At 36.4% G+C, this 72,089-nt stretch overlaps 3 protein-coding genes across 4 annotated transcripts; 2 read left to right on the forward strand and 1 right to left on the reverse strand.

Annotated features, from left to right (window-relative positions):
• Nucleotides 1–4,306: 4,306 nt before the first annotated feature.
• On the reverse strand, nucleotides 4,307–33,801 carry LOC129267275 (uncharacterized). Of its 2 annotated transcripts, none has more exons than XM_064103527.1 (9): nucleotides 33,322–33,801; nucleotides 26,267–26,590; nucleotides 25,002–25,240; nucleotides 22,923–23,022; nucleotides 21,761–21,865; nucleotides 19,761–19,856; nucleotides 18,562–18,726; nucleotides 13,461–13,664; nucleotides 4,307–7,481 (listed from the first exon to the last, which is right to left on the reverse strand). In XM_064103527.1, the coding sequence occupies exons 1-9, from the start codon at nucleotides 33,518–33,520 to the stop codon at nucleotides 7,327–7,329; spliced, it is 1,587 nt and encodes a 528-aa protein (XP_063959597.1). In that variant the 5' UTR covers nucleotides 33,521–33,801; the 3' UTR covers nucleotides 4,307–7,326. The 2 variants fall into 2 exon arrangements, with proteins under 2 accessions (XP_063959597.1, XP_063959596.1); XM_064103526.1 differs by having other exon boundaries at nucleotides 21,746–21,865; nucleotides 33,322–33,796.
• A 23,069-nt stretch (nucleotides 33,802–56,870) lies between these two features.
• LOC129267279 (calpain-9-like) lies at nucleotides 56,871–61,893 on the forward strand. The gene is given in 4 exon segments (XM_064103255.1): nucleotides 56,871–57,087; nucleotides 57,089–58,241; nucleotides 58,244–58,945; nucleotides 60,227–61,893. Coding segments are annotated over 4 exon segments (3,642 nt in total). The 5' UTR covers nucleotides 56,871–56,967.
• Nucleotides 61,894–62,991: 1,098 nt separating this feature from the next.
• Nucleotides 62,992–66,243, forward strand: LOC135154989 (calpain-2 catalytic subunit-like). The gene is given in 2 exon segments (XM_064103256.1): nucleotides 62,992–64,723; nucleotides 65,978–66,243. Coding segments are annotated over 2 exon segments (1,998 nt in total).
• Nucleotides 66,244–72,089: the final 5,846 nt, after the last annotated feature.

Below are 72,089 nucleotides of genomic sequence, written 5' to 3' on the forward strand. Positions count from 1 at the left end.
TTCTCCTTGTGCAAGATAACCTCCTAAACAAGTTTTTGCGGGCTACATTTACAAATTTGGGCGCCTAAACAAATTGTCGCCAGAATTAATGTGATCCCTACAAAAGTTTCACGATCCGTTTTCCCGTTTCTCAGGCCCGTTGCTTACAATTGGGAAGAACCCGAACACTTTTCAGAAACGAGGAGGAAAATGCTTTGGGAAAATATGCCCTAAACACGTTTGGTCAGTCTTAAGAAAAGCTTTGGAATAAATACATTAGCGTACCTACGGGGGGGGGGGGCACTGTGCCCCCCCTGACGAGCCAGAACCCATGCAAAAGACGTATCCCTGCCCCCCTGACGAGCTTGAAAGACCTTTTTTTGCCCCCCCCCTGACGAGCTTGAAGACCTTTTTTTTGCTTGCCCCCCCTTTGGAAAATCCTAGGTACGCCACTAAATAAGTACCCTAAATACATTTGACCCCGTGATTGACCAGTCTTTCTAAATCACTTTAAAAAAAAATTGTGTTTTCGATACCGAGAGCTCGCGGGACCTGCGTCTGAAACTGAAACACATACCCCTTAACTCGCGTTTTTTTTTGTTCACGCATGACTGGCCATCCACTCGGGATGACCTTTGCCATTCTTACCTCTGTCATTTTTGCCTCTGTCATTACCTCTGCCATTTTTACCTGGCACCAAATTTTTACCCTCCTCTCTTTATCTTTCTCTTTGCTTTTTCTTGTACTGTATCTACACTGTATTGGTAGAGGTGGGTGTTTCATATTCAACAACTACTATTTGCAGAAAATGTCACCACGAAATGGAGTTCAGACAACATGCAATTACAACGAATAACTTAATTAAATGTCATTATTTCTCACATTAGCATTCCGAAAGGATAATAGATACCTGTCGATGTACCTGGCAAGAAAGAAGGGATTGTTCGAATTAAATTCATCATGATCAAAATACCATTTTTAGGACTTCAAGTAACTTAAGACATTTTCTCGCTTTCTGTTTTCCATTTCCTTTTAAGTCGTGTATGTACGCAAATGAGTGCCCTTTTTGCTTGTCAAATAAATCTGCTTGATTCAGGAATGAATACCCGTATTTGCATGTCAGTTTTTCTGAACAACCCCCCCCCCCCTGGAAATCTAAAATTTTGGGATCTGTCCCTGGGTCACGGAGAGGGTGAAAGTGCCTGCATCCATTAATATTAAACAAAAGAATATCATAGATACTGTCCGGTCTCATGGACCTGGGAAGCGGGGGGTTCTGAAGCACCCTCAAGATTTTCCCAGGGGGTGCTGCGTGTATTATTTTACATAGGCAGCACCCCCTGGAATTCTGGTTGGTGTGTCACATAGGAGAAATGTTTGGAAAATGACCAACATCTTGTGCAGAAACCCCTTTTTTGGCTTATCAATTTTCTTGGCACCAAAATGACCTTCATTTTGTAATGAAACCTTTTTGTGCTTCTCATATTTACATAGGCGGATCCAGAGAGATCAAGGGGCCTGGGACTCACTATTGACGGAACAAAAAAGGGGAGGTAAGGCATTTAAAAAAAGAAAAAGGAGGGAAAAGAGAGGAGAAATAAGAGGATGGAGAAGAGTGAATAAAATAAGCTGAGGGGACGACTTGGAATATAAAATAAAAAAAAACTTTCATGTCACTATATAAAGTTTTCGCTCGCGCTTCGCATTGCAAGTTTGATGAAACAGTTCTACACGAGATTCTTCCTCAATAGGGTGATATAGAGCTTAAGATATCAAGTTTTGAAGTCATTATACAAAACACATTTCAGCTCCGACATTGAGCTTTCATTATTTTGTTTGATTATAATTGATTTTCAAAAAGAGTTCTGTAAAATGTCCGTTTTATTGTCTTAGAATCAACATTTTCAGCTCCCGCTGCGCGCTCGCGTTATTTGATATGTCAGTTATTTATTCTCTTCCTGTATTCCATAAAGTATTTTGAATATCCCTTTTCAGGTTTGATTGTCAAAACATATCAGCCAGCGCTGCGCGCTCGCATTTTGATTGGTGAGTAATGTATACCTCAATAATTCCTCTTTAATAATAAGCAATTCTATAACAAACTACTTAAAGTCCCCTTTTCATGACATCGCGATTTGCGCTCTCATTCATTTGTTAAACATATATTAACCCATGCATCCTATTCATAATCACAAAAGTGCTTAAAATATCTAGTTTTCAGTAATTAATATAACAAATGTCGGGCTGACATTAGGCTTATTAGATTAATAAATACAAAAACAACATTTTCATGAATTCCTAATAATTAAATTGTACTTTTTCGGAATGGAATATCTCGCGCTTGGGAAGATGAATAGAAGAAAGTCATCATTTTCATTGGATAACGAAATGTTCTTAGAATGTCCTGGTCCTACGCCAAGATAAAAATTAAAGAAATATCAGCTTGCGCCTTGCGCTCACATCATTTATTAAGAGCAATCCATAATATCCACTTCACAGTTTTCCTACACGGTGCTTGAATTAGTGCTTAAATTAACCCCTTTTCAGAAAGGATTATCAGATATTTTCAGCTCGCGTTTCGCAATCACAAGTCATTATTGATTTTCATGTTAGGAAATATATTTAGAATGCCCAGATACTAGGTATAACTCTTAAAAACACGCACGCATGTTTATTTAGATACAAATCTTGTTCTCTAAGTTTTAGAAAAAAAAAATATTTATACAGGATAACATGTTCAGATAAAATACGCTGTTTTTCAACATGGTCCTGTTACACTGAAAATATCAAACAACAATGAAAATGAATACAAACTTAAGTTAAAATACTGGGTATACTTAATTTACAATAAAAGTTGCACAACAGAAATAGAAAGAGCAGGAAGAGAGAGAGAGGTAAGATAGAGATAGTGTGGTTGATTATATGGCAGAAGTAGAGAGTGACAGGGAGAGAGAAAAGAAAGGAGTGCAATACAGAATTAACTATGATTACACAAGAAAATATGGATAAAAAATCAGTCTAATGTCAATTTAAAAATACTTGTTTTTGTACGACCTCTTTAAATATAGGAGGTTTCTGAAATATTCTGGAGTTCATTTGGCAAGGAGTTCCATGGCCCGTTGTACAAAGAGTTACGATTGATCCAATCAATCGTTATTATGGAAAGCCAGCAAAGTCAGCATATGAAATGCATGTTTGTTCAAACAAAATTCTAGATATGAATCCATATCCATACATTCATTGATTTCTTGACACTTTGGAGTGTTCTCCTTTGATTGCAAAGGACATTTTGCAAATTTCCTGTAGAAGAAATTATGACACTGATGGATTTCCATACACTTACGATTGATCGGATCAATCGTAACTCTTTGTACAACGGGGCCATGCATATCTTTGCTTGAAACTTTCAATATTTGGTTTAGGTAATACAGTATTCAGTGAGTCAGCATTACGTGTATACATTCCATGTCTATCAATAAATAGTTCAATATCATTACAGAGTCTAATAGGTGCAAGGCCATATATACATTGGTAAGCTTAAATATATAAGAAATAATTCCTCCTTGCAACAACAGATTGCCATTTCAGTTTCTTCATTAAATCTGTACAACTAAAAGAAAATTCATATTCCTTCATTACAATACGTGCCGCTCGCCTTTGCAGTTTTATAAGTTCCATGTTTTTCAATGAACCATTCCCCCAAACAGAACAAGCATAATCTATACATGGCTGAATAGTTGTTTTACATAAAGTATTCAGTAAATCTGGTTTAAAAGTTAAACTTAAACAGTGTTAAATGTCTTAGAGCATGTAACTTAAATTATATTGATCTACAAGGATGTTTGACATGACCATTCCATATGAGATTATTATCAACTTCAACACCTAATTATCTTACAGAATTAACTTGTTTGAGTTGCTTACCATCAAACTTTCCAATTTTCCTTTGTTGTTTTTAATAACGAGTTGAAAAAAACATACTTGTTTTAGTAATATTAATCTTTAAACAATATTGTCATTATACCACTTATCGATTTCATGTAAACATACCTGCAAATCACGTTGAATGTTTTTTAACTTAGTATCGGAAATGTACATAATAACATCATCAGCAAAAATATTACAAAACAGCAGTCGAAATGCATTGTACAATATCACTTATAAATATTAAAAATAAATCCGGGCCTAATACTCCCCCTGTAGAATTCCAATCTTACTGATTGCTTCCGGTTTGTTCAGTAACTTTTGAACCACAAAAGTTCTGTACCAGATACCCCATACTTTTCTAATTTAAATAACATCATGTGTCAAAACAAATTTTCATATCTTATTTTGTATTTAAATGTTTTATTGGTCACTTCAAGTTACATTCATTCAATACAGTTGAAAAAATACAAATGATACATTATAAAAAATTACATAACATAAGTGGATAACCACTGTATCACGTCTCGCCACCTGCGTTCGTGGCCACTCCTTTTGTTATTTCGAATAGCTATAATTTTTTCTATTTTATATGATCTAGTTAACAAATCAACACAATCAGAAACTGTTGGTTTACATGATTTACATCTACTAAGATAAAATGATTTCTTTGCAATAACTAAAACATGATTAAAAAGAAGACATTTTCTTGATGAAATACCGAGTATTACACTTTTTTCCGTTAATACTGAAAAATCAAACATAGTGAGTTCTTTTCCTAGCTGATTCCCAAATAACTGTGTAAATGGACAATTCCAAAATAAATGCTCGATCGTTTCAATTTCTGCATTACAGAAAGAACATAAAGGTGAAGTAATGACTTTCATTTTATACAACTTTTAGTTCAATTTTAAAATATTGTTCAATACCTTGAACTGAAATTCTCTGTAATTTACATCGACAGTGTTTAATAGAATAGATGAACGAGCAAATACCAATTCTTTATCTGAAACATCATATCTATTTTGAAGTCTAAACGTACTTACTGGACGCTCATACATGTCATATCTTTCTGCTACTAATAGATCATAAAAAATTTTACTTTTTATTTTGTTTAGCTGTACCAATTCAAAAGGAAGTATAATATTTGATATAGCTGCATTCTTAAATGAGTCCGTATATGATATTTTAGAAAAAAATGTCTTTAAATATGCAGAATACAGTCCTTGTAATCTAAAGTAATTGTTGGCGTCTAAATCAAATAACCTTTTCATTTCATACAATTGTCTTAAAATACATCCTTCAGTAAGGATGTCATTAAAAAATACAATTCTTTTTAAAAACAATTTTCGAAAGAAGATCATATCTCGAGTAGCTTTCAGTTGTTTATTGTTCCAGATGATCTGGAACTTCGTATTATCTTCTCTGTTTCTCACATTAAGAGAATCCAAACATTGTAAAATAGTTTTATAAAACTGAGGAATATCCAAGCTCAACATTTTATGACCATAGTTACAGTTGAATACAAACAATCCCCCGTTCTTTTTAAGGTAATACTGAAGAATTTGAAACCATCCTTGTTTATCCGCATGTTTAATTCTCTCTATCCAAAATAACTGCTGGGCTTTAACAGCCGAATACACACCTACCATCTTAATTCCTCCATTTGATAGATCCTGGATCATGACGTTTCTTCTAATTTTGTCGGGTCCATTCCAAATAAAACTGAAAAACACCCTCTCTAATTTTGTAAGAAACCAATCAGGTAAAAGAGTGGATGAAAATAAATAGATTAATCTGGATACTGTAGAAGCTGTTATTTTCGCGAATCGCGGGGGTCCCGACATTTTCGCGGGTTGTTAAATTCGCGATCGGAAGATGTAGAAAACATTTCCACAGCATTTAAAAGAAGTAAAACTAGAGCAAATCACGTGCAAATCTCTACTTCTTAAAGTATCCATGCTGATGTGTGTTTTGTACATAAATATGTCCCTGTAAAAACAGTTACAAACTGTGGAAAAAGGTGGCTTAAATTTCAATTTTTTTACCTTTAGATCTGAAAATTCATCATGCCACAGTTTGATCTGTAATTTATAGGGTTAAGCAATCTTTAGAATTGTGTTTTGTTCTATTCATTTTTCAAAAAGTTGGTAAAAGTGCAAAAATGTGGAATTTTGTGAACAGAATCTTCACTTGTAAAAGCTCTGGTCATGTGACTTATGAATATTAATGAGTATGCAAATAGCTGCCAATACGTGTGTATAGAGTCAATCAGATGACAATAATATCAAATTATTTCATGGAAAATACATTTTAATATTACAGTGAGTGTATAGATATTGATAAAATAATGTTAGAAAATACTTTAGGCTATGATTTTGTTTGAGAAATTAAAAAAAGTGAAATTCTAGCTAACTTTTTGAATCACTAACTGTACTTTCTAAGCCTTATTTTTTGTACATATAGAGGTGCATATCTCCATTTTCTCACTACACAGTATGTTTTAAATAGCAAAGCTTTGCTGTTGGGGACATTGGCACTGACTAAGAAGTGTGTCAATATTTTCGCGTGTTGTTAAATTCGCGGCCGATCGGCAATTCGCGAAATCCGCGAAAATAAAACCCCCGCGAAAATTACAGCTTATACAGTTCCAAATGATTTAATTATTTGAATTTTACCGAATAAAGTTAGGCTTCTAATTTGCCACATGTTTAAAGTAACTTGTATTGATAAAAGTATTTCTTCTGCTTTTTTAACTTGCGCAGTATCTGATCCAGTACCCACAAAAGTACCAAACACATTTATAGTATCTACAAAATTGAAATTATGTCGGAAAACTGCATTCGACACATTTCCAATCTTTAACATTTCTGTCTTATTTAAATTAATTGTTAAACTTGAACACTTCTCAAACTGTTGCATAATATCAAATAATGAGCTCAGAGAATTTACATCTGAAAAAATGAGCAAAAATCGTCTGCGTATAAAGACAGCTTTAATTCACTGGTACCAACTGATATACCTCTTAAATTAAAGATATGACATTTTGCTTTTGACTTGCTGACGATTCATTTTCTTGAAAAGAAAAATTCAAAGACACAAGTAAGGAATCCTTGACAATGTCCCAAAAAGTAATATAAAATTCATTGGAGAGTCCATCATTCCCCGGAGACTTTCCACATTTCATTTCCGTCAATACTTTCTTACACTCATGTCCAGTGAGGAGTCCTTCACATGATTAAAAAAAAATTATTTGCATTCTCATCTGTTATGTTAACGTTTTGTTTTGTATACAGCTGCCTGTAAAAGTGTTTAATGTTTTGTAAAATTTCTTTTTCGTCTTCAATAATATCATCTTCTTTCAAAAGTTTTCGGATAGTGGAATTGACTTTACGTTGTTTTTCTAGTGTAAGAAAATATTTATTACTTTTTTCTCCGTATTCGATCCTCTGTTCCGATTCGCTTTCCTGATACGCTTTTCGATTGGTCTGCGGCCTTCACTTTGCGTCGTACAGCTGGTTCACCCTGAATGCTTGGTCGCTTAGCTACCTCGTCTTCAGCTATGGGGCGATTCCACACTAGAAGTTCAAAAATATCATAAATTTCTACATGCTTTTAATAAGTCACAAGTAGTGTAATATTTTACTATGATACCTAAATTTCATGAAAATTATGAGTTTTAACCAAAAGTGAAGTCAGATATAGTTTTTTTTGGGGGGAACAATGGAATTTTCAATTTTCAATAATTTTGCTAATTAAATAGTCAAGTACAAACACTGCCTGAAACAATTATTGGCAAAGCGCAAGAAGATTGAAAATATTGCAGGTCAATGGAATAATGTATCATTGATGGTTCCAAATAATATCTACAACATTTTCATGATCCATAATAGGGGCAGCCCTGATTTTCCCGTACGAGACATGAAAAAAGTTTTTCCTACAATTTTATTTTTGATGATGCAATTTCACAATATCAGTTTCTCTTTCTTTGACCCATGGGTGATCGATTTATCCCATAAGGATCTAATTACTGCCCTTCATTTTTCAATAATTGTCCTATTAAAAGTTGTCCCCTACGACACAGTGTGTGTCGTACGGGACATGTCCCTTACGACACACAATATATAATGCATTTGATTGCAGGATTTGGATTCAGAAAGTATAAATAGTAGGCCTATTTCAATTCAAGTAATTGATTTGACATAAAGTGAACTGAAAAAGTACTTTCTTATCTCCATAGAACATGAAATAGGTGATTCTAACCATTTTGATTGATTTCATGTAGACGTATTCTTTTGTGAATCCCTTCAACTAAACTGGTGATTTTCACTGGTCAGAGCGGGTTAATTTCTTTGTCCTTGAGCATGAAAAGAAAACCTTTATAATTGATTCACCCTAGCCTGGAAGATGACTTCCTCTTGCATGCTAATGTGGAATTATTATAAGATGTAAAAAAAAATTACATATCAATCATCTATTTGGACTTCCCTTGATGATCACTAATTTTTTTATATACAGTATTGAAACTCCTTACTTTTTTCAAGTTGTAAAAAAAATCACAAACCATGTTGTTCAAACAAAATCTGGAAAATAAGACAAACCATATGGTTTCATGAAATGCAAAAAGTTTTGAAAAAGTAGAACCGCATTTCTTTGGAAAAACAAAATATTTTGTGGAATTACAAGTGACTGTTGTGACATATATCATGTATATATACATTTTATATTAAAATTATTATAACATTTTAGCCCCATAATTTACACAAACAGTTTCATTCATTCATTGTTTAGATATAGTGTATTGGAAATCATCAATTAATTCACTAAGATATAACTTCACACAAAACCTCAAGTTTTTCAGCTCATAAAAATGCTGTGAACCCTTGTACATTTCCCATCATGAAAAAAAATGATAACATATTGCTCCCGATTGTATATATTGAGGTTACTTAATTATATTGTCCTGAATGACTATACTTATTAAAAGACTTTGCATAAAAAGGAAGAATTTAGAAGCAATGCTCCCCTTCTGATTGATAAAAAGTTCATTGTTTTATTCAGGCTGCCCAGTACAACACGCAAGTGCCTGTACAACACACAAGTGTCCCGTACGACACACAAGTGTCCCGTTCGACACAGAAGTGTCCTGTACGACACACAAGTGTCCCGTACGACATATTATTTTGTTTATGATATATTGACAGAAATATTCAGCCAATAGCGTTTTCTAACATAATGAATGTCTTTAGTGTGATAGGATTATCATTATCATCAGCCAAATAAAGTGATTGAAGAAGTCAAAGAGACATAAAGTAAGTAAGTTTGGCTTCAATTTAGAGATGTCCCGTACGACACATTTTGAGTGTCCCGTACGCCACAATGTTCTCGAAAATTGTAATTTGCTTTATTTATTAATGAATGTTTATTTTGCTTTCTTTCATAGATGTGTTTGTTCTTGGGTAATTGAATATCAATTTGAGTTCAGTTTCTATGAAAATTATCTGTCCAACTCACAGACTTTAGAGTACAAGCTTGAGGTTTCTAAAAAAGCCACTTTTTCTGCGTCCGTACGACACATTACTATTTTAAATCTGTATTATACAGGATGTGAATTCAAGTCATGTTAAGTCTTGGTTTTTCTAACACTCTGGTAGTACTTGATGATCACCTTTAGTTACTGGAATATTTTTTGTTTTTTTTGTAAAAAAACTGTCAAATGTTCTCTAAATGTCCCGTACGACACGTATGGAATCACCCTATGGTGGGGTTGGTGGTGGGGCATGTGTTTTGCATATGCCCTGATTGTCGACAAACTCGGCATACTTTTTCATTGGTACAATGCGATCTATGGTGGCCTTCTTGGAGGTAATATGAGCAAACAGGACCCTGTGACGTATTTTCCTGCCCAAAGTGAAAAACTCTCGCTCTAAACGAATGGAATTTCATGAATCTTGGGAGATGTTGATTTGGGAGATCTACATACACTACTCTATCCCCTGTTAAACACTGTGTTAGCTTTCCATCCACTCTCAACCTCTGATATTGAACAGGACCATGTATTTTGCATTTTCTATTTTCTAACTCTCCAAGAATAACACTTTCGTGTACTGATAATGGGATATCCTACCCGAGTTGTAGTCTCATTATCGTAAGCTAAGAATGGGTTTCTATCAAACACCTGCACTACCGATCCTCGAACTTCGAGGCCTTGGGTTATAATTTTTTTTTTAATCTACAAAAAAAAACAAGCGCCTGCCATTTCGGGATTATTAAGTGCATCATACCAGTCGTCTATAACACGATGGAGAAAAGTATCCACTCTTTTCGTGATTTACAAAACGTGAATAGGGTGACCCGTTTTTAGGTCTAAATCTCATTTATTTCCCGCTCTCGCATTGTTTAGTTATATGCCTATCCTGCCCATGATTACAAAATATGCTTAAAATTTCCATTTCAATTTTTCGCTTTATTTGATTATTGAATATGTACCGCTTTATGGATAACTGCAAACAGTCTTCAACAGGTCCCTTTTCGATCAATTATTTACGTATTTTGTTCAGGATTACAAACATTGCCAAGAATGTTCGATTTTCAGGACAAGGTGCATAATTACAAAACATTAGCTCACGCTTCGCGCTCGAACTATCTAAATATGGCTTATGAGATTAAGTACTATGTTTTATAAGAATAAAGCAAAGAAGTGACTGTTACAAAGAAACAAACAAAAAATCATCTTTGAGTGGCTGATCGAGGAAAATATGGGTGAAAACTTTCTCGCCCCCCTCCTTTTAGCGAAAGCTGGATCCACCCCTGAATTTAGGCCTACTTAGGCACCCCCAGCTAAAAAAATCGTTCCCAGGGCCCTGTCCGGTCTCGGGTATTTAACCTTTTATGCCTTTTTTTAAATCCGTCATAATAATGACACGTGATTGGTCTAAATCCCGTCATGTGACCAAATATAGTACCAACTAACGACATAATGGGCCAAAATGCGATGAATCCTCACATCTTCTGTTACGAGCCGGATATTAGTAATATTTGATATGCACGTAACAGGGGCGGAAATCTCTCCCAAAAGGTAGGGGGGACACAGGGCAAATCCAGCCTTCGCCAATAGGGGGGGGGGGGGCGGAAATTTGTTTCAGCCATATTTTCCCCGATCGGCAGCACGAAGATGATTTTTGCTTGTTTCTTTGAAGGGGTGTCCTCATTAGTCACTTCTTAGCTTTATTCTTATAAATTAATATATAATGATGCGAGCGCGAAGCGCGAGCTAATTTTTTTGGAAATTTTATGTATTTTTTAAAAAATTTGAACTGATTTTGGGCAATGTTTGTTATCCTGAAAAAGATGTGTATGCAACTTAATAATTACAACGAACGCAACGCGCGAGCAGAAATGAACTGATGGAAAAGATACCTGTTAAAATAGCATTTAATAATCAAATAATGCGAGCGCGAAGCGCGAGCTATTTTTTTTGGGACATTTTCACCTAAACAATGAAAATTCTAAGCACTTTATGTAACTCAAGCAGAATAGGTATATAAGTAAACAATCAATGCGAGCGCGAAGCGTGAGCGGAACATTTTTAGATTTAGTCCTATAATATTTACTGTACGAGACACTCTATTCATGTTTTGTAAATCCTGAAAAGGATGAGTGTTAATAATGCGAGCGCAAAGCGCGAGCAGAAAATTTTTATATACGTTTTGAACTGGTACCTGTTAAGGACTGCATGCACTTGAAAAATTTTGAACTTTCTAAAGAAAGAATGGAACATTTTAATCAGTTTTTGTAATCGTGAACAGGATAGCTATAACTTAACGTTTGATGCGAGCGCGAAGCGCGAGCAGAAAAAAATATATAGTGGCACGAAAGATTCTTTTTATTTTCCTAGTCTTCCCCTCATCTTATTTTATGCACTCGTCGTCCTCTTCTTTTTCTCCTCTCTTTTCCCTCCTTTTTTCCTTCTTTCTTTCCCTTTTTTCTTTTTTTTGCTCCGCCAAGAGGGGGGGGGGGGGGGGGGGGGGGCGGGGCGGGCCCCTCGGCCCCCTGGATCCGCCTATGGGGACAAGGGGCGGGAAAATTTGACAAGCAAAAAAAAAAGGTTATCATCGCCAAAGTAAGTTCATCTGTTAAAATACATGTTTTATTTCGATTTAGAATAATGTATTTCTTACCATCATAAAAGACCAAAAATAGTAGGGGGGACATTTGATATTATGTCCCCCCCTACTATTTTGAGTAGGGGGGACACGTCCCCCCTGTCCCCCCCTGGGATTTCCGCCCATGGCACGTAAACGAAGTGATCAATCACTTTTATCAAATTTTATTATTGTTTTTTTTTACTCGAAGACCGGGTTTCCTTAATGTTATTCATTCTAGTCAAGTAGAACGACAACATGACCGTCAAGTTGAGTACATATGCAATTTTCTTTAAAGACAGTTGTAGTAAAGGGTGTGTACTTCAATAATCCGAAGGGTGTCACTTGGGGAACCCTTGGAAAATTTTTTTTAAATTGACGTCATAAGCCACGTCCACTTTTTTACATATACCTCTTAAAAATGACTTTCATATTTTACGAAACAAACATGTCATGTTTGGTATCAAATTAAAGCTAATGTAAGAATCAATTACAAGTACATGGATCACTGGGCATTTAAATCACGCGTATGTCAGTTAAAGGTCATAAAAGGTCAAATTGCATTGCAAATGTAAGTAATACATATAAGGCGAAAAATATCATGTTTTAGATAAAAAATAAGTTAGGTATCTTATGTATTTTTTTGCTGAAACTTCAGTTGAGGGTGCGCATATTAAGAATCCGATTGGTGCGACCTTGGAATCTTGAGGAATGTTATTTATGTGACGTCATAAACCACAAACTTTCTTACATTCCTCTTAATTGTTAATTTTCTATTGAGCGGAATAAACATATCATGTTTGATATCAAATTATAGCAAATGCAAAATCAAATCCATATATAGGAATCACAAGGCATTTATATTGCGTCCAGACCAATTAAAGGTCATTTAAGGTCATGAAAGTTCAAGTTAGGTCACAAAATAATGTAAGCAATGCAATGTTTGGAATATCATGTTTGGAATACAAACAAGTTGAGTATTTAATGTATTCTTAGCTGATAGTTATGATGAGGATGTGTATATTTATAATCTGACAGGGGCTACTTTGGTACCCTTGGGGCAACGTCATTTTTGACGTGATAAACCACACCATCCTTTTCACATAGGTCAACCTCTTAATTATGATTAACAGTATCTCGTTTCTAATGTACGGAATAAACATACCATGTTGGTATCAAATTAAAGCTTGACATTTTGTATAATTGTAAATAGAATTTACATTTATACAAGAACAAAACACATGTCAAGGTCATTAGGTCATTTTAGCTCATTAAAGGTCCAATGAAGGCGGGAGTTTACCAGTACTAAAAAAAGTGAACATTTTTGTATCAAATCAAATTATGGAGGGGGGGGGGGTGGATTCCTTTGTTTTTATTGAGTATAGATTAGAGAAAAAATGAAACTAGTCTCACCATATTCGAACTCATTTTCAGGAAATGACTGCATCTGAAATCTTGCCTCTCTGATTTCCTTTAAGGTCTGGTTCTCTCGTGTCAACTTCAATTCCACCAATTGCTGTTCTTCGAATTTTGCTTTGTCCCTCTCCCTTTCTTGCTCCAATTCTTCAACCTTTCGTTTCAACATGTTCAATTGGATCTCGTTTTTCTCGTACTCTCCTGGTATAAAATGATAAGAGTACAATGAGAAAGAATTTGAACTACAATACATACAATATTTTCGAGGTAAAATAGGAAATAAAATAGACCCAAAGGATCAGAGATAGATCCTCTAGCTTATTGAAAAAAAGTAATAGGTGTTATTACCTGCAATGACAAACACGACTTTCACGTCAGATGGTAGACGTAGTTGAATTGGAAGGGTATAGTTAAATGCAGGGTCAGCCGAAATATTGGCAAATTAGTGCCATGGCTACCATTGAGGAATCACTATTCTTTATTTCACTAATATCAATATTTGTATCATGGTATCCCTCGTAAGCTCCTGGAGGATATTTCGGTCGTTACGGTTATAAGCACAGAGGGGTGGGAGTAGGGGAGGGTATTCACGCATAATGGAGTAGGCCTATACATATGCGCCCCCTACGGCTCAATTTTCACGTGTTGTCAGCTGCTCCAAAGTTAGCCTCTTGTCGAGGCCCTGGCGGCTGCTTCCCGAGCGAAGCGAGTGATTTCGCGCCAGGCGAGCCAGGGCCTCTTGACATCTGAGCTGAATTATATATTCATGAGGAACGTCTTCCTAATGAATATACATGAGTCATGATATTACCGGTCACCTAGTAAACCAATGAAATGTCAAAGCTGTTTCGTCCAGGGTTCGGAATACTATAGTAGTTTTGATTTGATTTATTTATTTCCACATTCCAATAACAAAAGCATATACAAGTGTAATCATATTTTTCTTAGCATAACAAAACAATAGGCAAATGACATAATTAATAACATATACATATATACAATCTAATTGAAAAATATTTATACCTGATAAATTTCTTTTTTTAATTATGATTTTTTTTTTTTTTTAATTTTGAAATGTGAGAGACCTTCATCTTAAGATTAGAGCTTAAAATTGACAAAGGCCTCATAAGGAAAGGGGAAAGAAAATCAGACAAACAGTGCAATAAAAGAGACTTATCTTTTATTGCACAAAATAATAGGAATATTACAAAAAAGATAGATAGGGAAAGAAAAATTAAAATGAGGAATTTGTAATCATATTGATAAAAGTTAAAGTGCAAGTGCAAGTGTGCAAGAGTGCAAGGCGGGGGGGGGGGGGGGGAGGGGGTGTCATATTGGTTGGTACATAACACACCCGAGATTTTAGGTATTATATTTTAACAGTGTATTTCTCTTCAAAACAGCCTTGAATGAATAAAGTGTAGAGCATTACTTAATGTCAGGTGATAAATCATTCCATAAATCTGCACCGAAATGTCTAATTGATTTGTGTGCTATTATTAGTTTTGGATTTGTAAGATGAAATTTGTCAGAGTTTCGTGTTGGATAAGAGTGGATGGTGTTGTTGATTGTGAACATATTTTGAAAGGAAGGGGGAAGTATTCCCTTTTTGTATTTGATCATGAAGATTGATTAGCAGCTTGATATGTATTTATATCTGAAATTTTTTAAAGTTCTTTATTAAAAAAATAAAGGACTGGATCTAGCGAGATATTGTGATCCTGTACAAATACGAACTGCTCTTTTTGTAACAAGGAAATCGAATTAAGTTTTGTATTACCACAGTTACCCCAAACTATGTTGCAATATGATATGTGAGGGAGAACCAAGACATTATAAAGAAGAAAAAGAGTTTTTGGGGGTAATAAGTATTTTAATTCGGAAATTATCCCAACACCTCTGGATACGGAAGTGGTGATATGGCGTAAATGATTATTCCATGATAAATTTTCATCAATAGTTACTCCTAACAACTTTGAATGTTGTTTTTGTTGTAAGGTTACGCTGTCAATGTTTATCGTTATTTCTTCGTTAACTGCATGGGTATTATTGTGTTTAATTAAAGTGCATAAAATGTGTTTTGTTTATGTTTAAAGACAATTTGTTGAATTTGAACCAAGTAGACACTCTACATAAATCATAATTTAAAGTAGATACTACAATTTCAAGTTTTGGGTGAAAATAAAAAATATTGGTATCATCTGCAAATAGGATAAAAGATAATAAGGGGAAGTTTTCGATATATCATTGACGTATAGTAGAAAAAAGGAGCGGTCCCAAAATTGACCCCTGCGGCACTCCACATTCTACAGTTTCAAAGGTTGAATCTATTCCATTAAATGTAACATATTGTTGTCTATTTGATAAATAATATTCTATCCATCGATGTGCGTTGCCCCGTATTCCGTATACATGTAAATGTAGTTTTTGAAGTGATATTTTGTGATTAAATGTATCGAAAGCTTTGCTTAAGTCCAGAAATATTCCAATAACATGTTCTTTGTTAGCAATCGCTTTTGTGATTTTGTCATAAATATTTACTAGTGCTAAGTCTGCCGAGTGATTTTTTCTAAAACCGTATCGATTTGGATTTAATAAATTATGCAAGTTTAAAAAATTGTATGATCTTGTGTATATTATTCTTTCTAAGATTTTTGATATGCTACAGAGAATAGAAATTGGGCGGCAATTACTTATTTCATGAAGATCATCTTTATTGTAGATTGGGGTAACTTTTGCAATTTTTAGTAAATTCGGACAAATCCCTGATTAAATAGATTGATTAAAAATATAAGTTAATGGATCAACAATAGCATGAATTTCTTTAAGCATGGATGAACTTATCCTATCGTGTCCTTGTGACCTACTAGAGTTCAACGATTGTGTGATATTAATTATTCAGTAGGGTTGGTGGGATTGAGAAAAAATGGTACGAATGTTCGAATGGCGTTGAAATGAAATCAGTAAAATGGGCGTTGTTGCAATTACCTATTTGATTTGCTAGTTGGGGGCCGATGTTACTAAAACAAAAGAGTTAAAGGATGAAGCATTTTTAGATTGATCTGTGATTTTATCACCATGTAAAGTTAATTCATCTTCAGGTGATGGAGTATTGTTTTCCCCAATAATATCATTTATAACCCGCCACGTGGCCTTAGAATTAGAACTAACTTTAGATAATTTGTCTGAATAATACATCCTTCGAGATATTCGTATCAGGTTTGTAAGTTTGTTACGATATTTAACTATTCTTCAGGGGATTCATTTAATTGTTGGACACTAAAGGGGATATAACCAGCAAAATACTACAAGTGGTGGTGGTACTACTACTACTACTACTACTACTACTACTACTACTACCACTACTATTGCTACTACTACTACTAGTACTGGCCGTAACAGACCCATCACCGCCCCGAAACTTCCCGGGAGATAGCTGGTCAGCCACTGGTCAGACTCGAGTCAAGGGGAAGCATCTCCACTCGAGCATTCCCTCACTGCACAGCGGAGATCGATAATCGATGCATAGTGGAATCGCATGAAATATTACATTTTTCCATATTCTGTGGGTAGATTTACAAAAGCATTTCGTCCTTTCAGTGTAGATTTAATTTCATCGACTTGCAAATCCTTAAATCGGTCAATATTCAGCATTTTAGAGGCATATTCAATGCTCTTTTATATTTCGTCGTCACTCTTCGCCAAGAATCCACGGATCGCCATTCAAGATGAGCTAATGAATATTCAATATGACGTCATAGCAGCCCGCGCTCTCATTTGATGATTTTCACCAACCAGTTTTTGGTCGGAATATTGGTAAAAACAATAAAAACAAAAGAAAGTCGGTGAAATTCGGCTCAGATGTCAAAAGGCCCTGTCTCGCGGCGCTCTGCTTCGCTATATCCCTTGCTTCGACATGTTCGACCGCAAAGCAGCCGACAGGGCCTCGACAAGAGGCTACTCCCAAGTATCCTTTTCATAAGACTTGGCGAGATGATGTATCTCGCCATCTCAACAAGACGGTTGCTTTTTTCCGTGACATTAGAATAAAATGAATATTTGCATCAAAGTACTTAACATTTTTTTTATCGAAGGTTCTGACAAGGTTTCAGGACATTCTACATGAAAATGGAATGTTTCCTAAATATTGTTGCTACTATTTGGTTTTTAACGGCGCCCTCATCCAATATAATGTAAGAATGGTAATTAACAAGCGTTTTCTAAAATTTTATGAACATTTTTTTTTATTTATACAGTTTTTTAGGTATCTGTATGTCCGCAGAACGTTCGTGGAACGTAATTAAAGTTTTTCGAAAGTTTTGTTAAAGTCTGTAACATTCTAAAGGCTTTTTAGCAGTTCCTTAAAACACTGAGTTGAAAGCTTTTAATCGTTTTTCCGTATAAAATATTTTTTTAATGTATTCAGATATAAAAAACAACTTTTTCTTTAAATTACAGGTATTTAAAATAAGTACAGGAGGACTGTATTATGGATAAATCAGCTTTGGGATTTAGTTTGAATCCTTAAGATTTAATTTGAAAATTCAAATAATTTCAGATTTATGAATAGATTTCTACAATTAAAACTAAATCCCATATTCAGTTGGTCCATAACTACTCTCAACCTGAATTCATTTTAAATATCTGCAGTTTAGAGTGTATTTGAAAAGTTTTAAATACGTCAAAACCTTCCACAAAAAGACATACTGAAAACGTTTGGACAAAAATATGCCAATGACAAACTTTGATGATATATCATGTTTATGCTCAAAGAACGTCCAATCGCTAGCTGGGGAATTCGTGTTAATCGATTTCTTAGCAAAGTCATCATGGACATCCGGGTCATGGCTACACAGTTGAGGATTGTGTCCTCACATCGGGTTGTCGCGTCGGGTATTCGCGAAAAATGACCGCCTAACTTCCCCAAAGGTCGGGTCCAGTTTGCCGGGCCATTCGAGAAAAGGGTACCCTTACTTCTCGAAAAGTCGCGCCAAATTTACCAGATGTTTGCGAAAGTTATAGCAAAATTTTGGGAATTAAGGTGGACCTTTTCTCGTATGGTCGGGTATACACGTTGATACACTGGATGACTACTCACCTATCCGACTTTTCTGTTTTGAGATGACTCGCTCAAGTTCTTTTTTATTTAACTCATACTCCTTCAGTATCGATTCCAATGACTGCTTTTCTTCTTGTTCAAATTTAGCCCTTTCTTCTTCATGTTCGTTCTCCACATTTTCACCCTGCAGACTCTTAAGATTATCTAGAGAATTAAGAAGAAAATTAAAGTTAATCCTAATGGGATGAGCGTGGTGAGAAACAATCAATCTGTTAACCTTGACATAATTGATTAAGATTCGAGGGTCTTATGACTTAGTCACCACCTCCGGCGTCTAACAGCCTCCGTACGTAGATAAGAAAAAAAAAAGATCCAAAATCTACTCCCGACGAGTTCATGAGGAGTTAACGAAGAGTTTGTGCATATAGCTCTATGGTTCACTACCTGGTTGCTAAATGTTGTCGTGACCAAAATTTTGAACATTTCAAAATTCTCGTCCCGACATGGCACACAGTCACGACGGGTATACGCGCACTTCACGCCAGTTTAAGACTAGTTTGCGCATTGACACGCGTGCCACAGAATCGTGCAAGTGTAATCCTAGCCCGGGGGGGGGGGGCACTCGACCAAAAACGTGGTAGGGGTGTGCCGCGGGCGAGACAAAAAAACGGGGGCCTTGGAGCGGGCTCATTGTAAAAAGGAGGGTCCTCGGAACGGGCTTCGGAACTACAAATGTTTGTGAAAACGGGGGTCCTTGGAACGGGTCTTCTGCGTGCGAATGCATCCTTATGGAACGTACTTGCAGCTAGCCCAGCGGCACGACTGACGGGCACGCTAGCGCAGAGGCGATGGTCGGACAGCGAGCTGCGGCCGCTTTTCACCAAAATTGCGACCGGAACAGCGAAACGGAAAAATATGCGAAGCCCTGGAGCGGATTTTCTTCTTCTTTTTTCTCGAGAAGAAGAAAACGCTATGCTCTGGAGCGGCTTTCTTTGTTCTTTTTCTCAATAAGACAAAAATGCTATGCCTCGGAACGGAAATTTGAGTGTAAAAAAGGGGGTCCCCTCCGCGGCACATACCCACTATGCATTATATACTGAGTGCCCCCCCCGGGATCCTAGCTTTACACTTACGAAATCAAACGCTCCTTCTCTTTCTCCCTCCCTCCCTCTCTCTCTCTCTCTCTCCCTATAATTGTTCATGTTGTTTAAAACGCATTTCCATGTAATCATTCTTACCTTGTTCTCCATCTTGTTTATCTGGAAGACTCGATTCTGGATCAGTTTTTACCATGTCTAGAGTTAGCCGATTTCGCTTTGTGGCCTTAGCTCGAGCTGAATCGGGTCAAAGAAAAAAGAAAAAATGTAAAAAGACCCAAGTGGAATGTCTCTGGCGGTCTCACCTGCATCACACGATTCAATATAGCAGCAGTGCTAACTTTGAAAACTACTATAACTCGCACAAGATGTCCAGTGATACATGATTACTCTTATGTCCAAGTTTCACGAATCAGATCCATAAACTTTCAAAGTTATGATGGTAATTCAACAAATACCCCCAATATCGCCAAAGTTCATTGACCCTAAATGACCTTTGACCTTAGACGTGAAACTCATGCAGGATGTTTAGTGATACTTGATGAACCTTATGTCCAAGTTTCATGAACTAGGTCCATATATTTTCTAAGTTATGACATTTCAAAAGTTAACCTTAGGTTAAGGTTTTTATGTTGATTCTCCCAACATGGTCTAAGTTCATTGACCCTAAATGACCTTTGACCTTGATCATGTGACATGAAACTCAGGCAGGATGTTCAGTAATACTTGATTAACCTTATGGCTAAGTTTCATGAACTAGGTCTATATAATTTTTCAGTTATGCTGTCATTTCAAAAACGTAACCTTCGGTTAAAATTTGGTGTTGAAGCCGCCGCCGCCGTCGGAAAAGCGGCGCCTATAGTCTCCTCTGCTATGCAGGTGAGAAAAAAACGATGCCTGATTTTTAAAATTCATAGTGGAAAGATGCCTTGGATCTGCTAAACTGAAATGGATTATGAATCATTATAGAGCAACCAAACAATACTGTCTAACAGATATAATTGGGGTGAAAAGCACGGTCCATCCAATTTATTCATAAGTTTTCAACGAGGAAAGGGAACCTATTGTAAAGTTTAAACATGCCATTATTCGGCCTTTATAATTAAAACTTAAAATTAGAGCCGTATGTCTGCAATTTTCTTTTCTATTTAAAAATAGCAGTTTAAGTACTTTCTAAACACATTTTGTAATTGGATGTTAGAGAGCTATTTACAAAGGTTAAATCTGAAATTTTCCATCCTTGAGAAGGTGTTTCACATAAAAAAGTACAAAATACGCAGTTATTTTATTTTAATCGGGGATCCTATCGATTTGAATTTTGATGTAAAATTTGACGATTTTTTCAAATCCAATAAAACACCACCCCAACCCTTTTGGGACACACAGTGACGTATATTTTTTTCAGGCGGGAGGGGGGGGGGGGTTACCAAAACTAATGATAGGTTTTAAACTATAGCTAAATACACTAAATGGGAAGGGGTTGGTGCAAGGATACTGAATCCCCTCCCCTTTTGGGGAAGAAGAGCGAAAACTTCATCATTTTTTTTTTAAAGAAAGAAGACTATTAAATTTTTTTAATCCATTGTAATCTGCTTTTTGAAACCAGCTTATCATGCTTGTCGTCAGGGTGAACTTTACCTTGAGCGTGCTTACCCCGCAATAAGGAGAGCCCTGATATCCTTCACAGCCCAGGCCCCCTCTAACCTGATCGATCTCAGCTATATGGAAATCCACCAATCATTGCCAATGTCATAATTATTACTACAGTAAATTTGCACAGTGTCCTTTGTAAACATAAAGAAGTATACTAAATTTTTAAGAAAAACAATGAATGTATAAATATATCATATCTGGAAAATATTTAGAACATGCAGTTTAGATGTTGATTTTTCTGCCTTTCCATAGTTGTGGTTGATCGGATTGATCGCAACTCTTTGTAAGATGGGGCCCTAGAGTGCCTCCAGCAATTAGATAGCACCACAACCGCGAATCCCCTGCATGCCCTTTTGTGGAACTAGAGCGAAAACTTAGAATCTTCATCATTTTTGTTATAGGGCATATGAATTCGCTTTATCCACTGCAGTCTGGTTTTATTAAAACAAGCTTATCGTCAGGGAGAACTTTACCTTGAGCATGCTTACCCCGTAAGAACATCCAGAGAGATAGCACCACTGCGATCCCAATGACGACCACTAGTCCAACCACGACACCAAGCACACTTGTATCTGACCAGCCAGACACTAAAACTGAAAGAGAAAGAAATAAGGGGTAATATACTTACAGTTAAACCTGGGTTAACAACTTAGACCATACTTTTATAGGGTTATTATTATTATAGTAATACTAATTAATAATAATATTAATGATAATAATAACGTCATATTTTACCCAGGGATGCCACTTCAGTTCTGAAAATTGTTCTCCCAGCGGGCCCTGCTTATCATTATAATGTTATTATTACCCCAGCTTTAGCACGGCTACCTTGATAGGGCGCTCGAGCATTCGAGGAATTTCATCCTACCGGGTATTCACCTCAGCTGGGTCGAGTGCAGCACAGTTTTTATCTCATTCATCAATTAAAAATTATTCTTATCCTACTGCAAAAGGTAAAAAAAAAAAAATTACGTAAAAAAGAAACAATAGGAAATACATAGATATTACGAATTTTAATGAATTCATTGATATTATTGCCACGGATATGGAAGAATTATTATGAACCTAAGCATTCCACAGAAATGGGTTTAAATATTTTAGCATAGACTAGGGTTAAACAGTTCTAAACCTAGCTTTAATTATCAGAATAGCGCCGTAAGTTAAAAATGGCAAATTATCAAAAAATATTTTGTTTTCATGCATATTCGACATAGAGCTCATTTATGTGCACATTGATTTTAAATCGGTATCCTAGTCCTCTCTTACGCTCTAAAAACAAGGAGCTAATTTAGCTCTTGAAGAGCGTGTATAGTGACTGCACTTAAGACTGCGGATTTGTCTAGTTCAAATTTGAACGAGAAAAATCATCACTCCGAAGTGCAGTCACTCTACACGCTCTTTAAGAGCTAAATTAGCTCTTAGTATTTTGTCGTAGCTCTTCGTTTTTTTAGAGAGTGTTGATTGTTCATCAATCAAACCTTTGAAATCAGAGAAATCTTTGATTTATTTATTTAAAGACTTAACCTTGGAAAAGAATACGTATTGATACACGCAATCAGGATGAATCTTGCGATGTAATTAATCTACTTTCTACTCATAATAATAACGAATTAAGGATACAAGTATATAATATGAGAAACTAATAAATACCTGTTCCCTCTTCGAACGTAACTTTCGTTGATGATGCATTTTGAACTGCGTCCCCTGTAGCTTGACATAAATAGTGATATTCAAACCCGGACTTAGGAACCTGTCATAAAACACAACAATATACATTAGTTTATTTCTTTCACGTAGTATGATTTCACGATTTTGAGAGTATGTTTCGAATTAATTGCAGAGTTTTATAACAAAATACAATATCAAGTTTTTGTCAGGAAAGAAATTTAATTATCGAATGTTTCAGTTAAAGTTTAAACATGTGTTTAACATATTTACTTGGTCCAGGTTAGGCCAGGCTTATTTACAACCATGTACATATGTTTAGAATAGTTCAAAAGCAAGCGGTAGTGTACCAGGTTGATGTCATATTTTCATACAGGTGTCATAAATAGCCAATACAGTGCTCTAGCATTGATGGGGGTCGACGTACAGATACACAGGAAGTGTCTTTTATTAAGAATGTGTTGATGTATGCACTCATCTGCTATTGAGATTCTTTGAATTACTTTATAGAAATTTTACAGTTAGTCCTAGTAACGGTAGGGTATATTACAAGGTTTATTTCAGTAATTCAGGGAGAACCACCTAAGCTGGAATAGACCACAGATGTTAGTATAGGCAGTCGAAGTTAAAACTGAGGGACTACGTCGGTGACGAGAAACGACCCAAGCTGCCCCCGGTTCTCCACCGACATGATTCGTCAAAATTCTTGTTATCATTGGGGGCTCGATCTCGTCCAATAATTCATTGAAGCCACATCTCCCTGATCTGGGGGCAACTCATCAAAAGGGCAACACTTTCTGCGGAGGCCGAGTGGAAGAGACATCGCAAGCTGTGGAGGCCAGGAACTGGATCGACCACCAGGGCCGAGGGGGGCATGTCAGGCCAGAAGAGATGATGGGGGCACGAATCAACTATTATTGTTTAAGTTAAATTATATTTTGTTATCAATATTCATGTAGATTTTCATGTAGCTTATAATCATTGTAAAATAAATCAAAAGAAAGTAACAGCATGATTGAAAAGATTTGATTAAATCTTTTAATAACTGTATTTTTCAGTTTTACGTATTCCTTTTTTGGTGGTGTCGAGCAGCAGTAGGTAAATAATAAAAAAAAAGTCACTCACCACGTGACAGTTTTAGTATATCAAACCAAGTATCGTAAACGGGCAAAAATATTTTAGGGCCAGAACTACTCAATGCGAAAAATTACAAATTAGCAATCCGATCCCAAGCTAATGTTTCTTCTTTTCCCTTTGTGATTAGCAATAAATTCTAGTAAGTGTAAAGTAAACCTAGAAATCGGTCATTTATTTAAAAACATCAATGAAAACCATGACGCTTAATAAATAAAATGATCGCTCAGAAATACATTGTGTGAAAATAATAAAACTTCACATGTTCATGCAGTTTGTCAGCTAGGGCTCAAACTTGTACGAAAATTGGCCCTGGCAAGCTTAAACTTACTTTAGAAAAGGAAAGAAAACGCAGTGAATGTGATTTTTGTCCAATTTGAAATTTTTGATTTGTGAGGAATTATTGAAATCATAAATTGCTCAGACAAAGAGTCGTTGCTATTTTATAAACATTAATAGTATAAATAACGAAACGGTAAGAAAAATCGTGATATCTCTGAGTGCAGAGGATTGAGGCATGAACCCGTAACATCTTTTTGTCACCCCGCCCCCAACTTTTCATAAAGTGTATCTGTTCAAGTTCATGAACACATTTATCTCGATGAAACACATTTTATACGCCAATTTGGGTCCAGAAAATGGGACACAAAAGTGGAACTATTGATCAGTCGATGAGACATCAAGAAATTACATAGTTTGTCACCGTTGGAATAAAGGTGAGGGGAAGATGAAAATTGTGTCAAAAATGTTAAAACCCGTGTTGTTATTTGCGTCTACTATACTTTGATTTCGTAGTTCAAATGTCAATATATTACAGACACTTAATTAAAGCCGCATCGCTTCTATCCGGATGAGCTTACTTCTATCTGTCAAACTTTTCACGGACATATTCTAGATCACCAACAACTGTCATGATAAAAAGAGAATAACCTTAAGAATTGATACGACGTCGTACAGTCCATCCTTCTCAACAATTAGTGGTCCTAAAGCTTGTTCCATCACTCTGTCGTCACTCCTCACCCATGCCAGGTTTACTGAAGGACGAACACTGCAAAGTTCACAAACGAACACGACTTCTTCAGGAGGATCCGTTGGAACATTGTATGTACATTCTCCCGGTACAATGGTGTTGCAAGAGCCAATTTTTGGTCCATCGGAATCTGCCAAAACTGTCAATAATCATGAAAATTACAAAAATGTAGCATTAGGTTATTTACGTATTTCATGGTATTATAAGACCGTATGAATATAAAGCATGATGAATTAATACAATTTCATTTATGTATTAATACAACATAGACATTTTCATTGATTACACATGATTTATTGTAATTATTTTCATCTTAGAAGAGGAAATCAGAAATATCATCCAAAGAAACAAAACAAAACAAACTACTCAGAAGAATATGAAGAGTTTGGTTGCAAAAGGGATTAGGTCCACTTTGGAACCATTCCGAGAAAAATCATGTTTTTTATTCTCACTGACTTATTGAAATATTCTTATTAGAAACTAAATTGTCATGATGTACTACCCTGCAAAAGTAAAATTGGGTATAAAAGAAATCTTTCTTCATTTTTGTTCCATATACATATTTGTTCAAAAATTATTATTGTGGACTAAGTAAAATGCATCCACTCTCTTTTAAATAAAAAAAAGTGATTTTTCTTTGCCACTTTTATTCACGTTTTATTGTGCATTTCAAATGTCCTGTGGTATCATCAGAGTTACTAAAACTCGATAGGTTTTGAGACATAAAACAATAAAATTTATGAAAAATGGACCTAACCCTTTTGACAAATGAGCTCTTCAGAAGAGTTTGGTTGCAAAAGGGGTTAGGTCTACTCCAAGAAAATATTTTTTTATCCTCCCATATTGCAATATTCTTATGCGAAACTAAAATTTCATAAATCCTACCATGTGAACATAAAATTGGGTATAAAAGAAATCTACCTGTCTTCACATTTTTTAAAATATTATTTTCCCAAACAATTCTTTGAGGACCTAACCCCTTTCGCAACCAAACTGAAATGGACCTAACCCCTTTTGAAAAAAGTGATTTTTCTTTGCAACTTTTGTTCATTTTTTAATGAGAATTTTAACTTTTTTTTTGTATCATCTTATAGAGATACTAAAAATATATACATTGAGACGAAATTTCATGATTTGTTACCCTGAAACCTTCATTCAGATTTACCTATGACTCTCAGGTCCGTGTAGCCCCGTTTCGGTAACCCCGCCTGAGGAACAACGAAACACGAATAGGTGGTCTCGTCCGCAATGGAGACCTCACTTATCAGAAGTCTGTAGTCTTTCGTGATTCTGAACCTCTCTATCCCTGGCAAAGGATCCGATCTTCCCAGGAATTTCCGGGCAACAAGTTCGGCGTCATCATCAGGAGCTCCGGTGGAGTTGTGCTTGTACCAGTAGACGGCATCAGCAGGATCTGTGAAGCTGCAGATCAGTGACGCATTTCTGCCACGCACCACTTTCACGAATCTCTCAGTGTGAAGTTCGAATGCTGTCAAAATATGAAAATAACGCAACTTTGATAAAAGGTTTTTTTTATTATTCACATAATTTTCTGTGGAAAACTATTTAAAATGTGAATACTGGCGCAGTCACTTTGGTTGCAGGTTGTTACTTACAAGTTAATGATAATAAGTTTCTTTTGTATAGTGCAACTACCATGATTGCATATGCTCTATACTGCGCTTGATATACTTGGTATCATATTATTACCCCGGCTGTAGCTGAGCCGCCTTATAGACGCAAACGCATTCCCGGAATAAATCCTACCGGGTACCCATTCACCTCACCTGGGTCGAGTGCAGCACAATTTGGGTAAATTTCTTGCTGAAGGAAAACATACCGTGACTGGGATTCGAACCCACGTCCCTCTGAGAGAAAAAATGAAGTCGTAACCACTAAAGCAGGGTTATTGGAAATGTTCCTGGATTTTCAACCTCAAGATCAGGAAGGTGATACATAACAGACATGACAGAAGGAGCAAGCAAATTTATATTTTTTTCCATTAATATCTCACTTTATTTACAGCTTATTGAATGTAGTTGAACAATTATTGAAGTAACAAATTATTAACGATTATTTGCTGTTATAAATCATCGTCGGGAACGTCAACGGGAAGGCAAAAGATATTCATTCTCTTTTTGAAATTTTGATATAGCTGATTGACCAAAATATGAATACGATTGTCCATCTAACATTGATTCTCTGGAGGGTAACTACTGAATTCCTTTTCCCGAATTGGGAAGAAATATTACCAACTTTGGAACTATATTATTTTGACTGGCGGAAGGATTAAGCGATTTTACTGTTTCAGGTGATGAATTTGATCCTTCAGAACATGTCTTCATAAATGCCGATTTATTTTTAAAATGAGCCGGTCGTGGGACCCTTTTCTGGTCAGATATGGATTGTCAGATATATATCCTATCCACTGGTAGTAAACATTCGACCCACGAATTTCATCCTTATTTTTGTGATTGTTCAAACACGAGTTTATGGAAAATGTTCTAAGCCCGTGAAACCCGACATCCGCAACCCTGCCATGTTTTTTCGGTATCATCGGCGCCATCACGTGGTATATTATGACATTGCAAATGGGCCTAGAGAGTTGGATATTATATTATTATATCATGATTCATAAGAATTGAAATGACAATGCAAAACAAGGGATTAAAAAATAATGCGATATTGTTAAAATAACTATGAAAATGGTTTGGTAACATTAAAACCATTAATTTGGAAATAGTAAAAAACTGTATTTGAATTGGTGAGGAAACTGCCACGTCAGGCCATCACTCATCCCAGGTGAGGTAAATGGTTACCCGGAAAAATTAATTCCTTGAATGCACGAGATATCGCCGAGGTATAAAAGTGCGCCTCGTAATGGATTATTTCCAGATAGATGATGCTGTACAAATAATGATAATGATAATAATTATTATTATTATCATCACTGCAACCAGAATCAGACGCATGTTTTTTTTATCATCGACCCTTTTGAATTCCCCGACATATTCTGTTTCTACCTTTATACATGTAATTTGTTGAATCATATATTTAAAAAGGTTCAACGGTCATTGCCGCCTAGTTATAGAAAAAAAAACCAATTGAATCAAAAGAGTACAGACAGACAAGCATAACATTGACAAATTTATCAAAATCGGATGAAAAATAAAAAAGTTATGATTTTGTAAAATTTAGCTTATTTTTAACAAAACAAGTATATGCAAAACTCAATGTTACGAAAATCATCGGTACATTACCATTATCATATTCATACATAAATCGACTTAGAAATTAATTAAAAACATATTTTCAAAGACTAAATGATCAGCATACGAGCAAAGACTAGTCCTGTATCTGACTAATAAAAAAAAAATATATTAACGAACTCATGGAGCTCAATTCTCTCTGGACTGATTTTCAAACAAATGCCATTGAAATGATGTTTGTCACAATGCACGGTGATCTTTTGGGGAATTCCAATGACGACATGACCATGTGTGAACGTAGTTATTTTCCCCGGGCAAACAATATTTTTCTCCCAGACTACTGCTATATTTTTTATTGGGTTTTCATGATTTTGTGTAACAAATCACATACAAACAGTACAAGTAATTTGAAAATAAAATAAATAAAAAAGCAGCATACACATTATCAGTTTACATTAGAAAAATTACAGCTTATCAATAGATAATAAGTGATAAAAATGTAGTAAAAGCAGTCACTTTGTCTCTTCTACGTATTCCTCATCTCCTATTGTATAGTAAAGGCAAGGATGTAAATAACAGAGGGATAAAAATCAGGTGGGTGATTTGCCTGTTATTAGAGATTAACAACATTCCACCTTCAGAAGGCATATTAAGCTTTCCCTTTTTTTAAATTTCTAGTTCCAGATAAAGGAAAATTGTAAGTTTCATCGGCTTCGAATCTATATAGACCATGAGCAATTTCATGTTTACAAGGGTACTATAGGCAAATATATGATTTGAAGAGAAAAGGCAAAATCAATTAAACAATAAAACTGAATTTCATCAGAATCGTACACAATCGTAGACCTGATAACAATATGCTGACATTTTAAAACTTTGCATTATTTCGATGAACCAGTTCTGTACATGTCTTCATGAATATGCAATGAGCAAGCTGATGATGTCATATCAACACCTTTTCGTTTGTATCTTATTATATGAAATTATATTTATATTATAGTTATATGATTTCTAATTTCACTTTTGTTTGTATATTTCGTATGTTCTACATTGTAAAGCGCTTTGATATGATTTCATGAAAAGCACTATATAAGACTAAGTTATTATTATTATCATTATCATTATTATTATTATTTAGCAATTTTTCCCACCAAGAATTAAAACAATGACAACTCTATTAATCCGTTAGTCGTTAGATATTCATTGCTCGAACTTATTTCAGTCATAAGGGAGAAATATCATACACACATGTATGTATGTAATGTGGATATGAGAAACATACATGTATAATAAAACGAATTCATGTAATAGCATGCTGTTGAAAAGAGATTGACCTTCGGAAAATCCCTTATGAAATGCACCCTTGTTTATCGCTTGAAGATAACATTCTTTTAAACTGTCATATGGTTGGTATTATTGATCAAATGCTTCCAGTACAACTATATTATTGATTTGTTACATATTACATTTGTAGATCTCAAAAAGAGTAAAGTTTTATTTCCGAAAGGAGCTATAATACGGGGCATGTCAACCATTAGGAACAACAATATCCTTTCGCAATATGTAGATAGACAAGCTGGATAAAAAAAGGGGAATTATAAGAAAGAAAATGGCTCCTATTTAATGGAGCTGTAAAGCAATACCGTGATAATTACTTGATGCAAAATTATTAAGAAACTGCATTAAAGTAATATCAAGTCATATTAAGATAAAAAAAATATCTTACTTACACCCCTTTTACTAAATTATATAATAGGATATACCGACTTAACCAAAATAATTAAATCTAATCAATGAGTAAATATGTAAGTAATTAACTATTAAGATGTATGCACAATTTAGGAGGGGTGGGATTTTAAGATTTTCGAGGTTAAAACAAAGTTCTTTTTCAAATAAAAAGGATTCATCATTAGATGATAAAGGTACACTCTAAATTCCAAGGATTTAAAATCAATCCAGATCGGCTGTGAATAGTGACCAGCCGAATATTAATTTTAGATTTAAACCTTGTTGATTTAAATATAAATCTAAAAGATTTGAATTTAAATTTTTTGAGACTGAAAAGTTATTTTTTTAAATTAAAACAAAATCAAAATTAGGCTGCTCACTATTCACAGCCGATCGGGATTTATTTTAAATCCTTGGAATCATAAGTATAAATGATAAGTTATTCATGTTTCTCCAACAATACCACAAGGGTAACGCAGCAACTGCTGTTTGAAGCCTACCTATGAACCAAAAAAATCATAGTCAAACCATGGGATTCGAACCCACAACTTCTGGATTGCTAGACCAATGTCATAACCACTAAACCACATGAGTGCCCTTAGTGATATCTCTGATTATCGAAATCGAAAAAAACTCAGTTTATCGACATCAAAACACTCGGTTTATCGAAATCGATGAACTAAGTTTTCCGAAATCGAAAAACTTATTTTTTCGCCGATAAACTCAGCTTTTATGGAAGCTTAAAAGTGCCACCCAGATGTTCGGATAATTATCTCGTCATCTCTACATCTCATAGGGAAAATGAGATTACAAGATCTCGGATCTTGTCATGCCAACATCCAGTAGATGAGATGATCATATGACAAGATCTTGGATCTCGTCATATCTACATCCTGTGGGAGAGTTGATCAGATGACAAGATCTTGGATCTCGTCATGTCTACATCCCTTGGGAGAGATGATCAGATGACAAGATCTCAGAACTTGTCGTGTCTACATCCGGTAGAAGGGATGATTAACTGACAAGATCTTGGATCTCGTCATGTCTACATCCTGTGGGAGAGTTGATCAGAAGACAAGATCTTGGATCTCGGCATGTCTACATCCCTTGGGAGAGATGATTAGATGACAAGATCTCAGAACTTTTCGTGTCTACATCCGGTAGAAGGGATGATTAACTGACAAGATCTTGGATCTCGTAATGTCTACATCCCTTGGGAGAGATGATCAGATGACAAGATCTCAGAACTTTTCGTGTCTACATCCGGTAGAAGGGATGATTAACTGACAAGATCTTGGATCTCGTCATATCTACATCCTGTGGGAGAGTTGATCAGATGACAAGATCTTGGATCTCGTCATGTCTACATCCCTTGGGAGAGATGATCAGATGACAAGATCTCAGAACTTTTCGTGTCTACATCCGGTAGAAGGGATGATTAACTGACAAGATCTTGGATCTCGTTATGTCTACATCACATGGGAGAGTTGATCAGAAGACAAGATCTTGGATCTCGTCATGTCTACATCCCTTGGGAGAGATGATCAGATGACAAGATCTCAGATCTTGTCGTGTCTACATCCGGTAGAAGGGATGATTAACTGACAAGATCTTGGATTTCGTCATGTCTACATCATGTGGGATTGGTGATCAGATGACAAGATCTCAGATCTCGTCATGTCTACATCCTGTGTGATTGATGATTAGATGACAAGATCTCGGATCTCGTCATTTCTACATCCTGTGGGAGAGTTGATCAGAAGACAAGATCTTGGATCTCGGCATGTCTACATCCCTTGGGAGAGATGATTAGATGACAAGATCTCAGAACTTTTCGTGTCTACATCCGGTAGAAGGGATGATTAACTGACAAGATCTTGGATCTCGTAATGTCTACATCCCTTGGGAGAGATGATCAGATGACAAGATCTCAGAACTTTTCGTGTCTACATCCGGTAGAAGGGATGATTAACTGACAAGATCTTGGATCTCGTCATATCTACATCCTGTGGGAGAGTTGATCAGATGACAAGATCTTGGATCTCGTCATGTCTACATCCCTTGGGAGAGATGATCAGATGACAAGATCTCAGAACTTTTCGTGTCTACATCCGGTAGAAGGGATGATTAACTGACAAGATCTTGGATCTCGTTATGTCTACATCACATGGGAGAGTTGATCAGAAGACAAGATCTTGGATCTCGTCATGTCTACATCCCTTGGGAGAGATGATCAGATGACAAGATCTCAGATCTTGTCGTGTCTACATCCCTTGGGAGAGATGATCAGATGACAAGATCTCAGAACTTTTCGTGTCTACATCCGGTAGAAGGGATGATTAACTGACAAGATCTTGGATCTCGTCATATCTACATCCTGTGGGAGAGTTGATCAGATGACAAGATCTTGGATCTCGTCATGTCTACATCCCTTGGGAGAGATGATCAGATGACAAGATCTCAGAACTTTTCGTGTCTACATCCGGTAGAAGGGATGATTAACTGACAAGATCTTGGATCTCGTTATGTCTACATCACATGGGAGAGTTGATCAGAAGACAAGATCTTGGATCTCGTCATGTCTACATCCCTTGGGAGAGATGATCAGATGACAAGATCTCAGATCTTGTCGTGTCTACATCCGGTAGAAGGGATGATTAACTGACAAGATCTTGGATCTCGTCATGTCTACATCCTGTGGGATTGGTGATCAGATGACAAGATCTCAGATCTCGTCATGTCTACATCCTGTGTGATTGATGATTAGATGACAAGATCTCGGATCTCGTCATTTCTACATCCTGTGGAAGAGATGATGAGATGACGTGATCTTAGATCTTGTCGTGTCTACATCCGGTAGAAGGGATGATTAACTGACAAGATCTTGGATCTCGTCATGTCTACATCCTGTGGGATTGGTGATCAGATGACAAGATCTCAGATCTCGTCATGTCTACATCCTGTGGGATTGATGATTAGATGACAAGATCTCGGATCTCGTCATTTCTACATCCTGTGGAAGAGATGATGAGATAACGTGATCTTAGACCTCATCATAGCTTCCATAGTTTATCAAGAAAAATCAGTCGAAAATAATACAGTTTTTTGCGAAACTCTGTTTTTCAAATGAAAGACTAAGTTTATTAAAAAACTAAGTTTATCGCTCAAAAAATAAGTTTATCAGAAAAACCTTGTTTATCAAACGAAAAACCAAGTTAATGGAAAGAATGTTTTTCGGCGACAAACTGAGTTCGAGTGATAAACATTTTACTTGACTACTTACACGTTGCCTTGCCGAATAACCCCATCGTAATAATGAAGATTACCATGGCTTGATAAGTTATGGATGTTGTGCACTTGAGAGGCCTGACACAGACGTTGTCAGGTTTAGAGTTCTGTATTTCTTGTATGAGCTTGCGACGCATGTTTGAATAAGAACGACTATCGGGGAGAATTTCTCCATTCCATGATGGTGCTGCCATTGTGAGGTTTATATCAAATGAACATTTACCGTTGAGACCGTGCGTTGAGAATGTGATCCTTAAGCTTGAAAGATGACCATTATGGTATTATCATTTACGAGTGAAATGTTTCTTTCTTGTACTATCCAAACCGTCACACAAAGTTCAGGAAATGAAGCCCGACAATGAGCTACATGCAAATATTGGAAACAAATAATGTCATGAATGTGGCAATGGCAACCGGGTGTCAATGGCGCGAAATAAAAAGCAATGCATTCGCGATCACAGGCGTGTCACGTGTCACATCACGGAAAAACCTCGCACCATCAATACTATTGCTAGTCTTGTCTGAAAGCTAAAGTAGTTTTCCTCATTTGACAATGCACACAATTTATCAAAATTATTCTGATGGATTTCCTACCGTATGGGCGGAAATCTCTCCTCAAACGCGGGGGGGGGGGGGGGGGACACAATCAAGTTTTCAAATGTTCTTATACACACCCACCCACCCCCCCCCACACACACACACACAAATTAAAGAAAGCTCGACTCCCGAGATAGGTTTTGCATATTGATTTTAAAAAATTGATATGTTAAATTCCATATTAGCCTATTGATCAAGATATGTAGGCATATCTCATAGATCAGGCGATGCGAGCACGAAGCGTGAGCGAAAATCTTATAGGACATAGAAGATGTTTCCCCTCTACTTATTTCATTCACTTGTCTTCCTCCACTTGTTTTACCTTTTCTAGGAATGTGATCCTTAAGCGTGAAAGATGACCATTATGGTATTATCATTTACGAGTGAAATGGTTTTTTCTTGTACCATCCAAACCGTGACACAAAGTTCAGGGAATGTAGCCCGACAATGAGCTACATGCAAATATTGGAAACAAATAATGTGATGAATGTGAAATGGCGCGAAATAAAAGCGATGAATTTTCGATCACAGGCGTGTCATATCACGGAAAACCCCCCCGCACTATCATGACTATTGCTAGTCTTGTTTCAAAGCTAATGTATTTTTCTTCATTTCACAATGCACACAATTTATCAAAATCATTATCATGGATTCCCTACATGTGCAGAGATCTCTCCTCAAAGGTGCGGGGGGGGGGGGGGGCACAATCAAGTTTTCAAATGTTTTTATACACACACACAAATAGCTCCATGATTATACTGTATATATAACAGTCAATTTTTAGCATTATTCTTATAAAACAATAGATTTATAAATAACTAGTGCGAGCGCGAGCTATTCTTTTTTAATTTGATGTATTTTGTCCTGAAAAGATAAAATTTCGAACAATGTTTGTGATCCTCAACAAGATGCGTATATAAGAAATGAAAACGTTGATATTCAGACCATAAAGACCAGACCATACAGATTTGTAAATCAAACAAAATAATGAAAACTCGATTTCCGAAAAATGTTTTGCATAACGATTTTAAAAAATGATATGTTAAGCTCCATATCAGCCTATTGAGCAAGATGGTTACACTTCGTAATTCTGAAGGTTTAGTAATTCCGAAACACGTAAATTGCCTATACCTCGATGTTAGTTAATCCGAAAACGAAAAAGGGTTCGTTAATCCGAACATTTGTGGCGTTATTGCGAAGGTTCGTAAATCCGAAAACAAAACAGGGTTCGTAATATTCCGAAGGTTCGATAATCCGAAAAGGAAATAAGGTTTGTTTTTGCGAAGGTTCGTTAATCCGAAAAAATACGGTTCGTTGTTCCGAAGGTTTGTTAATCCGAAAACAAAATAAGGTTCGTTGTTCCGAAGGTTCGTTAATCTGAAAACGAAATAAGGTTCGTTGATCCGAAAGCAAAATAAGGTTCGCTGTTCGAAGCTTCGTTAATCCGGAAACGAAATAAGGTTCGTTAATCCGAAAAATGAAAACCGGGAAAGCAGAGGCAGGGGGGGGGGAAAGAGAAATACTGTTGCTGTTCAAATGTTATGAGGATGAGAAGGCAATGGCGGCCGAACGAATTTTCGTCGGGGGGGGGGGGGCAAAGCCAAAAATGAAACTAATACGTCAAAATGGCCACTTTGGTGATATTTTCACTTTGAGATTATCATCTGCGTGAAGTCATTGTGTATTTTATAGTAATTAAGTAGAGAAAAGCCTTTTTGAAGTGACTTCTGATTGTGGAAAGATGTACTGATTTAGGCTTTATTCGCGAGAGAGTATAATGATCGAGCGGTTTGGAAAAAAAATTCAAAGCTGAAGTTGTAAAACTCGTTTTTTTTTTTTTTTTTTTTTTGGGGGGGGGTCAATTATTGTTAAAATGTCATTATTGCGAGGTATTGCGAGCGTGAATCTCAAGCCAAAACTTTAGGGCATTTCAAAAAAAAAAAAAAGCAGGTTTCTGAGCAGGTTTCTGTTGTCATTAAAAAGATGTGCATCTCACTAAAGAATTAACACGAGCGCAAAACGCGAGCTTAAATATACTGACCAGAAAAGGAACCTGTTAAGGACTGCATTTACTGACCTCTTTAGGATACATATTTCACCAATCGAATCATTGAGAGTGCGAAGTGCGAACTGAAAACTTGTAATATTCCAGCCTGAAAACCAATCTAAAATGTATACTTTAAAAAAAGTATTTCATTTTGAAAAAGGGAATTTTCCATTAAAAAAAAGGGCATTTTTCCTAAGAGGATTTTTTTTTTTTTTTTTTTTTTTTTTTTTGGGGGGGGGGGGGGGGGGCAAGTGCCCCTCCCTCCCCCCCACCCCCCGGTTTCGATAATTAAACGATGCGAGCACGATTTCTTTTTGCATTCCGACCTAAAATTGACATTCTGAGCCGTTTTTTGTAATCACGAACGGGATAAGTATCGCATACATTCGTAATTCCGAAGCTTCGTTATTCCGAAGGTTCGGATATTCCGAAGGTTCGTTTATTCCGAAGGTTCGTATTTCCGAAGGTTCGTAATTCCGAAGATTCGTTAGTCTGAAAACGGAATGAGGTTCGTAATTCCGAAGGTTCGTTAGTCCGAAAACAAAGTGAGGTTCGTAATTTCGAAGGTTCGTTAGTCCGAAAACAAAGTGAGGTTCGTAATTCCGAAGGTTCGTTAAATCCGAAAACGAAATGAGGTTCGTAATTCCGAAGGTTCTTTAGTCCGAAAACGAAATGATTAACAAACCTGATTTCGTTTTCGGACTAACGAACCTTCGGAACAACGAACCTTATTTCGTTTTCGGATTAATGAACCTTCGGAACAACGAACCTTATCTCGTTTTCGGATTATCGAACCTTCGGAACATCGAACCTTATTTCGTTTTCGGATTATCGAACCTTCGGAATAACGAACCTTCGGAATAACGCCACAAATGTTCGGATTAACGAACCCTTTTATGTTTTCGGATTAACGAACATCGAGGTACAGGCAATTTACGTGTTTCGGAATTACGAACCTTCGGAATTACGAAGTGTAACCGATAAGTATATAACTAAACAATTGATTCGAGCGGAAAAAAGAGATTTCAGACCTGAGAAAGGGACACTCTATTGATGTCTTGTGAATCATGAAAAGGATGGGCAATTGGGTATACACATACACACACATAGGCCTACTGTTCGGTGGATACGAAATTGAAATGCATTCCATTTTTAAATTTCACATGGATTATGATAAAAAAAGGAACATTAAATGTCAAACTTTTGTTACGATACTGCAACAAATGATTTGAAATTTGATGTCCCCTTTTTTATTACAGGAAATTATTAATAATTACAAAGTAACAAAACATAAATAAATATTGATCTTACATGTACATCTCTTGAGGTGACAGATGTGCAATATATCCGAGTAATAATCAAAGTTGTTTGGCGAAGATTCCGTAAATCGAAGTTCAAAATGATGGCGATGATGAAACTGATGTTGGAGCACGATGAATAAGATAAGTCACTGTAACGAGTTGAAATGTCTGTGAAGACGAGGTTGATGATGATTATCAGTCAATTTCAGCAATCCATGGGTTGAAAAGCGTTCATTAAAACAGGTTGATGATCTCGATGAGAACTGAGAATTCCTCTCTCAAAATAACTGCAAACGGTTCATTGATGGCGTGTAAATAATTCCACAGAAGATAAATGTTCCAAGTGGAAATAAAGTCTGCTCTGACATAAAGTCTAGCGTGAAACTCTGAGTTCTGATCTGATACGATGATCTGATGTGATGAAGTCCTTGCTTATATACAAATTATTCATTATTCTAGAAACTTCTAGTATTCACTATAAAAAGAACATTCTGCCCATTTCTAGAGCAGTCTACATTTAGAAGACTCTTGAATGACTTCAGTGAAATTAACATTTCAACAAAATAGCTAAGCCTATTGTTAATTTCCACTACCAATACAAGTCTATTATAAAGCAATCTCTATTCACAAATAACAAAGAGTACTCAAAGATTAGTGTCCAACAAAGCTGTACTGGAACATTCTTGATCATTCTATGCTATAAATATCCTTAAAGAGGAAATAACTAAATAAATGAATGTAATTGCTTGTACAATTCTTTTTATATGTAACACTGTTATTATTTTTATCGTCATTAACTCTGTCAACACTAGGGGTAACGATCAATAAAATTTTATTAACATTTATATTCTTTATTACTATTTTTATTATGATCATCGTTTGGATTATTATGATCATCATTAGCATTATTTTATTACCAGCAGAAGCTCTTATTTAAAATGACATCCATCCAATCCTGATCCTATTATCTGTAGGTTACTCGCACGCGCATAACACAATTTATCCTCTGAATCATTAAACCATTTGCTTAGGCAGCAATTGCTCAGATAACATCGGAATTAAGCGTATGCTTGACCCGGGTGCCTATTCTTAATGCAATGCATACTTTGGCCACAGCACACATGTATCATCGTCGGTTATTACTATTATTGCATAATATAGTGTTATTTTGTAATGACAGCACCGTTTTTGTTACCAAAATGAATTAATTTCATTTTCGGAAATACGAACCTTATTTAATTTTCGGATTAACGAATCTTATTTCGTTTTCGGAATATCGAACCTTCGGAATTATGAACCTCATTTCGTTTTCGGATTAACGAACCTTCGGAATTACGAACCTCATTTCGTTTTCGGATTGACAAACCTTCGGAATTGTGAACCTCATTTCGTTTTCGTACTAACGAACCTTCGGAATTACGAACCTTAGGAATAACGAAGCTTCGGAATTACGAATGTATGCGGAGCAAGATATATAGGCATATCTCATAGAACAGGCAATAGTATCCCGTAATTAGTAACCAACTGGAATAAAATTATTGGAAATGTTTTTTTGACTGATTTGAGTAGGTATGGGTGTCAACATTTACCAAAAAAAAGTTAGGAGGAATACGGGTTGGGGAAAGTGCTTTTTTTCAAGGTCAAAGGTCAATGACCTTTTTAAATATACTGTATCATGGTATCTCCCAGATAAAATATTACAGGTTGGTGATCCTGGTGTCAAAATGCACAGATTCTTACAAGAAGATCAAATAAAATAAAATCAAGTACCTACAATGCTCATTCACCCATGAAATTCAAGGTCAAAGCCTTTCAAAGTTCAATGACCTTTATTACATTATATACCATATACGGTATAATGGTATCTCTGAGATGAAAAGGTGCAGGTTGGTGATCTAGGTGTCAAAATACAGAGGTTCTTACAGGAAGATCAAATAAAATCAAATTAATCACCCAGAATGCACATTAAACAATAAAATTCAAGGTCAAAGCCTTTCAAAGGTCAATGACCTTTTTTACATTATGTATCATACTGTATAATAATATCTCTGAGATGAAACGGTACAGGTTGGTGATCATTGTATCAAAATTCCCAGATTCGTACAGGAAGGTCAAATAAGATAAAGTTAATCACCTAGAATGCATGCTAATCCATAAAGTTCAAGGTCAAAGGTCAGTGACCTTTTTACATAGGCTATATATCGTATAAAGGTATATCTCTGAGATGAAACGCGGCATGTTGGTGATATTGATGTCAAAAAGCAATTTTTGCAAGGAGATAAAAAAGACTCAAAAAAATCATACAGAATAATCCAATATCCAAAGTCAAAGGTCAAAAGTTGATAAATATTTATATATCCATGCATGATTCCCCCAAAAAAGAAATTAATCCATTATATTCACATCTTATTTGTGAATGATAGAAAGAAAGATAACTATTTGTAATGAAAACTTGGAAGTCTAATAATTTCACTCCGAAATAAGGATAAAAAATGGCCATGGAAAATATATGTAGGAGTTAAAGGTCAATCAACTATGTCAATAACGTCAGGGAATAGGTCGATATAACGTGATTGTGGCATGTAGGTATAGTGATTCTGATGGGAAAAAGACTGACCTGCGTGGAAAAAGAACTCAAATTTAATAGTTGAATCCTTGACCAATGATGATGTCAAAATACAAGTTCGAGGTAAAATTGGATCAAATAGCACTTTTTCTTATAATATAATGTAATGCATTGACAAAAGTGTAAAAAAAATCATGTGTGATGTAATTTGAAATGGTGACAATGGTGAAGTTACCTAAAGTAGCAGCATTTAGATATGCATTTTATAAATCTAAATCAAGGTACTAATTTCTCTGTAGCAATAGGTCACTAACCTCAAATGCTACAATCAATACTATAACAATTAATCTGTAAATGGAAAGGATATATTGGCCTAACTCTTATGGCAAGCATCATCCGAGAACATTTTCATATAGCCAGGGACAATGACGAAGAATTAAAATAAGGCAATCATTAGAGCTGCAGCTTTTGTCATAGATGAAGTTAAGTGTCTCAATTTCAACAAAGAGTAATTGAACTCTTGAAAACCTTCTGACATTTTAAATACTTTGATCTGGCCCATTCAATGAAAGCCTTACGTTCTGTCAAGGGATATCAGACCAGGATCTATATTATTACTGATAATTGCACAGCTTGATTCTCAAGAACTGGAAGTGGTGCTGTAGGAGTTTTGTTAGGTCGATGGATGTGTACTTGTAAGCTATTATCTCCTTTTGAATTTCATTGTTATATGCCTAATTTGTGCATGATAACAATCAGTTGTTCTGGACCAAAAACATGATCCTTTGATCCTTGTACAAACTGATACCTAGTAGAAATAGCATCATGGGTGACGTACGACAGAGAGCAGATATGAAGTTTTGTCTTGCAGCATTAGCATCACAAGAGATTCTGGCAGCTCGCAATGAACTGATGAAAGGCAATTAATAATAATACGGGAATTTACCTTTGTTGAAGTTGATATATAATGTAATTTACTACATGTATGACAGAAGCTGCAGCTCTAATAATGGCCTTCATTTTATCATCATCATCATCCCTCTGCTGTTTGGAAATGCTCTCAGATGATGCTAGCTGTGACATGAGATTTAGACCTGTCCCATCCATTTTCAGAAGATTAAGCTAATAGTTTATAGTATTTATTATAGCATTGGGGTGAGTGGCCTATTGCTGGAGAGAAAAGACACGACAACCTTGATTTAGATATAATGATGCATTAAATGCTGCTACTTTAGATAAAAATCATTTCATATTATATACTTGATTTCATTTATTTTTTCAGTGCTTTTGGCAATGCATTGCAGTATATGAAAAAGTGTTATTTGGTTATCAACTTTGTTTACTTAATTTCCACTGATATTTTGGAAAGGGTTCATTGACCTCTGACCCCTAAATACATTCTCCATGGCCTTAATTATTTCAGACCGAAATTATGAAACCTCCGTGTTTTCATTACAAATTAGCCATGGTTATTTACATTATTCAGATATAAAATATGAACACAAAAGATATTGTTTTTGGTTATTTTTATGTCATATAGATTATGTATTTCCTCTGATCTAGGATTTCAAGGGTGAAAGATTATTCTTTATACTTATTTCAGTGTTGTTTAATCTTCTTGTACAAGTCTTTGGATTTTGGCACCAAGATCACCAACCTGCGGTGTTTTATCTCAGAGACCATTATTATTATCTAATGTTAAAAAGGACATTGACCTTTGTCCTTGAATTTTATGGGTGAATGTGCATTCTCGATGCTTAATTTTATTTTATCTTCCTGTAAGAATATGCGTGTTTTGACATCAAGAACACCAACCTGCACCGTTTTATCTTAGAGATACAATTATATAATATGGTATATATAGTATAAAAGGTCATTGACCTTTGGCCTTAAATTTTATGCGTGAATGTGCATTCTAGGTACTTAATTTTATTCTATTTGATCTTCTGGTAAGAATCTGTGCATTTTGACACCATGATCACCAGCATGTACCTTATCATCTCAGAGATACCATTATACGGTATGGTATATAATGTAAAAAAGGTCATTGACCTTTTGAAAGACTTTGACCTTGAATTTTATAGGTAAATGTGCATTCTAGGTCATTAATTTTATTCTATTTGATATTCTGGTAAAAATTTGTGCATTTTGACACCATTATCACCAACCTGCGCCTTTCCATCTCAAAGATACCATTATACAGTATGTACGAAAAGGTCATTGACCTTTGACCTTGAAAAAAAGCACTTTCCCCAACCCGTATTCCTCCTAACTTTTTTTGGTAAATGTTGACACCCATACCTACTCAAATCAGTCAAAAAACCATTTCCAATAATTTTATTCCAGATTGGCTCTTTTGGGGTCTAATTTAGGGATACTACAATGCGAGCACGAAGCGTGAGCGAAAGTTTTATTGGACATGAAAGATGTTTTCCCCTCACCATATTTTATTCACTTGACTTCCTCCACTTGTTTTTCCTCTTGTATTTTCCTTCTCTCTTTCCCTCTTTCTTTCTTTCTTTCTTTCTTTCTTTCTTTCTTTCTTTCTTTCTTTCTTTCTTTCTTTCTTTCTTTCTTTCTTTCTTTCTCCCTTTCTTCTTTTGTTGTTGTTGCTCCTTTCAAGGGGGGGGGGGGGGGGGGGAGTCGCGTCCCCCGGGATTTCCGTCCATGATTCCATATAGGGCCTGTATATGCTATTGGGGATATGTGATACCATACATGCAATCTGACTTATGGATTTTCAAGCATTGATGTTGTATTTGTTTTTATTAGACTATGACCACTTTAGATATGCATTCAGAAATACATGATTTGATCAACCGTCTGGAGAGATTTACTCTGACCGAGATACGGGCCGAGATACCTCTGAAAACCAGTATAGGAGTAGGCCTATTTTTGTCGGAGGAAGGTCGGGGTAATTATGTCTAGACGGGCCTACTCCGACCTCTCCACCCCGGGGGGGGGGGGCACTCAGTATATAATGCATAGTGGGTATGTGCCGCGGAGGGGACCCCCATTTTTACACTCAAATTTCCGTTCCAAGGCATATCATTTTTTGTCTTATTGAGAAAAAGAACAAAAAAAGCCGCTCCAAAGCATAGCATTTTTTTCTTATCGAGAAAAAGAAGAAATAAATCCGCTCCAAGGCTTCGCATATTTTCCGTTACGCCGTTCCGGTCGCATTGTTCTGCTACAATGAGCCGCAATTTTGGTGAAAAGCGGCGCAGAGCGCTGTCCGACCATCGCCTCTGCGCTAGCGCACCCGGCGCCCGTGCCGCTTGGCTAGCTGCAAAGCAGCTGCATGCACGTTCCATAGGGGTGCATACGCACTCACACGCAGGGACCCGTTTTCACAAACATTTGTAGTTCCGAAGCCCGTTCCGAGGACCCTCCTTTTTACAATAAGCCCGCTCCAAGGCCCCCGTTTTTTGTCTCGCCCGCGGCACATACCCACTACTTTTTTGGTCGAGTGCCCCCCCCCCCGGGTCTCCACCAGTCCTTCCTCCTACCAAAACAGCCTACGTATGGATCATGATAAGATAAATGTCTTTGGAAGTTTGTTCCATGCATAATAGAACTTTCCTCCGACTATATTGTATTGTATTTTATTTTATTTATTCAATCAAGGTTTAAGAAGCCTGCTTTCAACTAGAAGCGGATTTTTAGTAAGGCCGTGAACAATTGATAATAACAAATAATACAAATATGAAAGAGAATGAGCTTACAAAATAAAAACAACGAAAACATAACATGAAAAAATATGAATAAAATACAATTAGCAAAAGCAGAATTGAAGTAAACAAAAATGAAAAGTAAAGACTGAAACGATATAATATATAAAGTAATATCAAACATAAATATAAACAAAAATGAGTGTAAGTTAATAAAATAGGATCCAATGCATGTGAACTAGGCTAAAGACTTGTTGGTTGTGCTTTGTCCTGAAGTATATTTGACAATACATATTATTTCTTTTTGAATTCGTCACGCTCCCTTTTCTCCATTGTTTGACAATAATAGATGACAGTTTGTTGTGAGGCGGCTAGACTACCGCAGATGTTATTATTTTCATCTCTTGAAAATCCATGTATACACTATGTTGAAAAAAAAATTGGACTTTGGACTTGGTGGTACGTGATAGCGAAACCCGTATCTGTCGATCATGAAATTAACATGACTAGTATATAAGAATGAAATCTTTTCTTTGATTAGATACCAAATACATAGCGAAATGTTCATACATTGCAAAGTAAAAATTGATGAATACTGAGCCGATTTGCGCAGAAACTCTATTTTTGTCTGCATCAGCACTTATTTATAGACACATTAATGCAAATGAGCCATCCATTTCTTGCACAATAGGTATTCACATTCGCAACAAATCTCGACTAACTTCTTTGCGCAATTTCGTTTAGTCATGGAATTTTTCTAAATCTTCTTGCTCATCTATGCGGGAACTATTCATTTTATATTTTGTTACAAAATGAAGAACAACTTAATTTTGTGACTATGTAAAAGTATCGTTAATCGAATGGTTTAAAAAAGAATCCTCGCCAAGCCTGGTTTCCTTTTTGTGGGACGCACTGTATAGTATAATACCAGGAACTATTGTGCATTTTCTTAACATGTTTTTGCAGAAACCCTGGTATCAATTAGAATATCCCTGTACTGCTGAGCGAAGCAGACCTGATTGCATATTGATTGTGCTGCCGAATATGTACATTCATATCATTATTATGAATTGCGACACAAATGTAATATTCCGTGATATGCACTGCCTTTCAGACTAGTTTCCAAAGGACTGTCATAACGAAGTTGTCAGAGCCTTTGTACGTGCGTTATAAAGCATCATTTTACTTTAAATACAGATTATGAAAAAAAAAAAATTCTTATATTTATAATGAATTATTAGTATATAAAGTGGAAGAATGTAGTGCTCAGTCTCATGAAATGAAAAATAGAGTTTTGAGAAAAAAAAAAACCAAACAAACCAAAACAAATCAAATCAAAACATGTTATTCATGTCTTTTATGGTACCCGTTCAGCAAATTCAGTCAGCTCTAAAATACAATAGTGTGATAATTATGGTTATAGAATACTGTGTATGAAAGATTCTCTGTTTAGATTTCATCTAATTGAAAAAATATGTTTTTTCTTTTTGTCCCCCCCATGTTTTGAAATTAAATTGTATTTAATCACCATGGACATACCACACGATACGATACGGACTAAACTATATAGTTTAATTATCGAGAATAATATTTCAATATTTAACAATTATTTCCAAGTAAGTTTATGATATCAACTTTTTGATCCCACTGCTTTGATTTTTTTTCCGGTGGAAGTTTTCTTTATGACAAAATCAAATACGCAATTAAGAGTGAGTATTTATTAGAAAATGTGTTTCTTATACATATACAGTACCAGTCAAAACTTTGGGTACACCTGTAATCAGAACTTATTTTTTTTTTACAATCATTTACAATTTATTCATTTGTGCTCTTCAAACACAGAGACAATTTAGTATCAAATTAAAGGGTAATAATCAGGCTTCCAACTGGTTTTATTTTGAAGATGAAAAATCGTTTCAGAAAGCACCCAGGCGTGTACAAGACCCGTCTCTCTCAAACTGTCAATTTAAGTCAAATGAGGATTTTTGTCATTTTGTGTTCTTAGTGTTGACTCGAGGCACTAGTGTTGTACGTTTCTTAATATTTCATTGCTTTTTAGTGAAGAATCTTTCAATATTACCTGATCAGTAAGCAACAAACATCACTTCTGAAGCAAACTAAGATACCCTAGTGGTGAAATAATTGAGCATTTTCATATTTTTAGAACTTACCGGTAAAAGGTTTAATGTCTCTTTTTTCATATTTCTTGCATTATATCTTTAATTATACCATTCAAAATGTTCCTGGAGTTAAACATATCTTTTTCGTGAATACAAAATAATAAAAGAGAAAACTATTGTGCTAACTGAAATTTAGATGAGACCAGACATAAAGTACAAACAAGCACCATAAAGTAAAAAAAACATGTTCACCTTGTGAACAAAAAACGCGTTACTTTTGTATCTGCAATATCTGACCTTCTTTTACAAGTTCTAAGGATACACCTTCCTTAAATCTTTGATTCCTCAAAGAAGCCACCTTTGGTTTTTTTATGATGGCATGGCAGACATGTGGCATTCGGTTGAGTCTTTGCTTTGATTAGTCAGAAGTTTAAAATGGGCGTGAAATTCATCGACCCTTTGTGGCGCTCTTTGGGTGACCTATCATATCAATGTACAATGGTCAACAAAACATGTAACAATTTCATCGGTAATGATAAAAGGATTCATCCAATTACGTTCTTTTTCTTCAGGAAAAAGACACAATCTTACGTTCTGAGTGACGGGTGGGGGGAATGCAAGAGTTCACAACCCCTAATCTGTCCCGAAAGTTCAAAGTGGGATATAATTGATGTTTTGCTGGTCAGAGTATGCATACACATCCATTATCATGATTATATGAAACAATAAAATTAGAATGTAAGTGCTTTCGATACTCTGACCTTTTAAACACAAAACTCAGATTTGTCAGATTTTGACATGATATATTAAAAAAGTAATATCATACATTTCCCCCTATTTCCTTTTTGTTCTCCCCATTGTTTTCTTTTTCGTGATTTTTTTTTTTTTTAAATTTAATTTTATTGTTTTATTTATTTATTTTTATTTATTTATTTATTATTATTATTTTCATTATTATTATTATTATTTTATTATTATTATTATTATTATTTTTTTTTTGGGGGGGGGGTCCATGTCCCCAAGCCCCCCACCCTCTAAACTGTACGCTAGTGATTATCACATAGACGTTATATGCCTATAAAGCTAGGTTCTTTCGTTGGTAGTTTCGCCCTTGTTTCGTTATTGCACCGCAGTCACCACGCCTTTGTCGAGGGAAGCACTTGGTGATTATAGCATTTTAACATTTCCTTTTATTATTATCATTTATTATCATTCCAGTATTATTATTTGTTTGGCGCCACCTGTGTCTGCAAGGCGAAAAGCGAACTGAATCAATATGACCCACAGGTTTCTCTTTCCAGTTCCAGTTGTGATTTTTTAGTCTGTTAGAAACCATATATAAACTAATGCATCTTTACCAAAAAATCCCTTTAAAGTTTTAGGTGTGACTTTATTAGAATTTTAGAAACCATATATAAAAAATGCATATTTACCAAAAAAATCCCTTTAAAGTTTTAGTTGTGACTTTATTAGAAACATATTCATAAACTAATGGCGAGATGATTTATTTGTTTCTTCGTTTTTTCGGCGACATATCGAGCGAAAATTATTGGATATACAGATCATTTACTTTCGTAAACAATGGAGTTTATGTATATGAATACTACATTGGTTAGTAATCCAGTCATTTTATTTTATTATTTTGATCTGTAATAATTACAAACAATAGAGAATAATCGGATCTATTCGAACTATTAGTGTTTACATATGTGCATGAACTTGCCGAAAGGATTTCGACGCTGGAATCAATGATCGAGGAAGAAGAACCTGTGAAAGAAAAAGAAAACCTCAAAGCAAATACATCATCTCTCATGTAACATCTTTTCCGTTTTAATAGACGTATTGCCAAAATATTCCTTGAACTTGTTTTTACTTTATAAATTTATAGGCCTATAGTTGACAAACGTCCGGACAAACGTTCAAGCTGCTCTGACGGAGCTTGAAAAACCGAAAAAGCAAATGGGTGAACGCATAGGTAAAAGGCATGGGTTTACTAATTTTTATGCATACTGAATCAATCGAAAGCCAACCAAAAGCCTAGAAAAAGCAATAAAAAATGTTACTTTTTATGCATCTAACCCAATTTCTCCCTCGCACAAAGCGCCCCCTACGCTGGAATGTCATATTATAATAGTCGCAAAAATAGTTCGTAGTCGTTCAGTACAATATTACATACTTCTCCATAGGCTCACGCGCAAAAGTGATATTTGACAAAATTACTAAGAGATAAGTTTTAATGACACAATTCACTTTCTTTCATACTGCAATTCTCTGTAATGTCTTATTAAATAATACACGTTCAAAATACATTAATGTGTACAACTCAAGCTTTCATCCATTAACAATACAGAATCTTAACAAAAGAGACGGAGAACCATACAACTTTTTCAATTTCATTTCGCTTATTTCCATTTTCAACAATTACAGCTTGTTTTGCACATTTTGACATACAAATACCAAAACATATTTCAAGTATCCCTGTACAAAAATCATTTTCAAGATTATTACATATCAGGTTGGAAATGGAGGAGGCTGCTAAAAAGTGAAGCTTAAGTTGAAGAGTACAGCCTCCTAATAAATACTCTTGTAGTTACATAGCATATACAAATACTTGAGCATAAGCCAGTCAAATTAAAAAGAAATAGGGGAAATTAGATTAGAAAAGGAAATAAGAAAAAGAGAGATTAAAGGTCTCCAGAATCCAGTCCCAGTACTCACAGACGGACCTCGCTGATCAAACGGAAAACGGAATAGATGGAAAAGTGTACGTCACATTAAAAACCTTCCCTCCTTACTCCTTAAGGTAGTTTTATATTTGCCTCTCCCTCCCCTTTATTCATCCTTTACTTTCTTTTCCTTTGTCTGGGGTTTTGAGGTCAAGTATCTTTTTTTCATATGTAATTTATGTATTCCATTTTTATTTTTGTTCATTGGGGATTGACCTTGATAGATCAATATGGCCTTTGTGGTTACACTTTGTAATTCCGAAACACGTAAATTGCCTATACCTCGATGTTCGTGAATCCGAAAACGTAAAAGGGTTCGTTAATCCGAACATTTGTGGCGTCATACCGAAGGTTCGATAATTTGAAAACGAAATAAGGTTCGATGTTCCGAAGGTTCGTTAATCCGAAACGAAATAGGATTCGCTGTTCCGAAGGTTCGTTAGTCCGAAAACGAAATAAGGTTCGTTAATCATTACACGTACTCATTACTCGTTTTCGGACTGACGACCCTTTGGAATTACGAACCTCATTTCGTTTTCGGATTAATGAACCTTTGGAATTACGAACCTCACTTTGTTTTCAGACTAACGAACCTTCGGAATTACGAACCTCATTTCGTTTTCGGACTTACGAACCTTCGGAATATCCGAACCTTCGGAATAATGAAGCTTCGGAATTACGAATGTATGCGGCCTTTGTCATGCAATCCCCTCCACATTTTGACCTTCTATGTCCTTTTTTATGTAATATATATTGTAACTATTTATACTTGTATTGTTAATATTTATTGTATGTATTCAATATTACTGATATTGTATGTTTTTATTCAATATGTGGAAAATATGTTGAATTGAAAAGCCATTTTAATGCCGCAATGTTAGGATATGCCAGACATGTTCTTCATTGGATTTGTCTTGGAGATTGCAAAAGATTTATTAACCACAGACTTACTGGCCAGATACAATAGGAAGTATGCTTTTATAATGATAATTACTTTTCGTTGTCACTGGGAGCACACACAATTGCTAACTCTTTCGAGGGAAAGCAAAAATAAATGTTGCAACATTGTTTGAAATATGATTTGAAACTGATGATTCGATTAGTCGCATGTGGCCGCAAGTGAGACACATATTAAACACAGCATAACAGATAAACATATTCCTCGAAACTAATCTTATCTTTTCTATAATTTATAAGTGTGTGGAAATTTGTAAAATGATGATTTAAGAGTTGTCTAATTCCGAGAGTATTTCACATTCTGAAACTGTTATCATACAATATTTCGCCAAATTTTAGGACATAATAAATGCTTTGAAATGTATTTCGTATTATACTGTCCACATTTTGCGATCAAATGAAATTGGAAATATTCAATTATCTATTTTTCACTCAAATCACTTTTCAGTTTTCCCATGAAACTGGCCGGCATCACAGGTCGCCACAAAAAACTACAGTGCACATGTGCATTCGTTTGTACTTCTTTTAAAATCGGAAGCAACATGAATTGATTCATCTTTTGTTGTCACTTTCTTTTCTAAATCTCCTTGTTTGGATTCACTAATGCCCATTCCACACATTTTCGCTAGTAAATTGCTTCGCTCACTCAACCGCATCCCGCCGAATTAAATGCACATGGCTACGCTCGGGAGTTTATAGGCCGCCGATTGTCACACGAAAGCACAGTTGTCATGGTTGTCCATCCAAAGCTCATCCCAATTAAAAACATTTCGCTATAAAATATTTCGCTATTTTCGAGTGTCTTCCACTTGCAAACAAGCACAGACATAAACTCGAATAAAACAATACAGTGGTCGATAGCAATTCGAATGGGATGCATAACACTACAGTGTCTTTAGTTTTATTCAATTCAAGTCAAATAAATATTTGTTTTCTTCCATTTCACAAATTTCTATATTTTTCGTAAACATAAATTCATACAAAAAACAGTTTGTTAGGAAGAATATAAATATGTACATGTTAAGTTTAAAGAAGAAGGCGTATACCCTAAAAGCTGATGCTTGTGGCGGGATACGCCTATAGACATAAATACAATACGATAAACAATACAAATGGAAGGGCATAGAAAATCCCAATTTATACAATAGTGTACAAGCAATAAACATGACGTAAAACACTAAACTCAACTCTTTTCACTCTATTCTTCTTAGCATACGAGTAAAACATATACGAAAAATAGTACGATAAAAAAAAATCACACAAACCAATACAATACAAAAAGAGGTTCCCGAGACGTAGTAGAAAAAGCAAAAATATCATAAACGAACCCAACTAATTTACAGCCAAGCAATGTTACATAGATAAATAATTAAGTGATCAACTACTTATCTGATAATGAATTCTACACTAACTGTTGGTGATAAAAATACTCTTAGTTCCTGCTTTGCCAATGTATATGTTATTGCTGTCTCTGATTGTATGAGAATGTACGTTACCATTCTAAAAACAAAATGAATATTGATTGAATGTTTTTATTCCTGCATTCAATATATCAGATATAAGTTTACAAGATAATATGTACAAATGTAAATACAGTTACAGGACAAGCATTGGATCAAAAATATTTTTTTTATGTATTACTCATTAAACAAAATGACGAATTACGACATCACTATATATGTATATATATATAGATATATATATATATATATGATTTAAAATCTGACATGACTTTAACCCACCCCCCCAAAAAAAAAACAACAACAACAACTGGCGTAGTATGGCTAGGTATGGATGGTATTTTATGTCCATGTTAATATAGATTCAAGTGTACTGCCTTGTACTCAACTATTTGTTAGCATGAATTATGTATGTAAAAAAAAAAATTTCCTTGTTGCTTTTTGTTTAATTTATCAAAGTTTGATCGTTTGTCTTGTCACTCACTACAAGCTTATGTACATGTATATGATTTAATTTCTTACATGTTTTGTATCCGAAAGATAATACGTATTACACTCCAAGCGAATTTTCTAAATTTAATGAATAATCATAATACTAAAGATGCTTTAATAAAGCTTCAATTCAATTGTCGAATTGTTATGCTTTTACAACTTTTCTGAATGTATCAATTGCTTTGAAAAACACATTGCAATGTTTCATCTGAAACATGGCTAATGGGAAAAGAGGAACTATACTTTAATATGCCTGATGTTTGGTTCTTTAATAATAACCGTGGTAACAAGCGTGGGGTGGAGTTGGTATACAGTATATGTAAATAAGAATTTAAAGTTCAAAAGGAGACCTGGTTTAGATTTTTTTTAAAATTGTATAGGGCCATTCCAAATTAATGACATATCTGGACTTCAATTACTTTTAAATCTCAAAATTTCAGAAATTTAATAATTAGAAGGTTATACATGTATCTCCTCCGCCAGTCTATATACATTTTTAGAATGGGGAGGGGGAGGGGGTGAAAATATGTCACCTAATCATAGTAAATATTTTAGCGTGCGGAGCGCATCGACAAGAAAATAAAATTTTGTACGTTTGATAATATTTCTATGTCAGGTTTTATTTTTCTTAGTATTTTTCATGCTTTTTACAATTTTGCTTTGCATTTTTTTTTTTCAAGTTTTCAAAAGTATCATGATTGCTGGAGGCATACTCCCCCCCCCCCCAAAAAAAAAAAATTATGGGGTGATCGTCCTTTGCCCTGTCCAACATCGATTGAGGCCTCCTGTCTCCATTTATATCTATTCTTAATTGCCACAATCACCCCTTTTCCCAAGTCTCTATCTATCTACAGGTATAACTTTTATTTAACAGCAGAGAGTTTTAGGAGCAGTGGACGTGAACGACGTAGCAGTCCTCTGATCGGTCGAGTGAACGTCGTCGTCTGCCCTCGTTCACTACAGATTTCACTCGACTTGTACGTGTACGTACGTCCACATGAAACAGCGCGATAACCAGCGGGTCATGTTACGCTGCCCGACCCGGAAGATCTGGCGCACTATCGCCTGGCGACCCGGTCGGGTGATGCGAAGGTGCAACTTGTGCACATGTGCCCTTTCACTTGCTTTGATTCCTTTTTACGCAAGTTAGGATATATATCGATGTATATTTTGGAGATTAGAAAGCAATTTCAAATATGATAAACATAATGCATCGTACAACTTACATTAATTTTGTGAAAAGTCGCTGAAAACTGTGTTTTAAAAGGAAAAGGTTGATCTTCATGCTGGGCTTGAACGGTTAGAATGACGTCACTCACGTGCACGTCGTCTATGATTTAGGAGAACTGCAAAATGGATGTGGCGAGGTTCTCGATTTTGAGAGTGGACGTGTGTGAGGACGTGAGGCATATGGCAGGCCCAAAAATGACGTCATCTCGTACCAGTTCACTATGTGGACGTACATTTCTAAAAGTGCTCAGTATGCACTTATAAAACGATGTTACAATGCAGGTTTCATGTCACTGCGCGCGCACTCATTTTCCCTCTTTTCTTTAACAGCGCGTTTGATTGGAATAAATAGATGCAAAGTTGGATGAGCTAAAGATAACACGAAATGAGATAACACGCCGATAATGATATGGTTTTCAAAATACCTATGGGGGGGGGGGTAAGATTGTCTAATTTTAGAACAAAGACATCATCTTCACATCAAAATCAGGAGGTGTCTTTGACAGTAACTTATCTCTCATTTCCTCATAACCCTCCATCATCTGTTCATCCTCCCTGTTTGAGGTCTTAATTGCTCCTATTCTGGTCCAAACAACCACCCCCCCCCGCACAGCAATTTCATTTAGGTTTGTAAGTGGTACACATTTAATCAAGAATGTATCTTAAAGTACAAACTTTGAACTTGGACAAAACAGTTTCAAAATGCATCACTACTCCCCTAGCGAAATTGACAGTTCTGGCAATGAGAGATAAACATTATGAACCAGCCTCATAAGCCTACACTCTAAAAAATGAAGAGCTAATTTAGCTCTTAAAGGACAAGTCCACCCCAACAAAAAGTTGATTTGAATAAAAAGAGAAAAATGCAACAAGCCCCGGCAACAAGCATAACACTGACAATTTCATCAAAATCGGATGTAAAGCTATGATATTTTAGATTTTCGCTTAATTTCACGAAACAGTTATATGCACATCCTGGCTGGTATGAAAATGAGGAGACTATGACGTTATCCACTCACTATTTCTTGTGTATTTTATTGTATGAAATGTGAAATATTCTAATTTTTTCCTCATTGTCAAGTGATACAACGATTATTTCCTCCCTGAACATCTGGAATTAGCATTTTTCAGTGATAATATATGGTTCAGTCAACATGGTCAAGATGGTCCTTATTGTCAAATCTATACAACATGAAATATTGTATAATTCAAAAAAAAAAAAATAATAAATAGTGAGCGATGGACATCACCGACTGACTCACCTAGTTGTGCATATCACTGTTTAGTGAAAAATAAGCGAAATTTTAAAATGTCATAACTTTCTTATTTTACATCCGATTTTGATGAAATTTTCAGCATTATGATAGTTTGATTTTTTCCCTATTTATTCAAGTCAGCATTTTCCTGGGGTGGACTCTTTATTACTGACTGCGCTTTGGAATGGTAATTTTTCGCGTTTAAATTTGAACTAGACAAAATCAGCACTCCGAAGCGCAGTCACGATACGCGCTCCTTAAGAGCTAAATTAGCTCTTTATTTTTTTCGATTGTATGAGAGAGAATCTGCGTACGTGATCGCCCGTGGTATGATAGATCAGCACCTTCCCACAGGTGCGGCAGAACCGGGGGGGGGGGGGAGGGGGGTTTGCCCCTCCCCTACATGTTCATTTCTTATTGAAATATCCAAAAATTGAGCTTGTTGCAAGGATGCTGTTTCAACAGTTCTTGCGTTCGATAAATAGGAAGAATAATTTATATTATAAATACAAAATGAAACGCTCTGAGCAATCCAATGCTTGTTACAAAAATACATTGACAAAAATTATACGTTTAGAAAAGTAAAGATACTTTACTAATCAGTTACAACTTTACAAGCGTGATGTGCAAAATACATGGAAAGTTTTAAAACAAGCAATGAATATAACAAATAACAAATCTAATATTACAAAAATTAGATCTGGCGATGTTATTTTTAAGGATTCTCACCAAATTTGTAGTATCCTGAATAATCACTTTTCTTCAATTGGGGAAAATCTTGCAAGTAATATTCCTCCCGCAACAAGACACTTTTCTGAATTTTTAGGCCCACCAAATTCTAGTTCAATGTTTCTCGCTCCAACTTATAATCAGGAGATAATTAATTGTTTCTGATTTTAGTTCTAAAAAAAGTACAGGACATGATGACATCAATAATTTTCTTCTTAAGGGGGTAATATCGTCCATTGCGGATCCCCTAACTCATATATTTAATCTGTCACTTCTTAACGGCATTGTCCCCGAGAGCATGAAAATTGCAAAAGTCATTCCTTTGTTTAAAAAGGGTGATAAATTAGATGTTAATAATTACCGCTCAATTTCTTTGTTATCTACATTGTCGAAAATACTTGAAAATATTATTTATAAAAGAACTGTAAATTTTTTCAAATCAAATAATATTTTTTCGAATTCGCAATTTGGATTTAGGGAAAAGCATAGCACCACACATGCATTATTTAGTTTCATTGAAAAGCGGCACATTCAATTGATAAATCTTCTCATTTAATTGGTTTGTTCCTGGACTTCTTCAAGGCCTTCGACACCATTAATCATGATATTTTACTTAACAAATTACATCATTATGGAGTGCGTGGGAAGGCCTTGGAGTGGTTCAGGAGCTACCTCATGAATAGGAAGCAATATGTCTTTTTAAACGGTTGCAATTCTCAAATGAAAAAAAAAAATTGTGGAGTTCCCCAGGGTAGTCTTTTAGGCCCGATTTTGTTTATAGTTTATATTAATGATTTTTGTAGATCATCAGATGTTCTTTCTTTCATTCTCTTTGCGGACGACTCCAACTTATTTGTTTCACATAAAAATCATCTTCACCTTGCTAATATAATCAACTAGAAAATGTCACCGAATGGATAAGAGCAAATAAATTGTCACTAAATCTTCAAAAAACAAAATATATGTTGCTAAGCAACTCTATAAATACACTTCCTGTTGATATTATTTTTGATGGAACTCCCTTGGAAAATGTATCCCATATTAAGTTTCTTGGAATAACAGTCGATAATAAGCTCTCATGGAAATTTCACATAGATAACATATGTAAAACTATTTCATGCAACATTGGTATAATTAACAGGCTTCTGTGGACGCCCGTCGCACGCGAAGGGTTAAATTTTGTTTACCATTATCGTCCCTGCTGACACTATATTCATCCCTTATATTGCCTTATTTAAATTATGGAATTTTAGCGTGGGGTAATACACAACAAACACTCTTAGACAAATTACTCCTATTACAAAAGAAATCTCTACGTATTATATGTCACACGGCATATTTGTTTCATACTGACCCATTATTTTTTTTTAATAAAATATTGAAAATTAAAGACTCATATTTGCTTAATCTCGGTCAGTTTATGTATAACTATAACAACAACAACCTCCCAAATGTATTTAATTCAATGTTTTCAAAAAATCAATTCACAACTATCCAACAAGGCGATTGGGTGAATTTCATTTACCACTTTTAAGAACTTTGCGGGCTCAGAACGCATTTATATATAATGGACCGAAGTTATGGAACTCACTTCATAATGATATAACAAATGCAACATCTTTGATCTCTTTTAAGACTAAATTCAAATTATCTCTATTAAAACCTTACAATATACTCCCAAATTAAGTTTAATTCATCATCTCTGTCAAGTCATCATTATTACTTTCAAGACTACAATCAAAACATAAAATAATTATTATCCTTTTTTTATTAAAAAAAATCTGACACAAGTCCTTCTCCGATGTGCTCATTATTGAACCTCATACATTATTGTGTCTATCCTCTCCTCTATTTTCTCCTCTCCTGTCCGCTTAACCGCCTTCCTACCGGTTATTTGTTTACGGCATCAATCACATTTTTCGTGCATCATATTCTTTCCAGGTTATTTTATATACTTTTTCTCCTTTTATACACATCATTGAATCCAGTTTGCTTGAGTCCACGACGGCATGTGTTCTATCTACATACAGCAACACCCATCCATCTTCTCAGGGCATTCTCCCCCCCTTTTTTTCCTTCTCTTTTTCTGGGGGGGGGGGTGGGGTGGGGAAGGTTGGATATTTTTAGGACGGGTTGTTTTGTCCTTTATCTAACTGTATATTTTTGATAACTTTGTATTTATTTTGTGAGTATTTCCCTCTCAATTATTTATTTTTTTCTCATTTGATTATCTGTATTTATACTTTGCTTTTTTGTTATTTGTTGTGTTATCTATTTTTTGAGGGGCCCACATTGTACAAGCATTGCTTTTTAGTGGGTCCCTCCATTTCCATCTTAATTTAATTTCTATTGAAAAATAGTTTACTTATTTCTTTGCCTGTTCGCTGACGAGAGTGCCCGAAGCGAAGTGGACCGAGCTGAAGATTTAAGCTGAGGAGCAGGTTTTGGATTTTTTTTTCTGGAAAATACAAAGGAGCTAGAATTCCATCATGAGTACCACGAAGAAGATGATAGAACAGGGGTCGCAATATGACCAGATCCTGAGACATTGTAGAAGCAGCGGCACTCTGTTTGAGGACCCCTACTTTTCTGCAGTTGATGAAAGTATTTTTCTATACCCAGAAACCGCCAAGGCCATTTGTATGGAAGCGACCTAGGGACATTTGTGCGAATCCTCAGCTTTTCGTAGGTGGCACCAGTCGATTTGACGTTGAACAGGGACAACTAGGTGACTGTTGGTTTTTGGCTGCTACAGCTGGTCTCTCTCTGGATGATTACCTACTCCAGAAGGTCATTCCCCTTGACCAGAACTTTAACCTGGGAATCGTCAAGTTCCACTTCTGGCACTATGGCAAATGGATTACCATTGTCGTTGATGACAGGCTACCCATATACAACGACAAACTCGTCTTTGTGCACTCCAAGGATCAAAATGAGTTCTGGAGCGCCCTCCTGGTGAAGGCTTATGCCAAGCTCCATGGCTCCTACGAATGCTTGAAGGGTGGCAACGTTATCGAGGCCATGGAAGACTTCACAGGTGGAGTCTCTGAATCCATCGAGCTGAAACAGAACCCACCTAAGAATCTCTTCCGTCTTCTGAAAATAGCGTATGACAGGGATTCGAAGTTGGGCTGCTCCATCAATGCTAGACCAGGAGAAACTGAGGCCAAGGCAGGGCTTGGACTGATTGCTGGACATGCCTACACCATCACGGACGTTCAAAAGGCGAAATTTTCTTCAGGTAGGGAGGTGAGGTTGATCAGGATTCGCAACCCATGGGGTCAGGGCGAATGGGAGGGACCCTGGAGTGATAGATCTAATGAGTGGAGAAATATATCTCAACAGGAGCGTACTAGGCTTGGACTGGTCTTCAATGATGATGGGGAATTCTGGATGGAATTCAGTGACTTCATGAGGTATTATGATAGGGTTGACATATGTCACCTGGGTGCAGACACCATGACTGGCAAGAAAAAGAAGAAGTAGCAAGTTACCTCACATGAGGGCAAATGGCAAAGAGGATGCACAGCTGGAGGGTGCCGCAACTTTCCCGACACATTCTGGATCAATCCCCAGATTGAACTCGTTTTGGAGGAGGAAGATGACGAGGATGATTTTCGAGAAGGAGAGGATGATCCCGGACAAAAAGGGAAAGGTTCTACCTTCCTCGTCGCCCTCATGCAGAAGAACAGACGAGAGATGCGTAAGATGGGTGTTGACAACCTCACCTGTGGTTTCGCAATTCACCAGGTTGACGGCTCCTTTATTCCTCAGTTGGACTCCCAAAGGACCACTTCCTGTACAATGCATCTACAGCTCGATCACCAACATTCACCAACACTCGTGAGGTAAGCGGAAGATTCAAACTCCCACCAGGACGCTATGTGATCCTTCCTTCGACCTTTGAACCCAACCAAGAAGGCGACTTCCTCGGGCGTATCTTTTCCATGAAGGTGGCTAAGGGAGTGACTGTTAACCAACAGTCTAGCATGGATATTAAACCTCAGCAGCCACTTCCAGCTCAGGATGAGGCGCAGACTGCCAAATTCCGAGAGTTCTTCAAGAAGCTCACAGGGGATGATATGGAAGTGGACGCCTGGGAACTGCAGGATATCTTAAACGCAGCCCTCAAACGAGTGTTCAATGAGCTACAGGGTGGTGGATTCAGCCTGGAATGTTGCAAGAGTATGGTTGCTCTTACCGATGATGATCAATCTGGCAAACTTGGATTTGAAGAGTTCAGGGAACTTTGGCAGAACATCAGTGCTTGGAAGGATGTTTTTAAGAAGTATGATGCTGACAACTCTGGAACATTCAATGGATATGAAAAGAGGAGTGCACTCACATCGTTTGGATTCAAACTGAGTAACGAAACTTTCAGTGCTCTGATTTTGCGTTATGCTGATAAGTAGGGAATGATTTCATTTGACTCCTTCATCGGTGCTGCTGTTACATATAAGAAGAATTGTAAGAGCAATTACATTCATTTATTTAGTTATTTCCTCTTTAAGGATAGCCAAGAATGATAAAGAACATTCCAGAATATGTTTGTAAAAGCTTTTGTTCTGCAGGTCTCTTGCCTATTTAAAGGCCAAGGAGTTTTATTTTTGAATAGGGAAAAGCAAACAATAGATTCCTCAGGCAGTGGAAGAGAACAATAGGATTCCAGTGGTAGTGGACATGAACAATAGAATTAGCTATGTTGTTGATTTCACTGAGGTCATTTAAGAATGTTTTAGAAATGTAGAATGTTTTGTAAAGACAATACTAGAACCTTCCATAATAGTGAATACTATATAGAAGCCTCTAGAATAGTGAATACTAGAATAATCTAGAATAGCTGAAATGTGCATATAAAAGCTGCAGTTTCTACAAGGACTTCATCACATCACTTCATCAGATCAGAACACATCAGATCAGAACTCAGAGTTTCACGCCAGACTTTATGTCAGAGCGGAGTTTATTTCCACCTGGAATATTTATCTTCTGTGGAATAATTTACCCGCCATCGATGAACTGTTTGCAGTTATTTTGAGAGAGGAATTCTCAGTTCTCATCGAGATCATCAACATCATCAACCTGATTAATGAACGCTTTTCAACCCATGGATTGCTGGATTTGACTGTTAATCATCATCAACATCGTCTTCGCGGACATTTCAACTCGTCACAGTGACTCTCATTATTCATCGTGCTTCAACATCAGTTTCATCATCGCCATCATTGTGAATTTTCGCAAACCAAGTGGGATTTTATTTGGATTTACTATTATAACCCTGGATAGTACATCGGACACTTCAAGAGATTGATGTGAGATCATTGTTTGGTTTTATTTTTTGTTTAAGTACATGATTTATTTCCTATAATAAAAAAAAAAGGAAATTCAAACAAAATTTCTGATTGTTATTTGATGCAGTATCGTAACATATAATTTTGGGGGCTTGTCCGGGAAACGAAAACCAAATTTTTACAACAAGCCAATCTGAAACTAAAACTAGTTTTTCCAGACGAAAGTCAGTTTGAAACAAAAGTCAATTTGAATTGAAAACATTTTGGAAATTTTTGGAAAGTTCTAGAATATACTGTACTGTATTATTACTTGGTTGTATTGCTGTATATTCCACCATGGCTACAATTGATGTTGAAGAATTTCTTGCAATGACAGAATTGTCATATGATAATTTGAAGTCACTGAAGAAAGATGATTTGATAACAGTTTGTGATCATTTGGATATATCTCTAGCCACAGGTTTAAAGAAGGCAGAGATAATTGACTTGTTAGCTAGTCACATGAAGCTTACAGAGGAGCCTGAAACTTCTATCAATATGTCAGAGGATGTTCAGATCCAACTGGCAAACATTGAATTGGAAAAAGAGAGAATCAGAGAAAACATTCAATTGGAGGAAATAAAAATCAAAGAAAACCTTGAAAAGGAGGAAATGAAAATGAGAGAAAACATAGAAATGGAGAAAATGAGATTGGAATACCAGTTAGCGTATGACAGGGATTCGCAGTTGGGCTGCTCCATCAATGCTAGACCAGGAGAAACTGAGGCCAAGGCAGGGCTTGGACTGATTGCTGGACATGCCTACACCATCACGGACGTTCAAAAGGCGAAATTTTCTTCAGGTAGGGAGGTGAGGTTGATCAGGATTCGCAACCCATGGGGTAAGGGCGAATGGGAGGGACCCTGGAGTGATAGATCTAATGAGTGGAGAAATATATCTCAACAGGAGCGTACTAGGCTTGGACTGGTCTTCAATGATGATGGGGAATTCTGGATGGAATTCAGTGACTTCATGAGGTATTATGATAGGGTTGACATATGTCACCTGGGTGCAGACACCATGACTGGCAAGAAAAAGAAGAAGTAGCAAGTTACCTCACATGAGGGCAAATGGCAAAGAGGATGCACAGCTGGAGGGTGCCGCAACTTTCCCGACACATTCTGGATCAATCCCCAGATTGAACTCGTTTTGGAGGAGGAAGATGACGAGGATGATTTTGGAGAAGGAGAGGATGATCCCGGACAAAAAGGGAAAGGTTCTACCTTCCTCGTCGCCCTCATGCAGAAGAACAGACGAGAGATGCGTAAGATGGGTGTTGACAACCTCACCTGTGGTTTCGCAATTTACCTGGTTGACGGCTCCTTTAATGCCTCAGTTGGACTCCCAAAGGACCACTTCCTGTACAATGCATCTACAGCTCGATCACCAACATTCACCAACACTCGTGAGGTAAGCGGAAGATTCAAACTCCCACCAGGACGCTATGTGATCCTTCCTTCGACCTTTGAACCCAACCAAGAAGGCGACTTCCTCGTGCGTATCTTTTCCATGAAGGTGGCTAAGGAAGTGACTGTTAACCAACAGTCTAGCATGGATATTAAACCTCAGCAGCCACTTCCAGCTCAGGATGAGGCGCAGACTGCCAAATTCCGAGAGTTCTTCAAGAAGCTCACAGGGGATAATATGGAAGTGGACGCCTGGGAACTGCAGGAGATCTTAAACGCAGCCCTCAAACGAGTGTTCAATGAGCTACAGGATGGTGGATTCAGCCTGGAATCTTGCAAGAGTATGGTTGCTCTTACCGATGATGATCGATCTGGCAAACTTGGATTTGAAGAGTTCAGGAAACTTTGGCAGAACATCAGTGCTTGGAAGGATGTTTTTAAGAAGTATGATGCTGACAACTCTGGAACATTCAATGGATATGAATTGAGGAGTGCACTCACATCGTTTGGATTCAAACTGAGTAACGAAACTTTCAGTGCTCTGATTTTGCGTTATGCTGATAAGTAGGGAATGATTTCATTTGACTCCTTCATCGGTGCTGCTGTTACATATAAGAAGAATTGTAAGAACAATTACATTCATTTATTTAGTTATTTCCTCTTTAAGGATAGCCAAGAATGATAAAGAACATTCCAGAATATGTTTGTAAAAGCTTTTGTTCTGCAGGTCTCTTGCCTATTTAAAGGCCAAGGAGTTTTATTTTTGAATAGGGAAAAGCAAACAATAGATTCCTCAGACAGTGGAAGAGAACAATAGGATTCCAGTGGTAGTGGACATGAACAATAGAATTAGCTATGTTGTTGATTTCACTGAGGTCATTTAAGAATGTTTTAGAAATGTAGAATGTTTTGTAAAGACAATACTAGAACCTTCCATAATAGTGAATACTATATAGAAGCCTCTAGAATAGTGAATACTAGAATAATCTAGAATAGCTGAAATGTACATATAAAAGCTGCAGTTTCTACAAGGACTTCATCACATCACTTCATCAGATCAGATCACATCAGATCAGAACTCAGAGTTTCACGCCAGACTTTATGTCAGAGCGGAGTTTATTTCCACCTGGAATATTTATCTTCTGTGGAATAATTTACCCGCCATCAATGAACTGTTTGCAGTTATTTTGAGAGAGGAATTCTCAGTTCTCATCGAGATCATCAACATCATCAACCTGATTAATGAACGCTTTTCAACCCATGGATTGCTGGATTTGACTGTTAATCATCATCAACATCGTCTTCGCGGACATTTCAACTCGTTACAGTGACTCTCATTATTCATCGTGCTTCAACATCAGTTTCATCATCGCCATCATTGTGAATTTTCGCCAACCAAGTGAGATTTTATTTGGATTTACTATTATAACCCTGGATTGTACATCGGACACTTCAAGAGACTGATGTGAGATCATTGTTTGGTTTTATTTTTTGTTTAAGTACATGATTTATTTTCTATAATAAAAAAAAAAGGAAATTAAAACAAAATTGATGATTGTTATTTGTTGCAGTATCGTAACATATAATTTTGGGGGCTTGTCCGGGAAACGAAAACCAAATTTTTACAACAAGCCAATCTGAAACTAAAACTAGTTTTTCCAGACGAAAGTCAGTTTGAAACAAAAGTCAATTTGAATTGAAAACATTTTGGAAATTTTTGGAAAGTTCTAGAATATACTGTACTGTATTATTACTTGGTTGTATTGCTGTATATTCCACCATGGCTACAATTGATGTTGAAGAATTTCTTGCAATGACAGAATTGTCATATGATCATTTGAAGTCACTGAAGAAAGATGATTTGATAACAGTTTGTGATCATTTGGGTGTATCTCTAGCCACATGTTTAAAGAAGGCAGAGATAATTGACTTGTTAGCTAGTCACATGAAGCTTACAGAGGAGCCTGAAACTTCTATCAATATGTCAGAGGATGTTCAGATCCAACTGGCAAACATTGAATTGGAAAAAGAGAGAATCAGAGAAAACATTCAATTGGAGGAAATAAAAATCAAAGAAAACCTTGAAAAGGAGGAAATGAAAATGAGAGAAAACATAGAAATTGAGAAAATGAGATTGGAATACCAGTTAGCGTATGACAGGGATTCGCAGTTGGGCTGCTCCATTAATGCTAGACCAGGAGAAACTGAGGCCAAGGCAGGGCTTGGACTGATTGCTGGACATGCCTACACCAACACGGACGTTCAAAAGGCGAAATTTTCTTCAGGTAGGGAGGTGAGGTTGATCAGGATTCGCAACCCATGGGGTAAGGGCGAATGGGAGGGACCCTGGAGTGATGGATCTAATGAGTGGAGAAATATATCTCAACAGGAGCGTACTAGGCTTGGACTGGTCTTCAATGATGATGGGGAATTCTGGATGGAATTCAGTGACTTCATGAGGTATTATGATAGGGTTGACATATGTCACCTGGGTGCAGACACCATGACTGGCAAGAAAAAGAAGAAGTAGCAAGTTACCTCACATGAGGGCAAATGGCAAAAAGGATGCACAGCTGGAGGGTGCCGCAACTTTCCCGACACATTCTGGATCAATCCCCAGATTGAACTCGTTTTGGAGTCGGAAGATGACGAGGATGATTTTCGAGAAGGAGAGGATGATCCCGGACAAAAAGGGAAATGTTCTACCTTCCTCGTCGCCCTCATACAGAAGAACAGACGAGAGATGCGTAAGATGGGTGTTGACAACCTCACCTGTGGTTTCGCAATTTACCAGGTTGACGGCTCCTTTAATGCCTCAGTTGGACTCCCAAAGGACCACTTCCTTTACAATGCATCTACAGCTCGATCACCAACATTCACCAACACTCGTGAGGTAAGCGGAAGATTCAAACTCCCACCAGGACGCTATGTGATCCTTCCTTCGACCTTTGAACCCAACCAAGAAGGCGACTTCCTCGTGCGTATCTTTTCCATAAAGGTGGCTAAGGGAGTGACTGTTAACCAACAGTCTAGCATGGATATTAAACCTCAGCAGCCACTTCCAGCTCAGGATGAGGCGCAGACTGCCAAATTCCGAGAGTTCTTCAAGAAGCTCACAGGGGATGATATGAAAGTGGACGCCTGGGAACTGCAGGAGATCTTAAACGCAGCCCTCAAACGAGTGTTCAATGAGCTACAGGGTGGTGGATTCAGCCTGGAATCTTGCAAGAGTATGGTTGCTCTTACCGATGATGATCGATCTGGCAAACTTGGATTTGAAGAGTTCAGGGAACTTTGGCAGAACATCAGTGCTTGGAAGGATGTTTTTAAGAAGTATGATGCTGACAACTCTGGAACATTCAATGGATATGAATTGAGGAGTGCACTCACATCGCTTGGATTCAAACTGAGTAACGAAACTTTCAGTGCTCTGATTTTGCGTTATGCTGATAAGAAGGGAATGATTTCATTTGACTCCTTCATCGGTGCTGCTGTTACATATAAGAAGAATTGTAAGAGCAATTACATTCATTTATTTAGTTATTTCCTCTTTAAGGATAGCCAAGAATGATAAAGAACATTCCAGAATATGTTTGTAAAAGCTTTTGTTCTGCAGGTCTCTTGCCTATTTAAAGGCCAAGGAGTTTTATTTTTGAATAGGGAAAAGCAAACAATAGATTCCTCAGGCAGTGGAAGAGAACAATAGGATTCCAGTGGTAGTGGACATGAACAATAGAATTAGCTATGTTGTTGATTTCACTGAGGTCATTTAAGAATGTTTTAGAAATGTAGAATGTTTTGTAAAGACAATACTAGAACCTTCCATAATAGTGAATACTATATAGAAGCCTCTAGAATAGTGAATACTAGAATAATCTAGACTAGCTGAAATGTGCATATAAAAGCTGCAGTTTCTACAAGGACTTCATCACATCATATCAGATCACTTCATCAGATCAGATCACATCAGATCAGAACTCGAGTTTCACGCCAGACTTTATGTCAGAGCGGAGTTTATTTCCACCTGGAATAGAACTGTTTGCAGTTATTTTGAGAGAGGAATTCTCAGTTCTCATCGAGATCATCAACACCATCAACCTGATTAATGAACGCTTTTCAACCCATGGATTGCTGGATTTGACTGTTAATCATCATCAACATCGTCTTCGCGGACATTTCAACTCGTTACAGTGACTCTCATTATTCATCGTGCTTCAACATCAGTTTCATCATCGCCATCATTGTGAATTTTCGCAAACCAAGTGGGATTTTATTTGGATTTACTATTATAACCCTGGATTGTACATCGGACACTTTAAGAGACTGATGTGAGATAATTGTTTGGTTTTATTTTTTGTTTAAGTACATGATTTATTTCCTATAATAAAAAAAAAGGAAATTCAAACAAAATTTCTGATTGTTATTTGTTGCAGTATCGTAACAAATAATTTTGGGGGCTTGTCCGGGAAACGAAAACCAAATTTTTACAACAAGCCAATCTGAAACTAAAACTAGTTTTCCCAGACGAAAGTCAGTTTGAAACAAAAGTCAATTTGAATTGAAAACATTTTGGAAATTTTTGGAAAGTTCTAGAATATACTGTACTGTATTATTACTTGGTTGTATTGCTGTATATTCCACCATGGCTACAATTGATGTTGAAGAATTTCTTGCAATGACAGAATTGTCATATGATCATTTGAAGTCACTGAAGAAAGATGATTTGATAACAGTTTGTGATCATTTGGGTGTATCTCTAGCCACAGGTTTAAAGAAGGCAGAGATAATTGACTTGTTAGCTAGTCACATGAAGCTTACAGAGGAGCCTGAAACTTCTATCAATATGTCAGAGGATGTTCAGATCCAACTGGCAAACATTGAACTGGAAAAAGAGAGAATCAGAGAAAACATTCAATTGGAGGAAATAAAAATCAAAGAAAACCTTGAAAATGAGGAATTGAAAATGAGAGAAAACATAGAAATGGAGAAAATGAGATTGGAATACCAGTTAAAGTTGAAAGAAATGAAGTAAGCTCATGCAAATACTAATACTAACTCTGTTAAGGATAAATCTCCCCAAGGCTTTGATGTGGCGAAAAACATTCGCCTCGTGCCAAAATTTGATGAAGAGGGAGTTGATAGATATTTTGTGTCATTTGAAAAAGTGGCCAAGAGACTTAATTGGCCCGAGGAATACTGGACTCTTCTCCTCCAAAGTGTTTTTGTTGGAAAGGCTGCAAAAGTCTATTCTTTGCTCTATGAAATGCAATCATGTGACTATGCTACAGTGAAAGAAACAATTCTCAATGCATATGAATTGGTACCAGAAGCGTACAGACATAAATTTAGGAACATGCAAAGACAATCAGGCCAGACGTATGTTGAATTTGCTAGGGAACAAGAGATGATGTTCGATAAGTGGTATAGATCAGTGAAAGTTGACAAAGATTTTGTTCACCTTAGGGAAGTTGTCCTCCTAGAAGAATTCAAAAAGAGTCTTCCTTTTGGCATTAAATCTCACTTAGATGACCATAGAGTTACTGAAGTCAGTAAAGCAGCCATAGTAGCTGATGAATTTGAGGTCACACATAAAGGTAGTGGAGATAGGCCTCCTTTCAAGAATTATTGGAAAAAGGAAGGTAAAGGGTCATTTGAATCCCACAATAAACCTGGTGAGGGAAAATATGCTAGCAAGGACAAAGACACTAACAAGAATCAGGCTAGTGGGGGCACAGAATCAACCAAAAGGTCTGAGAGTCGTAGTTCCAAAGTTTGTACTCATTGTCATAAATCGGGACATTTGAAAGAATCATGTTGGAAGTTGGTTGGAATGCCAACCAAAGCTAAGAAAGACATGGGTTTTGTCAAGCAAACAAGTGTTCCCTCGATGGAGTTTGTCCCATCAGAGCCCAATCGAGATGTTGAGAGTGTTTCTCTGGTATTTGCTGATAAAGTCAAGCAGGTTGATGAAACCTTTAGAAGTTTTCTGTATGATGGTGAAGTATCCCCTTGTTCGACTGGTGCTGCTGGTAGGTCAGTGGTGATCCTTAGGGATACAGGGGCTGCACAGTCCCTGATGGTGCCAGGGGATTTGGCTCTTCCTCCGGAGAGTTCAGAGAATGCCAAAGTCTTAATTCAAGGTATTGGCCCAAATTTCATGTCGGTTCCTTTGCATAAGGTCGACTTAAAGTGTGACCTAGTTAGGGGTCCTGTGACTGTTGGTGTCGTTCCAGAATTACCCATGGAAGGTGTTGATTTCTTGTTAGGTAACGACTTGGCTGGAGATAGAGTTGTTGCATCTCCAGTGGTTTCGGAGAAACCCGTTGAGGTAGCTGAAACTGAATTGTTGCAGGAAGATTTTCCAGGGATTTTCCCGGATTGTGTTGTTACTAGGTCTCAGACTCGTAGAGCTGAAAAGGATGATGCGGAATCTGCTGATGTAGAGGAGAGTACTGATGTCTGGTTAGCTGAAACCTTTTTCAAGGATTTGAATGGGGATAGTGTTGAAGGCTCTGTTGCTAACAATGATAGTTTGTTTAGTAAATCCTCCCTTGTACAGGCACAACATGCAAACCCAGAATTAAAAAGCTTGTCACAGAAAGCATGTTCTGAGGCTGAGGCTGATAAGGTTCGTGAGTGCTTTTATGTCAAAGATGACATTTTGATGAGGAAGTGGAGACCTCCCCGGAGACCAGCTGATTAAGATTGGTGTATAATTCACCAGGTAGTAGTTCCTCCCTGTTACCGCACAGATATTCTGAAAATGGCTCATGATTTACCTATGGCAGGTCATGTCGGTATTCGGAAGACAGAAGATAGAATTATGAGGCATTTCTATTGGCCTAAGATGCACAAAGATGTTGTGCATTTCTGTAAGACATGTCATACATGTCAGATTATTGGTAAGGCACAGCCTTCTATCAAGCCTGCTCCATTAATACCCATCCCTGCATTTGATGAACCTTTTACTAGGGTTCTTGTTGATTGTGTTGGACCCTTACCCAAAACGAGGTCGGGTCACAGATTTCTCCTGACGATTATGGACTTGTCTACACGGTTTCCAGAGGCGATACCTTCGAGGAGTATCACTGCAAAGACAGTGGTGCAGGCGTTAGTGCAGTTTAGGCCTGCCTAAGGAAATTATTCTGACCAAGGGTCAAATTTCATGTCAGGAATATTTCAGCAAGTTATGAAGGAGTTGGGAATAAAGCAGATCAAGTCATCTGCTTATCACCCACAGTCCCAAGGAGCGTTAGAACGCTATCATCAGACCTTGAAGACCATGATTAGGGCTTATTGTGAAGACTGTCCCGATGACTGGGATAAAGGGATCTCATTCCTGTTTGCAACTAGGGATTCCCCTAATGAGTCCACGAGTTTCAGTCCATTTGAATTGGTCTATGGTCATTAGGTTAGGGGTCCCCTAAAGCTTATCAAAGAGAGGTTTATGGTTCAGGATGATGATGTAAACCTTCTAGACTATGTGTCAAAGTTTAGAGAAAGGCTCTCAAAAGCTTGTGATGTGGCTAAGAAACACTTGAAAGAGTCGCAGGGAAAAATGAAAGCTCAAGCTGACAAAAATGCAAAAGAGCGAAGTTTCAAGCCTGGAGACAAAGTGTTAGTGTTGTTGCCTTTGCAAGATGAGCCCTTGAAAGCTAGATTTAGTGGTCCCTACATAGTAAAAAAGAAATTGAATGATATCAACTATGTGATCAGTACCCCTGATCAAAGAAAGTCTCAAAGAGTTTGTCATGTAAACATGTTGAAATAATACTTTGAGCGAGAGGCTAGTCAGCCAATAGGTATGACACAGGTTAAAGAAGAAGAAAAACATGTAAATGAACATGAAGAAGAATGCTATGGAAAGACAGATAATGAATTGTCTTATACAGATGTATCTACGAATGAACCATGTGGTGTAAAGTTGTCTAACTCAGAGATGTTAGGAAATATGGATGAGGCATTAAAACACCTGCCTGAAGATCAGAGAAATGATATATCTGGCCTGTTAAGAGAATATGAAAATGTGTGTAAAGACAAACCAGGTCGTACACCTTTAACTGTACATGATGTAGACGTAGGTGATGTAAGACCTATCAAACACAATCCTTATAGGCTCAATCCAAGCAAGTTGGAAATGGTGAATAAGGAAATACAGTTTATGTTAGATAATGATATAATCGAACCGAGTCAGAGTAGTTGGAGTTCTCCTATTGTAATGGTTCCAAAGCCAGACGGCTCTCAGAGATTTTGCATTGATTACCGAAAGGTAAATGCAGTAACTAAGACTGACTCGTATCCAATTCCTAGGTTAGAAGATTGTATAGATAGGGTTGGAAATTCTGCCTACATCTCAAAGATAGACTTGCTTAAAGGATATTGGCAAGTGCCTCTGACTGACCGAGCCAAAGAGATATCAGCCTTTGTCACACCTGAAGGCTTATTTCAATGCAAAGTCATGCCTTTTGGAATGAAAAATGCACCAGCAACCTTCCAAAGGTTAACAAATCAAGTGATTGCCGGACTTGACAATTGTGTCGTATACATAGACGACATCCTAGTGTACAGTGATACCTGGAATGATCATCTGGATCATCTGAGAGCACTGTTTGACAGGCTGGATAAAGCCAATCTAGTAGTGAATCTGATGAAGAGTGAATTTGCTAAGGCAAAGGTCACATATCTTGGTCATGTGGTTGGTCAAGGGCAAGTGTTACCAAGAGAAGCCAAGATACAAGCTATCTTAGACTTCCCGATTCCCACAACTAAGAAAGAATTGCTCAGATTCTTAGGTATGAGTGGCTTCTACAGGAAATTTGTTACAAATTACAGTACAGTGGTTAGCCCTCTAACAAACCTGCTGAAGGCAAAAGTGAAGTATGTTTGGTCTGACGAATGTCAGAGATCATTTGAGAAATTAAAGGCCATTTTGGTGAATGAGCCTGTTTTGGCAGCTCCAAACTTCACAAAGCCCTTCAAAGTAGAAATTGATGCATGTGATGTTGGAGTAGGAGCAGTATTGCTCCAAGAAGATGAAGAAGGCATCGAAAAACCAGTGTGCTACTTCTCTAAGAAACTCAATCAGTTTCAGAAGAAGTACTCAACTATTGAAAAAGAGGCCCTGAGTCTCGTACTAGCCCTTCAGCAGTTTGAGGTATATCTAATGGAGAGATTACAGTCTATACAGACCACAATCCTCTTGTGTTTTTGGAGAAATTCAAAACAAAGAATCAACGACTGTACAGATGGAGCCTAATGCTCCAACAATTCCCTTTGAAAATTGTACACATAAAGGGAAAGAATAATGTAATTGCTGATGCTCTTTCAAGAGTATAAAAAGTGAAATTATTCATGCTTTTGACCAAGTGTGTCATTTGAAGAAAATGTCTTTGATGTTCATGTATTTAAACATGTTTGTGTAGTACACATTTGTACACGATAACTGTAAACAATTTATCAAGATGACTTAGAAAAGTTAAAGAAAAAAAAGATAATCTTAAAGAAACCTTTACTACGGTAAAGCTTTCTTTTCCCCGGTGGGGGAGGTGTTACATATAAGAAGAATTGTAAGAGCAATTACATTCATTTATTTAGTTATTTCCTCTTTAAGGGTAGCCAAGAATGATAAAGAACATTCCAGAATATGTTTGTAAAAGCTTTTGTTCTGCAGGTCTCTTACCTATTTAAAGGCAAAGGAGTTTTATTTTTGAATAGGGAAAAGCAAACAATAGATTCCTCAGGCAGTGGAAGAGAACAATAGGATTCCAGTGGTAGTGGACATGAACAATAGAATTAGCTATGTTGTTGATTTCACTGAGGTCATTTAAGAATGTTTTAGAAATGTAGAATGTTTTGTAAAGACAATACTAGAACCTTCCATAATAGTGAATACTATATAGAAGCCTCTGGAAGGGTGAATACTAGAATAATCTAGAATAGCTGAAATGTGCATATAAAAGCTGCAGTTTCTACAAAGACTTCATCACATCATATCAGATCACTTCATCAGATCAGATCACATCAGATCAGAACTCAGAGTTTCACGCCAGACTTTATGTCAGAGCGGAGTTTATTTCCACCTGGAATATTTATCTTCTGTGGAATAATTTACCCGCCATCAATGAACTGTTTGCAGTTATTTTGAGAGAGGAATTCTCAGTTCTCATCGAGATCATCAACATCATCAACCTGATTAATGAACGCTTTTCAACCCATGGATTGCTGGATTTGACTGTTAATCATCATCAACATCGTCTTCGCGGACATTTCAACTCGTTACAGTGACTCTCATTATTCATCGTGCTTCAACATCAGTTTCATCATCGCCATCATTGTGAATTTTCGCCAACCAAGTGGGATTTTATTTGGATTTACTATTATAACCCTGGATTGTACATCGGACACTTCAAGATACTGATGTAAGATCATTGTTTGGTTTTATTTTTTGTTTAAGTACATGATTTATTTCCTATAAAAAAAAAAAAGGAAATTCAAACAAAATTGATGATTGTTATTTGTTGCAGTATCGTAACACTGCCATCAAGCTCAAGTATATGTTCACATCCTATACAAGCTCTCGTGGCAATTTTTGATTAGATGAGTTCCTGACGTTGAGTCTCTATTCTTAGACCAGATGAGAATTAGGAGGAGTGAGCTTGGATGGAGACAAAAATTATTATCAGGGTCAAAGGTCATCATGGTCATTACAGACCAAGTCATGTCCCTCACACATTGGGGATAATACATCATGTTTTATAAAATTAAAAAGGAAACTCTTTATATCCATAGCAAAGCCAATGTTTTTCAAATGTAATATGATTATATTGATTATAATGCAATTAATTATTATGTCACAGAAAGGAATGTAGCTCATCTAAT

The sequence above is a fragment of the Lytechinus pictus genome, chromosome 8 (genome assembly GCF_037042905.1).
Source record: "Lytechinus pictus isolate F3 Inbred chromosome 8, Lp3.0, whole genome shotgun sequence".
Classification (NCBI taxonomy): Eukaryota; Metazoa; Echinodermata; class Echinoidea; order Temnopleuroida; family Toxopneustidae; genus Lytechinus; species Lytechinus pictus.

Excerpts from the sequence above, each read along its gene's own strand:
- LOC129267275 (XM_064103526.1), bottom strand. The coding sequence starts at position 33,520 with ATGGCAGCACCATCATGGAATGGAGAAATTCTCCCCGATAGTCGTTCT. Across the intron at positions 23,023-25,001 it reads ACGTCGTATCAATTCTTAAG|GTTCCTAAGTCCGGGTTTGA; the intron begins GTTATTCTCTTT and ends GTTTTATGACAG. Across the intron at positions 18,727-19,760 it reads TAAACAAGATGGAGAACAAG|ATAATCTTAAGAGTCTGCAG; the intron begins GTAAGAATGATT and ends TTAATTCTCTAG.